Source organism: Heterocephalus glaber, unplaced genomic scaffold (assembly GCF_053883595.1).
Source record: "Heterocephalus glaber isolate CG9 unplaced genomic scaffold, H.glaber_assembly_v1.0 deba00001556, whole genome shotgun sequence".
In the NCBI taxonomy this organism is placed as follows: domain Eukaryota; kingdom Metazoa; phylum Chordata; class Mammalia; order Rodentia; family Bathyergidae; genus Heterocephalus; species Heterocephalus glaber.
This window is the reverse complement of record NW_028258347.1, coordinates 4,869,584-4,941,672: the sequence shown is the minus strand read 5'-3', so window position 1 is coordinate 4,941,672 and position 72,089 is coordinate 4,869,584. Positions and strand designations below refer to the sequence as shown.

General features: G+C 40.2%; 1 long non-coding RNA gene across 1 annotated transcript; it reads left to right on the top strand.

The window, feature by feature from the left end:
- Positions 1-28,777: 28,777 nt before the first annotated feature.
- LOC110347593 (uncharacterized) lies at positions 28,778-71,399 on the top strand. The gene is made up of 3 exons (XR_015442989.1): positions 28,778-33,478; positions 69,622-69,753; positions 70,345-71,399. It is a non-coding gene; the product is annotated as an uncharacterized LOC110347593 (long non-coding RNA).
- The last annotated feature ends 690 nt before the right edge of the window (positions 71,400-72,089 follow it).

Genomic DNA, 72,089 nt, shown 5'->3' with positions numbered 1-72,089 from the left:
TTCAAGCTTACACTTCTATGGATTGCCCTTGCCAAATCTCCTCCTTGGTCCCCACCTTTGCCTAGTTAACTATTTCTGTGTCAGTGTCGGGTGACACTAAATCGAGGACGCATCCCTAATGGCACAGAACCTGTCCTCTGCTCCTGCCCTCTACATTGATCTGCTCTGCCACTGCATATAAACATATGGTCAACTCCAGGCATCTGCATTCATAATAATCATTTTAGGAAGACCGTGAACTCAGAATTTTGTAAAGACAGGACCACCCCGTTCCTACACCATAGAGTAATGACAATAGGAAACTTAGGAGAAATCAGTTTAATCACAAATCTACACAGCTCAAAGTTCTAAACAGGTTAGCAACAAATTTGGAAACTAGCTCACTTCTAACCTGAGACACATTGGGCTACGTTCCTATTACTGATGTGAAATCATTTCATTATAAGGATCTTATAATGTAAAAACACAAAACTGAGTATCTATCTACCATAATGCCATATTCTAGTAGATTACATGTAAAAATAAAGTAATTATCACCTATTTTAGGTATCTGATTTTTAAAACTCTCCCAGCCTGCCCACTAAATAGAAGAATTTTGGACAAACATCATCTAATAAAATAAAATACGCTAAATGATGGCTGCTATGGCTTGTGTTTAGATGTCTCCCCAAAGCCTCATGTATGCGAGGTGGAGCTATTTTGGAGGTGGCTGAATCTGGAGTGTATGATGCTGAGACCAAGGGCACGTGATTACTAAACGACGACCTATAAGTGGTTGGTTGGATGCCGCCCTAATGCTGGTAGTCTGAGTAAAATAAAAGGGGCAGAAAGGTGCTGCTAAATTCTTCTTGTTGCTTTTGCTGCTTCTGCCTCCATGAACTGTTGCCCCTCTGCCAACCTGCCTTGGACTCAGCCAATTATGGACGGAAACCTCTATGAACTGTAAGCCAAATAAATCTTTCCCCCTTTAACTCTGGGCGTCTGTTATTTTGTCTCAGCAATGAGACAAGTAACTAACACAGTGGCAGTTAGATGTCCAGCTGGGATTAGGCAACAGCACCTTTGGCAAAGCAGAATACTCCGCCTGATTTACTGTCGCCCCATGGGACAAAGTTACTATCACCGTTCTTCATCCATTTGATTTGCCATCAAAAGGAAACCACATCAGACACGTAGGAAATACCTTGGTGGGATGCTGCAGGGTTGCCTGGATTCCTCTTCAGACACAAAGGGTGTATTTCCCCTGGTGCTGGCAGTGCTGACCAAAGGTGGCCCTCTGATAAAGCCCTCTTGCAAGATCACCTCAGCTGAAGATCACATCCTGATCTTCTTCTTGAGAAGCTCCTATGTGATACCCCCTCCAGTCCGGTCCAGAGGTCCCAGGACCTACACTGAGGTCTTCGGGGAAGCTCAGCTTCTCTTTCTCTCCCCAGTTCTGCTTCCTTCTCTTCCCTTCGACTGTTAAGCATCTCCAGTGTGCTCCCCAATAAATGCCTGGTATGCTAATTTCTACTTCAGAGCACGGCTATGAGAGAACCAAATCTACAACACTCAGGGAGTAAGGCCCTTCAACAACAGCAGTAGAGTTGGCAGCCAAACCTCATCTAAGGGGTTTGGCTTGAAATGTGGGAAGGTAGAGTAATTAAATTTTTATGAAGAAAACATCCTGAGAGGCCACCAAATGTGTTCTGTTAATAAGCTGTGTCCTAACCATTCCCCTAAGTGAAAATTTTCTGCCCTGCCACATGTGCCCCACTGGGCCTTTGAGCCTAGTGACTTTCTCCTTTAAGTGATCATTGGAAATTGATCTTTTGCATTCTCTGCAGTTTTTGCACCTCTGGGATGCCCAGAACACCCTAGCATTTCCTAAGACAGAAAATGTAGCTAGCAATACTTTATTGAGCCAGTTCACTGCTCCATTTGTCTCCTCTTCCAAGCTTAGAGTGGACATGAGTAACCCTTTTAGTTCTTTTGCCCTCCATTCAGAAGGGCCCAAAATATTTCAGACCATATCACCATTGTGTACTTTAGTTCCATCCTATACTAAAAATGTAATTCATATTGGAATAGTGTAGGTCTCAGAATATTCTACTAACACAGTTCTTTTTTTTTTTCTAAGTTCTTTTATTGGTACATTTTAGGTATACAATTCGTTTACATTTATCATTGGGTGTTTGTACCTGTACATGATGGATCTTGGTTCTTATTTATTTATTTATTTTTATTAAATTCTTTTATTGGTACATTGTAGGTATACAATACAATTACATTTCTCTTTGAGAATTGTACCTTTACATGATGCATCTTGGTTCTTAATTTTTCCCCATTCCTAGCCCTCCCTTCACCCCCTCCACCCTTCCCTATTTACAAAGACATTATTTCCATTTTTTCCATTTCTCATCATTTTTCCTTTCCCTTCTTTCCTTTCCCCTAGCCCTCCCATTTCCTTCCCCTTTGCCCCTTTTCTTCCTATTTCACATTACCTATTATACATTTAGTCCTTATTTACACTTTCAGTTCCTCAAACCAGAGAAACTATTTGGTATTTATACATGTGTGTCCTATTTATTTCACTTAAGAGTATCACCTCAATGTGCATCCACTTAGCTATAAATCTCTCTAATTTCTCATTTTTTATGGCTGAGTAGTACTCCATTTTATTAAAAAACCACATTTTCTTTATCCAGTCTCCAGTTGATGGGCATTTGAGCTGTTTCCAGGTTTTAGCTATTAGAAATTGTGCTGCTATGAACATGGGTGGACTTATATCACTGTGGTATGATTCTTTTAATTCTTTAGGGATGATCCCCAGCAGTGGAATAGTGGGGTCAAATGGGACTTCCAGTCCTAGTTCTTTGCGGTATCTCCATACTGATTTCCACAGTACTTGCACCACTCTACATTCCCACCAGCAGTGGAGCAGGGTTCCTCTTTCCCCACAGCCCTGCCAGCATTTGTTATTGGTTGATTTCTTGATAGCAGCCATTCTTTCTGGAGTGAGGTGGAATCTCAGGGTTGTTTTCATTGGCATCTCTCAAATGACCAGTAATGTTGAACATTTTTTCATGTGTTTATTTACTATTTCTACTTCTTTGTCTGAGAAATGTCTGTTCATTTCAGATGCCCATTTTCGGATTGGTTCTTTAAATTTGGGAGGTCTGATCTTTTTAAGTTCTTTATAGATTTGAGATAGTAGACCTTTGTCTGAGGAAGAGCAGGTGAAGATTTTTTCCCACATTGTGGGTTGTCTCTTCACACTGCTGGTGGTTTCTCTTGCTGTGCAGAAGCCTTTTAATAAGAAGAGATCCCACTTGTTGATTGTTTGTGCTAGTTCATGGGCAACTGAGGTTTTGTTCATAAAATCTTTTCCTACACCGATGTCTTCAAGGGTTCTACCTAACCTCTGTTCCAATTGGTTCAGAGTTTCTATTTTAATATTTAGATCTTTAATCCATTTTGATTTTAGTTTAGTGCATGGTGAGAGATATAGGTCTAGTTTTAATCTTTGGCAAGTTGAAGCCCAATTTTTCCAGCACCATTTATTAAAGAGGCTATCTTTCCTCCAGTGAGGGTGTTTGGCTCCTTTATCAAAGATGAGATGGCTGAGTGTGCCTGGCGTTGTTTCTGCATCTTCTAATCTGTTCCACTGGTCCTCAGGTCTGTTTCTTTGCCAGTACCATACTGTTTTTATCACAGAAGCTTTGTAGTAGAGCTACAGGTTGGGGATTATGATACCCCCTGCCATGTCTCTGTTACCTAGAATTGCTTTTGCTATTCTGGGTCTCTTCTTGTTCCAAATGAAGTTTTGGATTTTTTCCTCAAGGTCCATGAATTATGCTGCTGGGATCTCAATTGGAATTGCATTAAATCTATATAGCAGTTTTGGAAGTATGGCCATTTTCACTCTATTAATCCTTCCTACCCAGGAGCAGGGGATGTCTGTCCATTTTCTGATATCATCTTCAATCTCTCTTTTCAGAGTGCCATAGTTTTCAGAGAAGAGGTCTTTGATTTCTTTTGTTAGTTTTATTCCTAAGTATTTCAGTTTTTTGGATGCTATTGTGAAAGGAATTATTTGCCCTATTTCTCTCTCAGTAGGTCTTTCATTTGCGTAGAGGAAAACTATTGATTTTTATGTGTTGATCTTGTAACCAGCTACTTGACTGAATTTGGTTATTAAGTCTAGAAGACTTTTGGTGGAGTTCTTGGGGTCTTCTATATAGAGTATCATGTCATCTGCAAATAATGACAATTTGACTTCTTCATTCCCTATCTTTATTCCTTTTATTTCTTTCTCTTGTCTAATTGCCATGGCTAATGTTTCCAGAACTATATTGAACAAGAGTGCTGATAGTGGACATCCTTGTCTTGTTCCTGATTTTAGTGTGAAAGATTTCAGTTTTTGACCATTTAGTATGATATTGGCTGCTGGTTTTTCATAGATGGCTTCTATCAGTTTGAGGTAGAGACCACCTATTCCAATTTTTTGTAGGGTTTTTATCATAAATGCATGTTGGATTTTGTCAAATGCTTTTTCTGCGTCTATGGAGATAATCATATGGTTTTTGTCTTTGGCTCTATTGATATAGTGTATTACATTGATTGATTTGCATATATTGAACCATCCCTGCATCCCTGGGATGAATCCCACTTGATCAGGGTGTATGATCTTCTTGATGATCTTCTGCATTCTCTTTGCCAGTATCTTATTAAGGATTTTTGCATCTATGTTCTTTAGTGAGATTGGCCTATAGTTCTCCTTTTTGGTTGGGTCTTTCTGTGCTGTGGGGATCAAGGTGATGCTTGCTTCCAGGAATGAATTTGGGAGTATTGCTTCCCTTTCAATTTCATTGAAGAGTTTAAACAGTAGTGGCAGTAGTTCCTCTCTAAATGTCTGGTAGAATTCAGCAGTGAAGCCATCAGGGCCCGGGCTTGTCTTAGTTGATAAGTTTTTAATTACATTTTCAATTTCATTGGTTGATATTGGGTTGTTCAGAATTTTTAGGTCTTCTTCATTCAATTTTGGTAATTCATATGTATCTAGGAATCTGTCCATTTCTTCTGTGTTGTCCATCTTATTGGCGTATAGGTTCTGGAAGTAGGTATTGATGATCCTCTGGATTTCTGCTGGGTCTGCTGTAATTTCACCCTTTTCGTTGCTAATTGCATGGATTGGGCCTTTTCTTTCCTTTTTCTGACAAGGTTGGCTAAGGGTTTGTCAATTTTGTTGATTCTTTCGAAGAACCAACTCTTGGCTTCATTGATTTTTTGTATCATTCTCTTAGTCTCCATTGCATTGATTTCTCCTCTGAACTTTGTAATTTCCTCCCTTGTATGAGCTCTGGGGTTGTCCTGCTCTTCTTTTTCTAGAAGCTTGAGGTTCAGCATCAGGTTGTTTAATTGGGCTCGTTCTGTTTTCCTAATATGCATATTCACTGCCTAGAATTTCCCTTGTAAGACTGCTTTCATTGTGTCCCATAGATTCCGATATGTTGTATTGTCATTGTCATTTAATTGAAGGAACTGTCTGATTTCTTCTTTAATTTCCTCTGTGACCCATTGGTTATTCAGAAGTGTGTTGTTCAATTTCCATGTGTTTATGAAATTTTTGGAGTTTCTTTTGCTATGGATCTCCAATTTCATTGCACTATGGTCTGATAATATACAGGGGATAACTTCAATTCCTTTGCACTTACTTAAACATATTCTATGTGTGAGTATGTGGTCTATTTTGGAGAATGACCCACGTGCACCTGAGAAGACTGTGTATTCTGATTTTGTGGCGTAGAGGACTCTGTAAACATCTGTTAAATTCATTTGTTCAAGAGTTCAATTGAGTTCTAGTATTTCATTACTTATTTTTTGTCTAGATGATCTATCTATTTGTGACAGTGGGCTGTTGAGGTCCCCCACTACAATTGTATTAGTGCATATATGACTTTTCATGTCCGTTAGTATTTGTTTTATATAGTTGGGTGCACTAGTGTTTGGTGCACAGATATTTATGATTGTCATCTCTTCCTCTTGGATTGTTCCCTTTACAAGGATGTAGTGTCCTTCTTCATCTCTCTTAATCAGTGTTGGTTTGAAATCTACTTGATCTGCAAAGAGGATAGCTACTCCTGCTTTTTTTCGGGTTCCTGTTGCATGGAGTATTGTTTTCTACCCTTTAACTTTCAGTCTATGAGTTTCCTTTTGAATTAAGTGTGTTTCTTGTATGCAGCATATTGTTGGATCTTGCTTCTTGACCCATTCTCCCAGTCTATTTCTTCTGATTGGTAAATTGAGACCATTAACGTTGATGGTTATAACTGAAACGTATTGACTTGTCATTGCCATGACTTTTTCTTTTTGTTGGGTTCTCCCCCTTTACATTTAATTTCTTGTCATGCCAGATGGGTTCATTCTGCTTTGCTTCCTGGGGTTGTGATCCTCAATGTCTGTTCTTAGGATATTGTGGAAAATTCTTTGGAGTGCTGGTTTGGTATTCATGAAGTTCCTAAGGTGCTCTTTGTCATGAAAGTATCTTATTTCTCCATCAATTTTAAAAGATAGTTTTGCAGGGTACATCAATCTGGGTTGGAGGCTGTTTTCTTTTAGGGCTTGGAATATGTCACTCCAAGCTCTTCTTGCCTTGATGGTTTGTGTTGAGAAGTCTGCTGTGATTCTGATGGGCTTTCCTTTGTATGTGATTTGTTTCTTTTCTCTGCTTGTAGGACTTTGTTCTTCTGTTAAGTTTCTGGAATCTTAACAATTATATGCCTATGTGTAGATTTTTTTTGATCCAAGGCTATTTGGAGTCCTATATGCCTCACTTATCTGTACGTCAAGCTGTTTTCCCCTGCTTGGGAAGTTTTCTGCCATCACTTCTGTGAACAGCTTTTTTTGTCATCTGCACTGTCTCCTCTTTCTTCATTGACTCCCATCAGTCTTATGTTATTGTTCTTTACATTGTCTAGCAGCTGCTGGATTGATTTCTCGTGTTCCCTTACAATTTTAAAGCAATTTTTCTTTTCCTGGTCACTAATTGCAATCTTATCTTCTATATCTGAAATTCTGTCCTCACATTGGCTCATTCTGCTGTGTAGACTTTCAATGGAGTTTTTCATGTCCTTGAAATCTATTTGCATCTGCTTTATGGGTTCTATTTGTTTTCTATGTTGGGATTCCATCATGTTCCTGAGCTCCTCTCTAGATTTATTAATCATGTCTTGCACTAGGGGCACGATTTCTCCTGTTATCTGAGAAATTATTTCTGATTTCATTTTTTCCAGATCCCGTTTTGTTGCCAGTTCAGTGGGTCCAGGTGGTTGAGTATCAGAGTGTTCCATCTCATTTCCCTTTGGCGTTGCTGTAGGTGATCTGGAAGCCTGGTTTTGAGACTTATTTACATCTTTTCTCATTTCAACTGGGGCGGGGGGCTCTTAGTGCCTGCCCAGATTACCTCCTATGAGCTGGGAGAGGTGGGACAGGGGCCGGGAACAGTGGTAGGGATGGTGGCCCAAAAGCCCTTTCCTGTGGGCTGGGATCAGCAGGAGGGATGGTGGCCAGGAAGCCCCTTCCTCTGGACCAGGAGCAGTGGGATGGCTGCTCAGAAGCCCCTATCTCTGGACTGGGAGCAGTGGGAGAGATGGTGGCCTGGAAGCCCCTTCCTCTGGGCCAGGAGCAGTGGGACTCAGGACTGTGGTCTGGTGGTCTGGTGTGCTCTGTGTCTTTGTAGTGTGGAACCAGGTGGCTGTACAGAGGATCAGGGGGTGGTCCCGTGGGTTATTACAGTGGCACGGGCTGATTCGGCTTCTTCCACGCAACTCGGGACCTCGGTAGGGTGTGGGCAGACCTGCCTGTCTGCAGCGGGGTGATTCCTCTTGGTTGTTATTTTTTCCCCATTCCCAGTGACACAATTCTTTACATGGAATATAAATTTAATTACCATCTACTACTAACGTCTACTTGGTTGTAATATTACATTTATTTGTTCGTTTACTCACTTACTAATTTATTCATTCACTTGACAGATGCTTATTCCGAATCTTCCATGCAGTGCTTCCTTTAATATCTTTGTGAAGGAAATACATTATTTGACGCTCACCCATCAGCCCTCACCCCAGCACACTGCCTCATTGAAGTCAATCACATTGCTGGGTCCTGACCTTCTCACAAAAACCTCCACACTTTCACAGCTTGATGAGAGCATCAGGATCCAGGTGACTGCTGCTTAAACTCTGCCACACACTTCACTAATGCTTGTGCTAAGTTTGCTTCCTCCTCCCCTTACTCACAGGAATTTGCATAGTTGGACATTCCCATTCTCTGGACTGAGTCTCTCTTCCCTCTTGCTTCCAATCTTTTTCAAGTTCCTCCCTGCTCTCTTGAATCTCTCCCTGGTATTAGTACATGGCTTCCAGAAAGTTATTCTTAATATCAAGCTAAAATAATGTCAACTGTACTTGACATCCACTCAGGGTACTGAGACCAAGGAAAATTTGGATTTAGTAAAAATTAGAAAAAACCTTTCAGTTTAAGTGTAAAAGAGAAAAGTGGAAAAGGGTGATAGAATTTCTATACGTCAGATAGAAATTATGACAATTGCTATCTATGCAAGATATTTCAATGATTTTTTAAAAAACTAGCAGTCTGTAATATTGTAAACTTGTTTATTTAGTCTCATATTAGTAAGGATCATTTTGATGATATAAAAAAAATCCAATCAGTGAAAGTAAATCTTACCAAGAAGGAAGTTCTACTATACTCATAAATTGGTTACTACATGTCAGGTTCCTAAATGTTCCACTGAAGCTGTACCAGTAATTTTCTACTCTGACTACCCTACTGGAAGATGAAGTAAACTGGGTCAAATAAGAGGAAAGCAATGTGTTTCTCATTTCAGTCAGGAGACTAGAATCCAGGTGATCTGCCCCGCAAGGCCAATGCTTCCTTATGACACGATCTTGTCCTGTTTTGGGCAGGTCTGAAGCCTGGAGACTGGATCTAGTCAAGTTTAAAGCCAATCAGTTTGTGGTTTTAGGCTTTCAAAGTGAATTCAGACCTTCAGGCACTTGTGTTCTCTTTGTGGTAGACAGAATGCAAACTTCTATTTGAAAAGGAGGAAAGAAAGTCGTCTAAATGGCTTCAAAGTTTTTGAACATCAAACAGTTCCTACCAAAGAACAGTACAATAATTGAAGTGTATCCAAATTTTTAACAATACACAGATTTGACAGCAATCTGATTCAAAGAATACCCAGAGCATTTCATGGTTATCATAGCTCCAAGCAAAACAGAAACCCCGGTTTTGGGTTCTTCTCCCCCATTAATTGATTCCTGAGTGTCTTCACCCACCTCCCCATGGGCACCCCGGGGACATTTATCACCAAGGAAATGGTGGCAGTGGGACCAGGGGAGCTGGCAGGGTGGGTAGCAGGGCAGGCAGGGGAAGACTTGGCTGAGCTGCTTCCTCTTGCAGGGCCCACGTCAGCAGCAGCAATGACCGCAGGCTTCTGTCTGGAAGCTTCACAGTGGCTGACTTTGCTCCATGTCTGTGGGTGGAGGCTGGGTGAGTACTCTGTGCCTACATCTTGGTAGTGTAGGCAGCTAAGATCAAAGTGAGGGAAACGACAAATTGTCCACGTGAACACTAAAGAAGTAGAGAAAGTCCAGCCAACACAGCCACATGTTGCTTCTTTTTCCTTCAATTCTTTTCTAATCCAGAAGTGGCTCACAATCAGGATTTTGAGATTGCTACTAGAAAACCTGACTTTAAGAAAACAGGTGCCATGGACCTTTTATTTTACGCCAGTGAAGATAACAGGCTGACATGATTTAAATAATCATGTCAAGCAAATCAAGGCTATCCTAATGCACAGAACAACAGAATTTGAAAGCAGTATCAGCTTAAAAAAGAAACTAACTAGAGCCAGGAAGCAACTGGACCATGAAGGTCTCACCAAACACATTTCTTATCTAAAACTGAGAGGTGGACAACCTTCTCAACAGTTCCTTCCCATTCTAACATTCCGTGACCCTGTTTTATATTAAATGCATGTGTGGAGCTAGATAGGTCACTTTATCTTTAGTCTGAGGGTTTCTATAATGAATGAGCACATCCACCAATTCTTAGAAAATTCTTATGAAAGCTCTGATCTTGTAAAACATTCCAGAGTCTGATGCTGAAAGCGAGATAAACTAGACTTGACCCAGATTTGATTTGGTTATCCATATGTGGTTGGCAAGCTAAGTAGCTTCATTTCATCTGAAAAATTAAACTAATCTTTTCATTTCTAATTTTGGTTCCCAAATAATCGCTCTTTGTTTTCCTTACGATCCTTCATAAAATTATGTTAAACATTATTTTAATTATTTTAATATTTCTCAAGCCAGAATAATATTAAGTAGGTTCCAGATCATTAAGATCCCAAAACCTAGGAAATATGGTCAGCATCTCTAATATCATTTTCTTCAATACCGAAATATTGTGGAATTAAAGAATTCAAACATCAATGCATAGGAAAAAAATACACACCAGTCATGAACAAATATTGAAGCTACATCTTTCTGGTGGTAGATAACAAATCAGTTCACTAACAGAAAAATTTAGTCACTTTGTTTACTTGGCATTGTTACTTAGAAGGAAGGTGAGGTCAAGGACATTGCCAAGGAGGATGACTGTATCAGCAAGAGCCTCCTTGCCCCAACTCTGTCCCTGTTCCTGTTTGCATACTGAGTCTCCCTCCCAAAAGTGCACTGCCCATCAGTTTGCAGCACCATTCTGTCTCCTCTGAGCCCACCTGCATCCTAGCAAACTGAAAAACAAGCACCTGATGGCCATATAATGTGATGTGATACAATCTGTATAATGCACAGATGACTAAACAATCAGTATGTTGGAAAGATCAGGAACATTTTGTTATTCCTAGATATTTTACATGACTATTTGCATCTTCTTGGGTATCCTACCTTAGAAAACTCAGTGATTCTGATTTAATGTTTGTAATCTTACCTATCAGGTATTAATAGGAGCCTATTTAAAAGCCTACATCTTTGTAAATGGAGATGGAAGACGTCACTAAGCACAGATGTGTACACTTCAATCCATGGGTGCCAGATACCTTTCTAATGTGATCAAATTCTCACTTCCTTCATGTCCAAATGAAAACATTCCATATATACATGCTTTCTAAATTCTGAAAATTTAGGCAAATATTGACTACTTTGGAAAATAATTAAGAGAGCAAATAATCTATATAATCCACATACAGATTTTAATGTATTTTGAAGACAGGTTTTTCATGATTTTCCCAGCCACCCTCTGCACACCACCCACCCTAAATCATCCCATCACGAACACTGCACACTGCTAGCTCTACGAGTGCTATGGATCAAATTATTGAACTGCTTTTTAATTTTCACCTCCTTAGGATGGAACTATTCTGTGTTAGTTTCATCTCTTCTCAAAACCCTTGAATGGCCAAGTGTATCACTCACTCACAGGGGAAGCTGAAGTCTTCTAAAAGCTCCCTGGTGCCCTCTTCCATCTGCTAACTCCATGCCCATCGTGACAGCCATGCCGCCAAGCTTCCTTTCCACTCTGCTCCCTGGGTCTCTGTGGCCTCCTGGAGGATCCCTGTACCCTAGACATTTCAGTGTTTACCCAAATCTCACCTTCTTGAGTATGGTTATCTCCCCACTTTCTAACCTTTGCTCCTTCACATGCTCTGTATATATCCTTGACATGTAGGACTAGTTAATATGACACTATTTTGTTTATTCCTTTTTTAACTGAATGCATCCCTCAAACACAATGTAAGATACGTGAGGGCATGGACATATGTTCTTATTTTTTCAGAATATATTTGACATTTAAATATGCATTGGATGAACAGATGCATTTCTGGAAATCGAAAAATAGCACTGTACAAGTTTTCACTGAGTAAGGGAGAGTAACTGTCCTTGTCTACAAGGACATCTTGAGAAAAACTGTCTCAGTCCTTCCTCCCAATATGAATCTAAATAAATTTTCTTACTTCTAAACCCACACTTACAGTAAGAGGATGATCTTCATCAGAATCAATATGAGTCCTTAATCAAAAATGTAGAGTCCCATGTGCTGATTTAGGTCAAATCTCTGGGCAGACAGAAGACATTTGCAATCTTTATTTTTAATAACTTTTTCTAGGTAATATTTGCATGAAGTGTGTGAGCCACTGACAGGAATACTTTGTGTCTCATTAATTTCCTTAATGTCTTTCTTCTACTATTCTAAGCTCTATACTAGGATATTCACATCCAGTGTCTGCTAATTGTCCCAAGTCATGTCCTTGTGGTTCTGCTTAAATTGTTCAGGGTTCAGGGACACACTTGCTTAACAAGTTATTTGATTTTTGTTATGCAACGGATGAGAAGAACAATAAAAATTATTAAATGAAGTTTCTTGTGACCCTCACATACTTCCTTTTCACTAAGTAAAAGATGTTTGGGGGAACTAAATTCTTTTCAAGTTTGTTGTTTGAATGATAAAAGAATTTTGTCCTTTTTCATATATGTATATCATGTTCACTCTTAAATATTTTAAGAATAGCTTAAATTGAACAAATCAACTACTCTTATAAAAGAAATATTTTAGATGGAATTTTCAGTTAACACTCAGAAATCTAATAAATCTTGTAATTACATATCACTTCACTTCATGCATTTTTTTTTTTTTTTTTGGTACTGGAGATCGAACTCAGGTCCTTGCACTTGCAAGGCAGGCTGTGGAACCACTGAGCTAAATCCCTGGCCCAACTTCATGCATTTTTAATCCATTGACAAACATCAGCATTGGTTGTATGCCTGCTCAGAAGTATTTACCTATGTACCTATTTGTTCCAATGATGAGACAAAGAGGGAAACCATAAACCTCTCAAAATGCTTTATAAATCTGGCTTCAAACTGACCTGAGATTTGCACAATGTTACAAGTTTTATGAGGCAATAGGGAAATTAAATTTGTTTATATTTTTATTTTTTACTTTTTGTTTATTTGACCGGCACATGCATTTTTCAAGCCATTCTAGATTTGGCACCAGCCACAATGCATCTGGCCAAACACTTTTCCGTTAATTTTTATAACCAAAGAAATTTTCAGGGAAATTTAATCCACATGTTTCTGATTTACTCCATATCTGGTAACATTTCAGTGAAGGGTATTTTATTCCAAGACTTTTGGAAAAGATTCTTTATCTGTAGTTCCTAAGGCTGCAGGTTCATGAATGAAAATAATAGACATATGCAGGAGGTTAATCCAGGTACAGCAAGACTCACCAAAAAACAATGGGCAGAATGAGCCCAAGGGGTCAAAGCTTTCCTTACAATTCCTGGAAGCTGAAGTAGAATGTTTTAACTTCAAACTCCCAGTATTAGCGTTAGTTTACCAAGAGGAGTTGATCCATTTGCTTAGAAACTCCACTCTAAGGATGGAGTAGTCCATGTGCAGGTAGAACATGGAAGGTGTCAGTTACTGTTCCTATAGTGATGAGGGAAAAGAGATGAGGAAAGCATCACAGTGACCTTAAATAACACACATTTCAGCAGGTGGAAATGCAGCCCAAGGCAGTAATATCAGTGCTTTGCTATAACACTACTATAAACCAGACTGTCCGGTTTTCTGTGTATCCCTACCACAGTGACCCCATGCAAGTCTTGGCACACATAAACTTGTGTACACACACACACACACACACACACACACACACAATTATCATTGTGGTCTCAGATCTCATCCCGGTGTTCAATCCCTTCTACCTCACACATAAAAAAAAAGAAAAGAAAACGGTGTTAGAGACAGCAAGATTCCTAGTGACCAAGGCCAAAAAGGAACCGGAATAAAATCTTTTTTAAAAGATTTATTTATTTTAATGGAGGAACCATATTTTCTCAGAAATCTGAGAATAATTTCTCCAGTGACCTCTTACATATAATGAACAGTGTCTTCAAAAATGCAATAGGTACTTTGATGACTTTGGTAAACATCTTACGGCCTTTCAATATTCACTGTTAGCATAATGCTGAAATGTACTTTCATAAGCTTAGGTCTATAAGAGCTCAAAACAAAGCTGTGTTAGAGCCCAGCTCTTGTTAATATTTCCGGACCTAGGAGGAAAACATGGAAGTATGTTGAAGGCCTGGTGTCCTTATGAAATTTTCCATAAATATTATCACAAATGAGATTTTTAAAGTAGCAATTAGTCATCAAAGCGTTCTAAGAACATTCCCCAGGGAAGCTATTCAGTGCAAATATTCCATGTTACATATTTGATCGCTAACTAGGCAGAAAGTAAGGTTAATGTTTTCTCATGAAAAATCTAATCAAAACACACATCTGAATGAAGGGCCGCCACACTGAATGGCCGAGAGGTTGCTTCCATGCAGAACTGACATTTGCCTCGGTGACAGCCCTGTTTCAAGCCGCAGATGGATGAATGGCCAATTGAGGATTCAAACTTCCAGCTCTATGGGCCTGGCATAATAAGAATTTCAGCTTGGGAATTTTTAGGCAGGAATTGGCAATCATCTCTTGGACAACAGAAAACCAAGTATACTGCTTTACGATAAAGATATCTAATTTTGGAAACAACAGCATATGCATGTACTTTTTGAGATAGATTTTCTATTCCCTGAGGTAAATGACTTGTCTTTCTGTACCAAATTGTTGGACATAAACTGATTAAACATCACTTGACAGCTTGCATGGTAAGATGATTTGAATATCAGAGTGCTAATCTCAAGCTGTCCTTCCTGGTAATAACATAAAGCAAGACTACCTGAGTATAGAGGTTAATTCTAAGGTGTTATAATAAAATCCAATCATCTGTGATTACCCAAGGTAGCTCGTTGGTGAATGGTTGCAATGTGTCAAGCTCTGTCCTAACTGCTTTACATTTCTGATTCAATCCTCACAACTCTCCCAGGTGAATGTGTTAGTGCCAATGTTCCGCACAGGAGACCCACACCCTCGCTTCTAATCATGAAACCAGAAAGCAAGAGAGCAGGATTCCAGCCATAGCTGTCTTGACCTAGACCTCACATTTTCATAATTGTTTTACCCTTCTTCTCGGTTTAGTGAAGAATTATCTGAACCTCATTATCAGGAAATTCCTGTTCATTTCATCTAGGCAAGGTCATATCATTGACAAGCAATTTCCAAGGCAGAGGAAGCAAAACCCATATTACCACCAAAAATTACCTTTCTTTGTGCCTTATCTGTACATGATCCCTGTGTCTTCTGAAAACTTCAGTGGTTTGTTCTTGTCTCTTTATGTTTATTTTTGCAAAGAAGTATACTTTCTGATTGAGATCCAGTCATTTACTCTTTCTTAATAGGGTCAAAACCTTCATGGAAGAGCATTTCTGAATAGCCCTGTTAAATTTTCTCTTATTGCAGAAACTCCGGAAGATTGATGTTTCCTCCAAGTTCATGTTCAAAATAATGCAAGAAACATTTCGCAAAAAAACTTGGGAAATAGTTATGTAAGAAAATAAATACTGAGTGAAAGTTTTTAGGAAATCCATGGATTTCTTTGGAAATATCTTAGTGGCCTAGGATTTTGAAGGTTCTTTTCATATATGGGTAAAAACAAAACAAAACAAAACAAAAAATCTTTGAGCTAACCACACCTGTCAATGAAGTCTTCTTTTCTAAATCTTACACTTAGAATTATGACACTTTAGGTAAGAAATTATTACCCAACAAGATATCTTATCAAAAGTTGATGGGAAATTCTGTTCCATGCCTACTTTCTTTATCTATTAGGAAAGGGACAACAGCTGAGATGAAAAAGAAATCATTGATCAATGCTACAGAAAAATGGTTCCATGGCATAGAAAAAGAGTTCGTTGACTGTTTACAAGCATCTAGGACATTTTCACTTCTCTTTATGTGAAAATGGCTTTCTAAAGCTAATAGAAGAATTATGTTATAGATCAAACACATTTTTATGAAAGAATTGAGCAAAGAATTCTTGTGCTTTCCTTTTGCCCGTCCTTCACCTCATTTCATTGTCTCTTTTGATGCCTTTTTCTAGCTCTGCATGTTTCTTTTGTATTTTTATTTTGTTCCAGGAAAGAAGGATGAGCCATACAGGATACTCACATTTACAAACAACAGATTGAGAAAGGTAGAGGGGAGGAAGCATAAGAGAATTGCTCACAGATGCTCACTTATAAGGCAAAAGCAAGTCTCTGAAGAGACAGAGTTGTACTGCAGTAGTAGCAACTGCATTTTCTAGGGCAGGGAACAACTAACTAATTCACAAGTTAAGGGATTTATTTATTTCTTACTATCTTAATCCAATACCTGTTCCCTCAGTTTTATCTTGTTCCAGGCATTTTATTAGTTGCAAGGAATAAAATAATCCATGAAAAGGGAGGGAGAGGAAGAGGAAGAGAAGGCATTAATTATGATTGCCAACTTACTAGATGAAGAAATGCCCAGCACAATTCTGGGTGTGTCTGGGTGGGGCATGGAGGCCAGACCTTGGGGATGACACATGCCCCTAGCACCTCTTTCTCTAGCACTGTTCCCCTGCTCTGCTTCCCAGCTGCCATGAATAAGCAGCTTTGTTAGACTACATCCTTCTGTCATGACAGTCCTGCCTTGGTGCAGCCAACCATGGACTCAATCCTCTGAACCCATCAGCCAACTAAACTTCCCTTCCTTAAATGGTAGGTGTCAGGTATAGGTGTCCAGCAGTGGGAAAGGTGACCAACACAGAGAGCCAGAGGGATAGAGAGAGAGGCTCTGGGATAGTCTTAAATGTCTTTTGCTCAAAAAGCCACTGGACTTCTCAGGAAGACCCATGCCAAGTCAATGTGTATATGATGCACCTGTCTAGGGACCTGCAGATGAAAGATCTTCAGTGACAGGAAGTAGAGTCAGTTTAGTGTCAGCTGACAGTAGTGCACTCTAGCAAGACTTTTCCTGGCTCTTAGCACTTCACATTACCAACCCTACCCTTCAGTTCCAGGGAAGCAAAAGAGAGTCCAGTGAGCAGAGAGAGAAGAAACATGGAAGGAAAAGCCAAGAAAACATTGCCTCTGGCCCTTGGGACCTAGCCTGGACTGGCCCCAGGGAAGGGCTTCCAGGAGGGGCTGCATCCCAGGAGGGTGAAGTCCGAGGTCTGCTACCAGAGGGGACTGCAGTCAACAACACTATTTCCCATACTTCAGAACAGCCAAACATAAACCCCAAAGGCCTCGCTGCAGATGATGGCAAGGAATTGAGGAAAACTATATTAATTAGCTTGATTTAGCCATTCCACACTGTATCCATATATCAAAACATCACACTGTGTTCCATAAATGTGCATAAATATTATTCATCAATTTAAAATAATATTATAGAGACAAAAAAAGGAATTAAGAGAAAAAATCCTTTTTAAAACTCCTTTTTTATTTTATTTTTTTGCTTAAATTCTTTTATTGGTACATTTTAGGTACACAATACGTTTACAGTTATCATTGGGTGCTTGTGCCTGTACATGATGCATCTTGGTTCTTATTTTTTTCCCCATTACCTGTGTGCCCTTCACTCCCTCCACCCTTCCCTATTTACATAGACTTCATTTCCATTTTTTTTCTTTTCTCATAATTTTTCCTTTCCCTTCTTCCCTTTCCGCTTCCCCTCCCACCACCCCTACCCCCCTGGACCTTTTCCAATTTCAAATTATTAATTATTTGTTTTAATCATTTTAATCCTTATTTACACTTTCAGTTTCTCACACTAGAGAAACTATTCGGTATTTACACATGTGTGTCCTATTTATTTCACTTAAGAGTATGGGCTCAATATGCATCCATTTAGCTATAAATGTCTCTAGTTTCTCATTCTTTATGGCTGAGTAGTACTCCATTTTATTAAAAAAAAAACACATCTTCTTATCCAGTTTCCAGTTAATGGGTACTTGGGCTGTTTCCAAGCTTTCACTGTTACGAACTGTGCCGCTATAAACATGGGTGCACATATATCTCTGTGGTATGATTCTTTCAATTCTTTTAGGAAGATCCCCAGCAGGGGAATAGCTGGGTCAAATGGGACCTCTAGTCCTAGTTCTTTGAGGTATCTCCATACTGATTTCCACAGTGGTTGCACCAGTCTGCACTCCCACCAACAATGGAGAAGGGTTCCTTTCTCCCCACACCCCCGCCAGCATTTATTATTGGCTGATTTCTTGATATCAGCCATTCTTTCTGGGGTGAGGTGGAATCTTAGTGTTGTTTTCATCTGCATCTCTCGAATATCTAGTGATGTTGAACATTTTTTCATATGTTTATTTGCTGCTTTTACTTCTTTGCCTAAGACATGTTTGTTCATTTCAGATGCCCATTTTTGAACTGGGTCTTTAAATTGGGGGGGGGGGTCTGATTTTTTTCAATTCTTTATATATTCTAGGGAGTAGTCCTTTGTCTGAGTTACAGCTGCTAGAAATTTTTTCCCACATTGTAGGTTGTCTCTCAGCTCTGTTGGTGGTTTCTCTTGCAGTGCAGAAGCTTTTTAATAAAATGAGATCCCAGTTGTTGGTTTTTTGTGCTAGTTCCCATGCCAGTGAGGTTTTGTTTATAAAGTCTTTTCCTATGCCAATGTCTTCAAGAGTTCTACCTAACTTATCTTTAGTGTTTCTGTTTTAACATTTAGATCTTTAATCCACTTCGATTTTAGTTTAGTGCACAGTGATAGATATGGGTCTAGTTTTAATCTTTGGCAGGCTGAAATCCAGTTTTTCCAACACCATTTATTAAATAGGCTAGCTTTCCTCCAATGAGGGTGGTTGGCTCCTTTGTCAAAGATGAAGTGGCTGAGTATGTCTGAAGTTGTTTCTGCATCTTCTAATCTATTCCACTGATACTTGGGTCTGTTTCTTTGCCAGTACCATGATGTTTTTATCACAGTGGCTTTGTAGTATAGTTTCAAGTTGGGGATTGTGATACCCCCTGCCATGTCTCTATTGCCTAGAATTGCTTTTGCTATTCTAGGTCTCTTCTAGTTCCAAATGAATTTTTGAATTGTTTTCTCTAGTTCTGTGAAATACATTGTTGGAATTTCAATTGGCATTGCATTAAATCTATATAGCAGTTTTGGAAATATGGCCATTTTCACTGTATTGGTTCTTCCTACTCAGGAGCAAGGGATGTCTTTCCATTTTCTTATATCCTCTTCAATCTCTTTTTTCAGAGTGCTGTAGTTTTCAGTGTAGAGGTCTTTTGCTTCCTTTGTTAGATTGATTCCTAGATATTTCATTTTTTTGGATGCTATTGTGAAAGGAATTGTTTCCCTAATTTCTCTCTCAGTGAGTCTGTAATTTGTGTACAAGAAGGATATTATTTTTTGAGTGTTGATCTTGTATCCAGCTACTCTACTGAATCTGTCAATTAAGTCTAGAAGTCTTTTGGCAGAGTTTTTTGGATTTTCTAGGTAAAGTATCATATCGTCAGCAAATAATGACAATTCAACTTCTTCCTTTCCTATCTTTATCCTTTTTATTCGTTTCTCTAATTGTTGTGGCTAATGTTTCTAGAACCATATTGAACAGGAGTGGTGATAGTGGGCATCCTTGTCTTGTTCCTGATTTTAGCGTGAAAGTTTTCAGTTTTTGACTATTTAGTATGACTTTGGCTATTGGTTTTTCATAGATAGCCTTAATCAGGTTGAGATAAAGACCTTCTTTTTTTGTTTGTTTGTTTTTTGTTTTTGGTACCAGGGATCGAACCCGGGTCCTTGTGCTTGCAAAGCAGGCAGAGGAACCACTGAGCTAAATCCCCAGCCCTTGAGATAAAGACCTTCTATTCCAATTTTCTGTAGGGTAAAAATCCTTTTTTAAAATTTGTTGATACACTCTACTAGAATTTGAAACCCATAAACTTTGTGAAAATTATGTAATATTCATGTTCTACATGATATATATGTGTGTGTATATATACTTTTTATCAATCAAAAATAAAATGAAAGAAGAAAGTAAGGTCAACATTTGATCATTGTAAGTATATTGTTATGGGTTGTATCTAGATTTACCCTCAAAGCCTAACATTGTCATAAGTGGGGAATTTCACAGGTTGCTGGATTAGAGTATGTGAATGTAGATTAAGAATGTGATACTGGGATTAAGGGTGTGGATAATGGAAACCCTACCCTGGGTGTGGGTGGCACCAATCACTAGGCTTACTGCCTGGGTAAAATATAAAGAGAAGGAAGAAAGGCAGGCTTGCTGCTGCTGCTTGCGGCTTCACTGTCTCTTGCCTGCTTGCCATGGACTGTTTTTCCTCTGTGATGTACCTCTCCCATACTGCCCTACACTGCAGCCAGCTGATTATGGACTGAAACCTCTACAAACTATAAGCTGAAATAAGTCTTTCCTCTTTTAACTTTGAGTGTTGAGTATTTTATCTCAGCAATGAAAAAAGAAACTAAAACATATATAGACAATAATTGCTGAACTGAAATGATTTGCTACAACAACATGACTGGAAGGACTTATTTTAATCTAAGAGTTACCACATCAGTAATGAGAACTGCCCAAGATTTCTTTGAAAATCAAGGAAAGAAGTGGCCTGCTAGAGAGTCTGGCTGGACTTAAGTGAGTGGTAAAGAAAGTGACGCTCTTCTTGGTCTGCACCCTAGAAGTTCTTTGCCTTGATCACTGAGACAGACAAATGCACAAAGCCCCAGTTTCTCAAAGAATACACAAAAGGGGAGACATTTTAATCTCAGGAATAAGGGGCTTTCTTCCTACAATTTGAAGAGTATAAAAGAAAAATAATTCCCTTACTTTTAAAAACCATCAAAGGTTTCTGTTTCCAGGTAAGACGAAGACAGCACCTTCCAGACTGCCCCTCCCAATGAGTGCAGCTAACATACCCAGGACAGGACAGGTGGGGCGGTGGTGTGAGAATTGCAAAGTGGGGTAGGTGGACTGAAGATGACAGAATAAAAGTGTCTCAGAAATGGCAGAGAATTCAGTTTCCTTCTCTACTGCCACCCAGCTGGGACACAGGCAGTGTGAAACCCAGAGTGGCATCAGCACAGAAATTGAGAGAGGAGGAGAAGCCCTCAATTTGGCTCAAGGAGCAGGAAAAGTCATCGAACATCCGAAAAGGGGAAATGTCCCCTCTGGATTGTGAAAATGTCTCAGTTGTGTGCTTTTACCACTCCTACTCAATATCACACTGAAGTCCTAGCCAGTGTTGTAAGGCAAGACAAAAGCACACAACCATACAAATATACAACAAAAGGTCAATTTTACTCTGTTATCTCCAAAAAACTAAGAGGGCTAGGGGAATTTCCTATTGGGAAGTATAAAAGAAAAATAATTCCTATTCACTCCCTTTACTTTCTGGTAAAAGACAATAGCTTGCCAGTTACTTTTAGCCACCCTGGATTATCCTACCAGATGTGCATTAAGTTGTCTAGTGGAGATGTGTCTCTTAATCATCTGAGCACATTATTGAAGGTGTACTCCAAGAATTACAGAAGAACTTCCAAAAAATTTGCCAGAATAAGAACTGTGAAGGGAAAAAAGGCATGCAGAGAAGCCAGACTCCGTTATTCTTGGGAAACACAATTGCCAAACCAAACCCATCAACTATAAGATAACATATGAGGTTGGGGCAACTTCTTTGCATACCAAGGGAATGGGGTGCTTACCTAGTGCTCATTTAAATACGTCAAGCTGAATGTTATATCTCTTGGGAAATAAAGATCTCAAGTTTGCTTGGTCAATTCTGATTTCAAAGTTAATTTTGCCATTATAAAAGATTGCAAAAGTGGGCCTCGTTTTAAGTAACCATGATCACTTAAAGGGTATATTTGGTTTTTTTCAAGGCTCAGGAAAAATCTCTTTGGTCATACATATGGATTGGTAGAAGAACACATGTATATAGTTTCTCATGTATATAGTTTCTTTACTGGAATAACATACAAAGTCTCAAGGAAGATAAGAATTCATAAGTAAGGGTGAGGATGTAGCTCAGAGGCCTGCCTGGCAAGCACAGGGTCCTGAGTGTCGTTCCCAGTACCGCAAAAAAAAAAAAAAAAGAATACATTATTGATTTGTTTTTAAAAGGAAACAATAACTGTAGAGAAAACATGCTGTCTCTCAGAAAAACAAAGATTGGAGTTTGGATTATTATAGGGATGTACATAATAGTGTTCAATGAACTGAAAGAACAAAATGATTTCTGAACAGTAGATAGAAAACACCCATACTTCCAAAAGCAGAGTTTCTTGGATCAGTTTGGCTTTCAGAGAAGCACCAGTGGCTCAAGGAGGAGAGGGATTTACCCAGGCAATATGGTTCTTCCCACACACACTGTGATCACATTTCAGAGCTGCTGAGAGTCCAGGCTCATCTGCTAAAGTGGGAAACAGCACAGCTCTCAGCCTTCTCCTCTGCTTTGCTGCTACAGGTACAGCAGAGGTGAGCACACAGGCTAATAAGTAAATGACCACATGGGGCAGAATACGCTTGAGTCCCCTGCTGCTTTTACAACTGTGTGTTCAGGATGATGCCCAGGATGTGATGTCATACTGCACAGGTGTTTGGGTGCCCGGGAAGGCTCAGCAGTCTCCATAAGCATTGTACCGTGTGTTTCTCACAGTGCAGCCTGGCTGGAGGGTTTAGGAGCACAGGGAAGTATTGTGCATGTAAAACAGTGCCGGTGGAGAGGGAAAATGCCCTAATTCAGAGATCACCTAACCAGTGGTGAATTCACACTGAACATCAGACAGGCACATATCTGTTGATACCTGGAAATCTACCTGCCTGGGGGTAGGAGAGCTGACTGGTTCCAGCATGCCTTTGAAGAAAGAGGAAGCAATTCCTCCTAAACTCAGCTGTGGCTGAGTTCTAATTTGTGCAAATTCACTGCCAACACCCACATGTTCACCAATAGTTCTCCCGACATACACAGCTCTCTCTCTCTCTCTCTCTCTCTCTCTCTCTCTCTCTCTCTCTCTAGATGTTTGGGGATTTAACCAAGGGGCTTCACACTGAGCTACATTCTTAGCCCTTTTTCATTGTTTACTTCGAGAAAGGGCCTCATTAAGCCTCCAAGCTACCCAGGCTGGGTTTGAGCTTGCAATCCTCCTGCCTCAGCCTTTCTGGGACTTCAGGTGTGGGCCACCACACTTAGCACCTCCTCCTTCTTGATTGCTGATTAAATCACAGTTTCTTAAATTCGTGATTGATTAAATTAAAAATAACAATAGATCTGACAAAAATAATTAGCTAACAAAATACAAAACCGGCAGCCACTAGTGCAGCCTGTGCGCACAGCCTGTTCCCTCCCACTTGCCCGGTGTCCTAAGTTTGGTAGAAGCACAGCAGGGCTGGGGAGATGCTTCCACTTTGGGAGGTGTGCTTTTTTCTCATTCTCAGGCCCTCCCCACTCGGGCTTTGCCTGGGCCCGGCACAGCTGAAACCATCTCCATTTTCTGTGCAAAGTGCCGGGTGTAGTTTCTGATCCCAAGAACACCCAGAGGCCTCTCTCATTAGCCCTGTTCCTCAAATAGAGAATCTGAGCCTTCAGCTTATCTGGCGCAGCTTGGCTGGCCCAGGGTTCTGGCCAAGTGCTGTACAGCACCACATACACAAATGATAAGTATGTGAACCACGCATGTGTTAATTAGCCTGATTTAGCTATCTCAAAATACAGCAGTATCAAACCATCATGCCAAACACCATAAATATATACAATTTTTATTTGTCAATTAAAAATAGTAACTAACTTAAAAGGAGCCAGAAAGGACTCATTTCCTCAATTCTCCACGTTGCTCGCCTCCTGCTACATGCAGGCTGGACCACTTTTCTCCACAGTTCGCTGTCACCAGCCTCGAAACTGACCATGGCCTCAAGTCTGAGACAAAAGGCATGTTGTTTTCTTAGACTGTGTTTGTGGACCCAGCTCCCATGTGAACTTGGGGGTAGCTCGCGGTACACCCCCTCCTTCTTCCCAGCCCCCTGTATATACCACATTCCGCCTCAAGGTCCCTATGGCACTTTTGTGACTCTGAGGGCATGCCAAGTGAGTGACTCAGAAGATTTCAGCAGCCAAAACCAGGACACCACGTGCTTCCAGCCCAGCTGCTGAGACAGACTGTCATTACCCAGGTTCCTCTGGAATCTGTCCTTCGACCTCAAGTAAATAAAAAGGAAGTGTGGTGGTTTCACATCAGGCTGTGCCCAAGGGAAACTGTGAAGTAGATAAAGTCTCCCCTGCAGCTCCTGCAGCACAATTCCAATCCCTTGGTGCCAGGCTGGAAGTAGAACTTTGGAAGGAACTTGGTGCAATGGGAAGAGCACACATCCAGAGGCATCGAGCCTCCAAGTGTCTCCTTGACCTAGGCCACTGTCGTTACCAGGTGCTCAGAGCTTCATCAACAAACAAGGGTGGGGCTGCTTTCGGTTTCCTCCAGCTCAGGAATCACAGGATTCCCTGATTTCCTAGCCCTCACTAACACAGCAGCAGCAGCTTCTCCCCTTCCTGACCATGCAGGCACCATGCGTGGTCCTGCGGTGAGTGCATCTCCAAGGAGATGGACCGCTCCAGAGGGCAATACCTGCCTGGTCTCTCTAAAGCAGGCCCTGAGTCAGGTGAGATGTTCAGAAAGGACCCAGCTATTTCTCGGCTAAGAGCTGTAACTGAAGGCCATTTAAGAAGGTAGGATGGCACAGCCAGTGGTCAGGGGGAGAGCAAGCAGAGAAGAGAAAGTCCTGGTGTTGCTTTCCAAATCTTATCCCAATGGCCCTTTCTGTGCCACTCCAAGAGCAGCCATCATTCACCACAGTGTAATCCATGTGGCTATTTTCTTTAAGCTTTAATTTCCCTAACACATTATGAGTGCACATCCACATGCGTGTGTGTTCGAGAGGGAGAGAGCAGGGGGAAGAGAAGAGAGAAAACAACAAAGCTAGAGACAAGAAGGAAGCCCCTCATCTGCTAACATTCCTCCTTGAAAGCACTTGTTTTGCTGTTTCATTCATTCGGGCCCCACTTGCCAAAGAAAAACCGTCCAGATGTCCTACCCCTTCTCTATTACCTAGTTCTGCAGTGTGTTAGCTGAGTTCATAATTAATTAATAGTTAATCAGCAAACTTAATGGAAGAACTGCAAGATGAAAGAAAGGACTTGGAAAAGCAAGAAAAAGTACTGAACCAATAACTTGTGTGGGTCACTAAATAATACTGTGTTCACATTTGATTACCACTGTTGAGGGTTTGAGAAAGGAGTAAACTGTGACCGTTGACATACCAGATTCCCCAAATTAAACATACTTCTCTATAATTAAATATCACAGCTTCATTGTTCCGATAACAAAATTGAAATATTTTCCACCATCATAATATCCTTAGCAGATAATGTCATTGGAATAGAACGATGTTGCCACATGATAATAGGCTCTCAATGCCAAAGTCAGTTATACTGTTTATTTTCAAAGCAGATCATTACATTGACTTTTTTCCATTACCAAGTGATTGATGGAGCTTTAAAGGTGACCAAGAAGAATTTCATTTACAAAAACAGAGCTAAGGCTGGGGTTGTATGCTGAATGATTCAAGTACTGAGAGAGATGCTGCATTTCACAGCACAGAATCCATTTTAAAATTAACCTTTGCCAAGCCTTCAACTGCAGTCTGCTCTGCAAAGGGAGAGCAGCTGTTGAGGCTCTGAAGTCTTCAGAACACAGTGAAGGCTGTATTGATGCCATCCGTGTTTTGATAACTGTGGAACTCCGGATCAGAATGCCTGCCAAGAAAGGAACCGGGTATACCGCAGACAGGAGCGACTCTTCTTAACAGGCAGCCTGAGATGGTGGCACTGACACACCAGGGCCTGCAGACAGGACCGCGACACAGACCAGTAAGCCTCCCAACTGCAGGCCTTTCAGCTACCGAGATAAAGCCCTATCCGTGAGGTCATCTTCCAACACAGAGACAAACAATGATACCTTTCTCCGAGATGGGCAGAGCCCACAAAAGACCTTTCAGCTGGAACATGCTCAGTACAAATGACTGCACTATCATGTTTCCTCTCTCTCCACCAGAGGAGGGCAAAGGGACGGGAGTGTCATCTCTAAAAGAAATGCAAAGTGATTTGCAAAGTGATTCCCCCAGAACTTGCTGGCTTTCAAGACCAGATGTGGCCTTGGAAAACCACATGGAGTTTTGTACATTTTTCATTGTGAATAAGGCCCTGTGCTAAGGACTGCTAGAGGTAGGAAAACAAAACAAATCCAAAGCCATCTGCACCGATCACTGCCTGCTCACTTTTTTATCTTCTCTGCATGAAGTCATAAGGCATGGAGAGCTCCAGCAGAGAGTGCTTTTACAGCCAGTGCTTGCTTCTTGCACGAGTTGTGTGTCATGCACAATATTTTTGATGATGATGCTAATTGGTGTTGAATACAAGTTATTTATAACTCTCAAGAATTATGCATGTGTTATGGGTGGCAGGAACCCAAAAGCCTACGTTGCATGTTAAAGATAAAGATATATTTCTCCACTGGACAGTGCAGTACATTGACACATACTGATCATTTGCAGGTATGGTAGCCATGGCAACTCACTCATGAGAGACAGCATAACAAACCGGACTCCTCAGAGCTATTTCAAAGGAGCTTTCTCATTGTCATGGGTTCCCTAGGAAAGAGATTCTCCATGCCGAGCTGACTCACAGCGACCAAGCTGGACGACATCGTCATACCACGTGTGGCACAGCGATGCCCCAGGCAAGCACTGGTGTCCCCGCTGGTGCCTGCTGTGATGCCCCTGCCGACAGTCATTCCTGCCAGCTCTGGGCAGGCCTGCTCAAGTGTTGGTTCTCTCTGCAATTCCTATGTAAGTCTCTTGCTTCTACAGCCCTTGTTCCACTTTTTTAGTGCCCTGTGCCTCTCTTTAGGGGCTCTTAGCCCACGTGTTAATGGCTCACTGTTTATTTTTCCTGAGGCAGTAAGCACTGTGGCCTAGGAGTTACCATTTAGACTGGTTTCAAAAAGGAAGAGGGAAACTGGGGCATCTAGTTGCCCTCCACCGTGCTCCAGGGCAGCGGGTTGCAGTCCCAGTGCTCAGGGGGCACTTTAGGCTGTTAATCCCCACGGGCAAATCTTTCTCTGGGTCCTGAGACCTGTTCATGGTCGTGGAAGAAACCAATTTTGGCTGAAAACTCACAAGAATCACAAGTCCAACTTGCTACTGAGGACGCTTTCATCTTGTGCTAGGCTACAGTAAACTGATATCTGAAATCCAAAATACATACGTAAACTAAGTAATAAATACCTGACCCTGCAGCCCAGTGCCAGTGGTCTGGTGCTGGACAATGACTTGATATTGTGAGCTCTGTCTTGGTGGGGGCACACGGGGGTGGCCTCCAGATGAGCCTTCCTGGTGCCCATGTTGCATAGTCTCGATCTCCAGACGCTGCCAAGGAGCTGGACTCTTTAGACACTTTCTTGTGCACGTCTTTGTTGTTTGCAAAGACATCACGCTGTTGCTTTTCATCACAGCCTAATTCAAACCCAGGTGTGGGCTTGGGCAAACTTGCCATGCATCTTTTATCAAATACATTTAAAAGTCTATGTTCCTCATTAAAGGTAATTATATAATATTTCAAGGTAAAACTTTGAAAGTTCTTCATAATTTTGTTTTAGAAATTATGTGGTAAACATAGTGCACTTAATTTTGCATAGCAATAAATTCTCTACAGTTCCATTCATTTTGAGAATTTTGGCAAAGTGAAAACATCTAATCTACAAATTGTTTTCAGATTTAATTAAGATATGGGACAAATGATAGAAAAATGATGTATCCTTGCATATATTTGATTAAATTTTTAATAATTTCACTTTTGCTATTGTCTTTTTGTTTTTGAAAGCAATGTTCTTTTTCAGGCTTCAAATATATTTATAGGAACTCTGTTCAAAGTTTACTCTCTCAGGGTGATTAATTATTCCTATAGTGACAAACACACGAAATTGCCTTGTCCTGAGGAACTTTCCCTCCTCACTCTCATGAAGCAGTGCAAAGCTCTGTTACCTGGCCTTTGCCAGTTTTTTGAACCCTTTAATGGGCAACTGTGCCCTGGGTAATAAACATGACCTTCTCCTCAGTAGCAAGATCTCCATGCTACCCTGTCGCCTTTAAACTCTGTGTTTTCTGAAGGCTGGGACCTCATGTGTGATTTTTATCAGACTTCTCTGCCTATAAAAGCACTTGTTGGTACTATCTTTCCAAACAAGTGATTCTTGGGGCTGTGTCATATATTTCCAGAACTCTGCATCTGGCATAGCCAGTGAAAACCCAAAATAGGTTGGTTTTGCCTCATGTAGGACACAATTTATTTCCTAACTAGTGTCTATACTGAGTATGATCAACTCACTTTCAAAAATACTCTTTCCAAATAGTGTCAAGGTCTTTATCCCAGCATTATGGCTCTCCCAACCTCCACAGAATGAGGCTAACTTTTTCTCTAAGAAAACATTTTTATTCATTGATTCATCTGACAAGTAGTTGTTGAGCATCTAGTGCGAATGGATGAGTTCACAATAATGACATGGGTTGGAGAGTCACAGAGGGGCTGCAATCCACAACACATCCCTCTACCACGCAGTAATGGGAGCCACATCTCGTGTCTCACCCAGAGCCCAGCACAGGCCTCCCTCACTAACCAGACAAGCCAAAAGGATGAATGTGCCAAACCAACCCCACTGGAATGTGGGTCCCAAAATAGACACTTCTGGTTATAGTATTAATTTAATTCAAATTACACATGCGCATCTGAGGTATCACTAAATAATACGTTTCACAGATATTAGAGATAGGAAAATCTCATTAGATCATGCAGTTCTCTCTCACACACTGTCTCTCTCTTTTTTCTGGTGTCTGAATGACTTCTCCAGTGCCCTATGATTAGTGGTATTTGGTCATGACCAAACTGTCAGCTGTTGGAAGCACTTAATCATGTTAACACAAGACAGGTAAAAACGTGCCATGCGTAAGTCTGGGTTTGCTCTTCTTGGGGACTTACTTCAGCCCACTATGTTAATAAGCTCTACAAACAAGCCATTTCATCCTGTCTCAGGAAGTAACATGCTGCAAGTGAATCTTTCTCACCCATTTGAATTGCTAAACATCAGAACATTGTTGTCTGTTTTAAGTCACAGAAGCTCCTCTGCTCCTCCAAGAACCCATCTGCTCACGTGCAGACTCATCGGTGAAGCACAAGTGAATGGTCCACCAAAGTCACAGTCCTGTGGATCCAACCTGCTGAATTCCCATGTGGCTGGCTGCTCTCTTCTTTGGAGAAAGCACTGATCAATGGGCACAATTTGCTGACTCCAAAACCACAGAGGCTGAGCGTGGAGTCTGCACTAAGATAGCTGGTTAAAGTCCGGATGCATATTACTGTTTGTGAGATATTGGGAATTCTACTCAGTCTCTCTCTGCTCTGCATCTGCCTAGTGCTGCTAATAGAAAAAGTCCACAGGGTTTCTTGTAAAGATTAGATGAGTAAGGGCAGTAAGATGGGACAGAATAAATGCTTAATAAATGAAATGGGATGATTAATTTTGTGTGTCTACTACTGAATCACAGCTGCCAAAATATTTGGTCAAACATTATTCTGAGTATTTCTGTGAAAGGCTTTTTGGACAAAATTCACATCTAAATTAATAGGCTAAATACAGTAGATTGATCTTCCTAACATAGGCAGGTCTTATCCCAAGCCTGAACATAGCACGAAGACTGACATTCCCCTGAGGAAGGGAGCACTTCCTGTCTAACTGCCTCCAAGCTGGGACCGTGGCTGCTGTGGGTCTCCAGCCTGCCAGTCTGGGCAGAACCACACCATTGCTCTCTGAGTCTCCTGTGGGCAGACTTGCCAGGCAGACCATAGGACTTTCCCAGCTGCATAACCATGAATCAGTCCTTATGCAAATCTCTTCATGTGTGTATGTGATCAATGGAAATGGACGATCCTATGCTTCACTCCAGACCTACTAGATCAGAAGCATTTTGTTTTTTAACAAGACTTCCTCATTAACTTCTGAGTCTATAATCATCATTTTTGGGTTATAGGGTTATTATTCATTCTAGCCACAGCTACTGCAGAGGTTGCCTGATGCTGATCTGGTCATCATGACAAGTCCTCCTTCCCTTTTCAATCTTCTCTCTGCATAACTTTAGAATTCCACACAAACCGTTTCAAGATACACCTCAAGAATAAGGAACAACTCAGGGATATGGTCCTGCTCCTTCTTGAGAAATTCTTTCAACCAGGATAGCTGCTGTAAGTTCAATTACATTCCCCTATAAGACAGGTTGCATTTCTAAGACCTGCTACCCATGAATATGATTTTATTTAGAGATGGGATCTCTGCAAATATAAGAAGTTAAGATTAATAATATCATGTTGGATTAGGATGGGCCTTGATCCAACGGCTGCTCTTTAAATTAGAAGAGGGAAAGTTAGGCAAGACAGAGGCTGTGGAGAAACTCTGTGAAGAGGGCAGCAGAGGTTGGAAGGATGTGTTTACAAGCCAGGAGCACCAGGGACCGCTGGCAACCACCAGAAGCCCAGAGAGACATCTGGAACAGATCCTCACTTGGAACCTGAAGAAGGAACCAGCTCTGCTAACACCTGGACAGCAGATATCCAGCCTCTAGAACTGAGAAACATTTACACTGTTTCAAGTCACCCAGTCTATGATGCTTTATTAGAGCAGTCCTAGGAAACGAACACATCCACCTGCCTTTCTTCTGTGTGTGAATAACACAGAGGTGGCTCCCTCAGGAAATGCATGGAAGTCATGGCTCTCCCCTGTGGTGATGGTGGGTGAAGGGAAGCAGAAGAGCAAATGTTACTATTTCTCTCTAGGGCCTGGGATTTAGCTCAGTGGTGCCGCTCCTGCCTGGCAAGCACAAGGTTGTGAGTTTAATCTTCAGAACCAAAACAAACAAAAGAAATCAAACTATTTCCCTCTAAATAAAATTCTTCTATTAGAGCAACATTTTATTAGAGTTCTAGGTGTTCCACAGCAATTCTAATAATGTGCTTTTTCATTTGATAAAATACTTAACTGTTTTTCTGTCTCTTCCTCCCCCAGCCTGACTCTGTGCAGTTTGGACACCGCCTTATAGTACGATCAAACCATTCACTTCCATAATCACTGCAGTGGACCAAGGAAGTGCCCTGACTCTCGTTCCCCAGGAATGAATTCCTTTTCCAACATTTGTGCTGCATGAGAGGTTGTGCAGGAGCCACTACTTCAGATGGGTGGGGCCACTCCTCCATCCCAAGAGGCCCTGCCATGGTATCTGCTATAAAGGCCATAAAATCCTCATGGAAATAACACCAACTGGGCTGCCTTCCACTTGTTTCCTAAGACAAAACTGGAATACTATTTTCACATATTATTAGAAATCACTGAGAAAAATTAAAATGATACACAAGTTTTATTTTTGATACAATGAAGAAAGAAATTGCTGTTACATGAACACAGGCAATATGATTGTATAACTTCATAAAGAACTGTGCGCCATATCCAAATTTACAAAGCCATGGATTTCTATGGGTACTGACTAAAAAGCAGGAGTTGAATAAATTAGGAGAGCTAATTAGGACCATTTAAAGTCATTCATTTTACCATTTTCTCTTAAGGATATATTCTTTCACAGTAATATTTCTTCACTGCAGTTGTAGTTTAAACAAACAAGTGAAAGAATGCAGAGACTTATTCAAAAGACATGTCATAACATTGTTTCATATTTTAAAAATTTATAGTTACATTCAATGGATTCCTGTGGGATTTAGTAAGTTTATTTCCTTTTTGGGTTTAATTAGAAAACCTAACTGGAAATGTGGATGGCTCCATAAGCTATAGAAATGGTAATGTCTTTATTTGACGTTAGTGATTTTTATTTAATAAAGTGTCAGTGATGTTATGGTGTCAGTTGAATTTTTTTTTAAGAATGGAGGAAATGAAACCAAATATTTACTCAAAGTCATTTTGAATGTTGCAAAAGTATGTGCTTATTGAGAAAGCTGAATTTTATCTAAGGAACAAACTCTCCAATTTGTATGTTTTTTCTGCCTATCAGTTTGAGTTTGGGGTTGTGAAACTCCTAGTAAACAAAATGAGTATACAGAAAAATGCTCTTTTATTTGTCCTGGGAAAGGCCAGGCAGAGGAGAAAAGACATGGAGTAGAGGAACCATTCCCTGAGATTTTCTAGAAGAGCCCACTGATAGTTCTTTTTGGAAGTTTATTGATAGAGTGTATTAGCTTTCCACCGCCGCGACAAGATACCTGAGAATGTCAGCTTAAAGAGGGAAAGGGTTAGTTTGGCTCACAGTTTCAGTGGTTTTAGTTCATGGTCAGCTGGATCCATCACTTCTGGGCCCATGAAGAGGCTGAACATCATGGCATGGAGAGTGTGGTAGAATAGTGGTTGATCTCCGCCTTGTGTGGAGGCAGAGAGGGGTAGAGAGAAAGGAGCCAGGAGAAGATACATTCTCGAAAGGCACATGCAGTCACTCCTCCAAATAGGCCCCACCTGCAAATAGCCTGCTCAGCTGAGAACTCATTAATGGATTAATGCATTAAGGAAGTCAGTGCCCTCATGATTCAGCCACTTTGATAGTCCCCACCTATGAATATTGATGCGTTGGGGATCAAACCTTCAACTGCATGAAATTTGAGGGTAATTTGTTTTTCTTTACATGCATTCTTGATGAAATATTCTTTGCTCCTGAGGAGCTCAGTTCTTAAAAATGAAGAAAGGCAAGCTCTAGATTTTAATTAACTTGGTTATTGCCTGTGGATCATGCCTGTTTGATAAATGTGATTCTCAAAGATAAATGAAGGTAATGTGGGTGGCAGCCAGGGCAAAAAGCCTGTTCCTTACAATATCCTCTACCATTACTTTACACTGTTTGAATCAGGACTCCTCTGCCTTTGGCCCAGACCGGTCAGCTTCCTGCAGCGGCCCTCGAGCCTCTCGGCACAGATCCTCCTCCCCTCGCAGACCCTCGGCCGCCTGACACGGACTTGCCGGGTCATGGTCGTGGGCTCCAGGCCTTCGCCGGGGCCCTTTGGGTCTGCAGCGCGCCGATAGACGTTGCCCTCCTCTACATCTGACCCAGCCCAAATAAATGCCCACCCCCTAAACAGGTGCCGAACTACAAGGTGTGACTGAAAACTGCAGCGACTGTTCAAATTTTTAAAAATGTATTACGGTAAAAGATACATTGTCATGAATCCCCTCAAAATACTCCCTCACTTCCAACTCACTTATCCCATCATTCTGGCCACTTTCTGAAGCAGTTCCGCAAGTGCTCTTCCCGAGTGTCATTAGTTGCATTGTCATGGCCAACTCGATGTCCTTAATTGATTCAAAACATTTCTCTTTCATAGTTATTTTGACTTTGAGGAAGAGCTAGAAGTCCCACACTGCGAGATCTGGTGAATAAAGTGTATAAGGACATACCATAATGTTTTCACAAGCCTGTCTTTCCATGGGATGGCACTTAGCAGCACCATTTTACTATATTTTTTTATCATGCCTCATAAAGATACCCATGAAAGAGGACTTCCAGAAACGCTTCAGAAAACGCAATAAAAAATATGTAAAATATTTTAAGCACATGAACATTTAATTTGAACAAATATAGAGCCACCTGGAGCCAACAAAAGAGTAAAATACCCACTTAGTATACATAAAAACTAGTACTAAAGTAAGATACAAAGGAAGCCTCAAGAAACATCAAGTAAGCAATAACATATGAATTGTCTTCTCTAACTATAATGTAAAACATTAAATTAATTATCATTGGATAGCTTTAAAAGTGGTGTATACACATGCATAGGAAATCAAAAAACATACAACTAAATAATCTGGGAACAAGGAAGAAATAATGTAGAAATTACAATATTCTTCAAACTGAATGTCAATGAAAGCACATCAAAATATGGGACAAAGCTTGAGTTTATTAGAGTACTTACAGCTAAAAATAAATCTATTTTAGAAATAGAAAGATAAAATGACTATGTTAAGCACTCAACCATAAATTTCTTTAAAATGAAAGCCAGAGAAGAAAATAAACACTGAAGACCAGGAATCAATTACATAAAGGGTTTTTTTGTTTTTTTGTTTTTTGTACAGGGATAGAACTCAGGTCCTTGCGCTTGCAGGGCAGGCATTGGAAACACTGAGCTAAATCCCTGGCCACTAAAGTTTATTTTTAATAAAGCTAGTTAACAAAATGAAATGGTAACTTTTTAAATATAAAAATAAAGTGGAAAATATCCTGGAAATATTCCTTTTAAAAATCTGGAAGAAAAATTCACTAGCAATAAATTTTAGATACAGTAGAGATTTTTTGAATAATGGAATATTATTACTACAATATGCCAAGATATTTTAAAATCAGGCTTAGATACATTCTTAGCGAAAGTATTAGAGATGCCAAAATAAATCTAAGAAGACATATAATACTCAAACAGATGAATCACCAAGAAAGAACAAGATATTTGCATCAAAGTTTCTTCCTCCAAAAATGACCAAAGCTTGGCCCCACATGGTTTTGCTGTTGAGTGCTTCCAAACTTTCAAGAACAGATAATCCCTTTCTCATACATGCTGTTCCAGAAAAATGGAAGGATGAGGAAAGCTTCCCAATTCATTGTATAAAGCTGGTGTAACCTTGAGTTCCAAAATAAATGAATACTTGAGGAAAAGAACATTACATCCAACTCAAAACACTGGTTGCATTTGTAACAATGAAAATTAAGGACATTCAGCATCTACAGTTTGAGTAATTGACATGATACAGTAGAACCAAGGAGACTGAAATCTCAATGTCTAGGAAAAGAACAAATGTAGCATTAGCAAGAGAATTCAAACAAGTCCATGATGAGAACGAAAAGAGATGACTAACTGGCTCCTTCCTACATTAGTGAAGAGATCTTCTAAAATATTTCACTGAGACAAAATAGTTTCTTTACTATTACAGGGAGTGCTGAAGGTCATGCTAAAGATATTTATTCACCACTGAGTAGTGTGGGATCTTTGATAAGAAATGTCCCATGTCTTTTTATGAGAGTGCTAAAAAATTTTTGGAGGGACTTGCACATTCTAGGAAAATAGAGCAGACATACTATTTCGTGTTTTCCTACTAAGAACAACTGAAGTCCCTTAGCTTTATAGAAACCTAAGAGATTCTGAAAGATGGAGAAAAGATGGTAAATGTCTCGGGTCATTTAGAACCAAGAAACAGTACGGTACAGTGGATCCTCAAGTGGATCCTGACATATGAACAACTTGGGTTAATTAGGTTAATGCAAGATTCATCTGCTTCTTGTTATCTATAGTGTGTACCCAGGTAAACATCCAGATCTCAGCTGTACTGAGTTACAACCAGCCCTCAGGAACCAATCAAGTTTGTAAGTCAAGGGTCTGCTGTAGTTGAACATCCTGGGTTTTATAAAGGCCACATTTCCAGCAGAAATACCTCATAAGCTGGAAACACCAATAGGCTCAGACCAAAAAAAAAAAAATCAACAAAACAAAGCCTATTTTCTATAGTCAAAGGACAGGAAAAGGCAATTCAGTAAGATAGAAAGATTTTGTAAAACACCATTCTACTCCAAGCAAGCACATCTGAACAAAGGCCCAGTGAGGACTCAACTTCTGCTGTCAGCAGGCCATAATGAGGTGCCTCATGCCTGCCACAAGTGAGAGTAGAGGGTGTGGCTTTCATTCTCAGTAGGCTGCAGCAAGGCTCCACATTCCCTCAATGTCAGTAGAGACCTAAGGCAGTAAGAGATACCCTCTCTATCCCTGAGGGTGTTGTAGCAGAGGTCACCTAATAAAGGGTCGAGATTTTCACCCCTTTCCAACAGTAATGAATTAAGCCCCCTCTCCTGTCAGCATAGGACTGGTGGGGAGCTAGTCCTCACATCTGCACCCCACTGTACAAGGAGAGCTTCAACCAGGAGACAAAACACAGGGCACCAGGAAGCCAGGTAAAGGGCAGTTTAAACAAGACCCAGGTTTTCATAACATAATGCTCAAACTGTCCAGATTCCATTCCAGTAACTGGGAAGGTTTCATACTAAATGAACAAAGACAATAATGCATGTCAAAATAGAAACATGAGAGATGTCAGAATTATCTGGCAATTATTTTTAAGTAACAACTTAAAAATGCTTCAACAGGCAATTATAAACATGCTTGAAACAAATGAAAAAAGAATCTCAGCAAAGAAATAGAACTATAAAGGAGAGCCAAATGAAAATTTAGAATTGGAAAACATAATAACTGAAATTAGATATATAATCAAACTTCTGTAAACTCAAGACAAAGAAAATTACTGAAATCAAAGAAAGAAAAACAAAACTTTAGATGTAGGGCTAAAGAAATTCAAGTAGGCAGAGAAGGTGAGCCAGTCCCAGCGCCTGGGAAGAGGCTCCCCCACCGATATTCCACCCTCCTAGGGCAGAGAAGGTGAGCCACATGGGTGCCAGAAGCAACCCCTCCCCGTGGAAATGAGAAGACACGTAAATAAGCCTCAAAAAAGACTTCCAGATCACCTACAGCAACCCAAAGGGAAACGAGATGGAACAATCTGATACTCAACCACCTGGACTCTCTCAACTGGCAACAAAAGAGGATCTGGAAAAAATGAAATCAGAAATAATTTCTCAGAAAACAGCAAAGGTTGTGCCCATAGTGCAAGACATGATTAATAAATCTAGAGAGGACACAGATAAAAAATAGAGGAGCTGAGGAACATGATGGAATCCCAACATAGGAAACAAATGGAATCCATAAAACAGATGCAAACAGATTTCCAGGAGATTAAAAACTCCACTGCAAGTCTACACAGCAGAATGAACCAATGTGAGGACAGAATTTCAGATATAGAAGATAAGATTGCAATTAGTGACCAGGAAAAGAAAAATTGCTTTAAAATTGTAAGGGAACACGAGAAATCAATCCAGCAGCTGCTAGACAATGTAAAGAACAATAACATAAGACTGATGGGAGTCAATGAAGAAAGAGGAGACAGTGCAGATGACATAAAAAAGCTGTTCACAGAAGTGATGGCAGAAAACTTCCCAAGCAGGGGAAAAGAACTTGACACACAGATAAGTGAGGCATATAGGACTCCAACTAGTCTTGATCAAAAAAACTCTACACATAGGCATATAATAGTTAGGATTCCAGAAACCCAACAGAAGAATAAAATTCTACAAGCAGTGAGAGAAAAGAAACAAATCACATACAAAGGAAAGCCCATCAGAATCACAGCAGACTTCTCAATGCAAACCCTCAAGGCAAGAAGAGCTCAGAGTGATGTATTTCAAGCCCTAAAGGAAAACAGCCTCCAACCCAGATTGATGTACCCTGCAAAACTCTCTTTCAAAATTGATGGAGAAATAAGATACTTTCATGATAAAGAGCACTTCAGGAACTTCATGAATATCAAACCAGCACTCCAAAAAATTTTAGACAATACCCTAGGGAAAGACAATGAGGATCACAAACCCAGGAAACCCAGTAGAATGAATCCATTGGGTGTGACAAATTAAACCGAAAGGGGGAGAATCCAACAAAAAGAAAAAGTCATAACAAGGCTTTTAAAACTTTTAACTTCATCTCCCTAATGAGTGTATAATTCAGTCTTGTTATTGTTCATGATTAGTATTTTTCTGATTCTAGTGTTGCACACCTTTCCTTGTGCTGTACTGGATATTTATCATCTTCTTGTGTATACTTTTTAATTGGGTTGTCTATTAATGAGCTCCAAGAATTCTTTATATATTCTGGTCATAGGTTATATATATTGGAAATATGGTCTGTTTAAGGACTACTTTTCATTTTAATGATGTCATTTAAAGTTCTAAATTATGATGGAATCTCATTTATCAATTTTTTTCTTTTAAGCATCATGTTTTTTGTATTCTAGGGAGTTCTTGCCTACCCTAAATTCATAAACATTTTCCCTTATAATTTCTTCTTAAAGTTTTATACTTTTAGGCTTTCATACTTAGGTTCATAGATCCCTTCAAGTTATTTTTCATGTGTGGAAATAAAGGGTTGAGGTTAATTTTTTATATACGGATACCAGGTATTCCAGTGCCATTTGCTGAAAACACTATCTTTTCCTCGGCTCTTGAATTGAGTTTATATTCTATAAAATGTTAATGTTAAGTAATCTTTCAAAACTCAGTGGACCATATATGTGTGGTTCTATTTCTAGATTCTCTGTTTTATTCCAGTGATCTATATGTCCTTCCTTACACCAACACTGCCTTGATTACTGTAGCTTTAGAGGAAGTCTTAAAATAAGGTATTAAACGTCTTCCAACACTGTTTGTTTTCTTTCTTTTTTTTTTTTTTTACTTTTCTAGGTCCTTTGTACTCCTACACAACTTTTAAATTTCAATATCCAATTCTTCATTTATAGCAAGTATACACTGACCTGAAATTTTATATATACCTTGTGTTTGCTAATCCTGCTAAATTCAAATACAAGTTCTTAGGGCTCCTAGAGATTTCTTAGTATTTTCTCTGTAGATGATCATTTTATCTACATATAAAGATTTTGCTTCTGCCATGCCAATCCTATCCTAGTTGTGTCATTTTATTGCCAGACTATTTTGGTTGGGCCTAGGTTTCCAAGTTTAATGGACAGATAAAAGAGTAAGCATATCTGCCCTTGTTCCCCACCTTAAGGAGAAAGCATTGTATCTTTTCCATTCATATAAGGCATTCTCACTGGAAGTATGGAGTACATGTCTTTAATCTGTTGAGAAGGTTCTGTCCTACTTCTAGTCTCCTGATAGCTTTTACCATGAACAGCTGTGGAATTTAGTCCAATACTTTTTCTCCAACTAGTGACAGGATCATATGGCTTTTTCCTTTCCTCTGTTAAAATGATGACTTTTGGGGGTGGATCTTCCAATGCTGAACCAACACTGCCATCCCTATAATAAAACCACTTTCTACATCCTGCCAGATCTCACTTCTAATAGTTTGTTTTGTTAAACAAATTTCTATCTATGTTCATACTTTTTTCTTCTATTATCTTTATCCAGTTTTAGGATTAGCACAATATTGAGTTCCTAAAATGAGGGGAGAAGTGTTCCTTCCTTTTTCTGCCTTAATTGTTTGATATAATTTATCAGTTAAAATGTTTATGAGCCTGCTGTTGTCATCTAGGTAGGTTTTCAAGTAGGAATATACTTTCTTTAATAGGTGCTATTCAAATTTTATATTTCCTCCAGAGTTAGTTTCATTAGTTTGTCTTGCAAGGTACTTCTTAGAAGTTGTCCAATTTATTTCAAAAAAGATTTTTGTAATATGCTTTCTATATCCTTTTAAATTCTGTGAAATCTGTGGTAATGTCTCCTAGATCTTAATAGTGTAATTTTAAAAATGTATAACTGATATTATGTAACAGGAAGAAAAGGTCTAAAAGAGCAGGGTAATTGGGAGGGGTAGGGGAAGGGAAAAAAGGGAATGGAAAAAATATGAGAAGAGGAAAAAAATGGAAACAAAGTCTTTGCAAATAGGGAAGGGTGGAGGGGGTGAAGGGAGGGCAAGGGAAGGGGAAAAAAAATAAGAACCAGGATACTCATGTAATGGTACAAGATACCAATGATGAATGTAACTGTATTTTATACCTAAAATGTACCAATAAAGTTAATGGGGGAAAAAAAAAGAAAGAAAGGAAAGAGAAGCTGAGCATGATGGCACATGCCTGTAATCCCAGCGCCCCAGAGGCTGAGGCAGGAGGGTCATGTGCTCAAGGCCAGCCTGGCCTATACAATGAGACTATCTCAAAAAAGAAGAGAGAGAGGAGAGCAACATAACATGGTAAGCAAGGATATGGGTAAATGTAAACATGCTGGGTTCCCTGTCGTGAGTTTCCTAAATTGCGTTCAATAGTTGAAGCACAAATTAAAATACTGTCTGATGTGGTTCTAAATGTATGTGGAGAAAATATTTTAAACACTTATGTTAAAAGTGGAGGAGAGTGAAGAGACATAAGTGGAGGGAAGGCTTCTACTCTTCCCTCTAGCTGCTCAGGTAACTTTAGGAGACTGCTAGGTTAGGTAAATATGATGCAGTACCTAGAGTAGCAATAAGAAAAATTACACAAAGACTTACACACACTAGATACACATCAAAATAGAACCCTAAAGACTGTGCCAGTAAAGCCCAAAAAAGGAAGCATAGAGGTGAAAAAGAAGAAAACACAGAGATCAAAGGGTGTTGCTTCTCCAGCCATGAGTAATAGAAGCCAGATTCTGGACCTGACCTCCGATGTCAGTTTCAAGTCATGAGCCACTGTGGTCCCCAGGGCTGTGGACAACAGTATCCGGCTACTACAAAAGGGCAAGCAATTTGGCCAGCTTCCAGGCACTGGGCACAACTAAGCAAAGGCTAGCTTCACTCATTCCAATCTCCCTTCCCCGCAGTGCATGCAGAGAAGACAAAACTGTGCTGGACCAAGTCATCTCTGCCCTTCAACACAACTCAGTGCCCTGGCTGGGAAGAACTCTGTGCTACATGGGTGTTCTGCACTGCCCGGGAGAGGCTGGAAAGTCTCCTTTTTCTCAAACTATATAGGGATAAGGGGGTACAAGAAAGTACCCCCTTTATAGACAAAGTACTAAGTCTACGCTGTGAATCACCAACACAAGTGATAAATCAAATCAAACATGAGGAACTCAGAGTTTCAAAAATGGCTATTCCAGAATCCACATTCTGAAAATAATGCATTACAGTCTTATCATTCAATAAAAATTTCATTTAAAATGTTGTTAGCACTAATGTTGCGATATGGGTGACAGAAACATGAAAACATGAGTGAAAATAATCCTTATGTTGTCTCTGCAGTTTTCTGGTCTTTGCAGTGGTCGAGGACAGGCGAAATCATTAGTTGAGGAAGTTGGTAGCTGCGCTTTGGCAGATTTCCAGAAAGCGCTCACTGCATATGTAGGGTCAAGGCAATGGCACAGGGCCCTGTACAACACAGGCCACATCCAGAGTCACCAGCCTAGGGCACGTCAGTGGTCCTGGAAGTTCATCGCACCATTGCTCCTGAAGCCAAACTGCCTGGGGTGAAATCCCTGTTTCACACTTGAAATTATCCAGTCTCTCTGTGCATGTACCGAGTTTCTCATTGGTAAAGTGATAATAAAATATTCATATGGTTGTTATAAGATCAAGACAATATATATTTCAAATAGAGAAGTTCTAGGGCAAAGTAAGTGTTCGATAAGTATTAGTTGTTATGGTTGTTCTTGTATTATTATATGTCAACATATTTTTAAATAATCCTCTGTCATACATGCTTTAAGTAGCTGATGGTTTTGAGACTATTCTATTCCAATAGTCTGTCTATTCTTGAGCCATTACTAAAGTATTTTAATTGTTACATATTTGTAATAGAACTCTGTCTCTTAAAACTTGGTCTCTTGTCTTTTCCATTCCAGTTTGTTTTATATATTCATGGATACTTGGAATTTTTATTTGAATTGAATTATAGATGAGTTTGACAGGAAACATAACCTTTATAATGCTGCCCTTCTAGTCAAATACACAGCACACCCCCAGTTCATTCAGATCTTTTTTGTGTTCTCCAACAACACATTAAAATATTTCTCTGTAAAACTCACTCATCTTAGTTTACTGCACTGCACATGGTATTATATTTTCTCTTTAATACTACTAAAAAAGAAATGCTCTTGTTTATAATGTGCCTATTTCAAATAGATTTTGTGGGTTTCATTACAAACATTTTTATTACTGGGTATTGAGTTTATTAAATACTTTTTCTACATCTGTCAAAATGATCATATTATTGTTTGCCTTTATTCTGTTAACACAGATTTATTTTTGAATGTTAAATTTGTTTTTGTGATTGGTTGATTTTATATCCAGCCATGCTGCTAAATTCTTAGTAGTTCTTATAATTTCCTGCTAATTCTTACAAATATTCTATGTAAATACTTGCATCAACTTCTTTTCTAACTTTCACACTTACTTTCTATTGCATTAAATTAACTCTGCTAGTATACTGAATATTAAATAGCTAAAATAAAGCCCTATTAAAAATACAAAACACTACCTTTACAACATCAGGGAAAGATCTAAGTAAGATGAAGAAGCCAGAGCCATAGAGGGCAAGTTGGATGGGTTTGACTTTGTCTGAGGACAGATCCCAGAGAAGACCCTTGCATCTGGCAAAGAGTATGTGGGCTGCATGAGGATCTCTTGCCATCAGCCAGAAAGGATGGATAATCCCACAGCAAGACAGGCAGAGAACAGGATACGCAGCCCCAAGAGGAAGCTTAAAGGCCTGATATACAAATGAAGAAGGGCTAAACTTTATTAGCAAACCCAAAAAGTAAATAACAAAAATAAAATAATAGCAAAATAGTACTTTTTACTCATAATTGTAATGAAAATGAAAATGTTGGGCAGTATCAGCTTGGGACTAAGACATGCAAATGTCGAAATGTTTGGGGAGATATGCACACTCACCGCACAGAAAGGCAACTTGAAAATAATTACAAAAACTGCCTATGTGCTTCTCTGAACCTAGTAATTGTAATCCTGTTATACAGCCCTCCCCCCACGAAGCACTTCTTATACTGCTAAAGGCAGACATGAAGGATATCTGGTACAGCACTGTGGTAGTTTAGAAAGCGCTAAGTGTTCATCAACAGGAAACATAGATGAAATATGTACCAATCAAAAGGAATGAACTCATTCCACATATGGTGACATGAGTGGACTTCAAAATCAGAATGCTGGGTAAAAAATAACAGAATTCATCAAGTGAGACTATTCCTATAAATTAAAACCATATACCTAAAATAATGCCATTTGTTTGATATGAACATATATTTACAAATAAATACATAATAGACGATTGGAAGAAGGCATATTAAATACACCAGATATCCATGGTGGGACAAATGGATTTGGAGATAGTGATATAGAAAATAATAAAATTACACAGGGAGCATGGATCAACACTGCCATAAAGTAAAAATCATGACCAATCCAAGCCTATGGAGCAACAGTAAAAAGCTGAGCGGAAGCAAGGGAAAAAAGAAAAAACAAATGAAAAAAGAAAATCAGTAGTTAGGTTGAAGAATTAAAATAATGTCAAGAAGAAAAATAAGGAGAGGATGAGAGAGATACAGAAGAATGGAGGGAGGGACCACAAATCAGTTCTGTGTAGCAAACAAAGCCTTCCCTGGAACCGTGCGCAGACAGTCCAGGAAACTGGTAAGAAATTGAAAGCCCACTGGACAGCCTCATGCCCACCCTGCCACCCTGGCCCCTGGAGCTGAATTACCAACCCTCAACATAGGGCGGGTTTTTCTGCCTGAGGAAAATTTTAGAGAATTTTTTCAACTGGCTTTGTAATTTGTAAGTGAATGTTTAAATAAAAAATTATTATAGTAACTAAGCCCCCTTGCCTCTGGCCACTTACCCACTGTTCTCATCCTTTCTGAAACAGCTCTAGACGTTCTCTTTCATGAGCAGCTTTTCCCTGCTGCCTCAACGTTCTGAATCAATTCAATCATTCACACCAATTTCTGTCAAGTAAAAGCTTTATGCTGTGTCCTCAATTCACTTTATTCATTGGATGTGGCACCGTGCAGCTTCTGGCTCTTTCTCAGGGTCAAAAATGATCACAAAACATAAACATTTTGAATCAACTCAGGACAATGAGGCAGCCATGACAGCACAGCTAAAGACAGTCGCTAAAGAGAACTTCCAGACCTGTTTCAGAAAGCGCAAGAAGGGATGGGTAAGTGTGCTCGAAGCAAGGGGGAGGGTTCTGAGGGAGACGCACGGCGATGTGTCATTTCCTATAATAATTTAGAATGAAGCATGCACTGTGATGGTGAATGCTTCCCAAACCCCAGCAGGCTTGCCAGTTCAAGCCACCCTGAGCAACTGAGCCATTTAGACCCCATCTCAAAAATTTAAAAATGGGTTAAGGACATAGCTCAGAGCAGAGGCCTGGAGTTCAATCCCCAGGACCACACAAAAATGATCACCATGTCTTCTGTTCACACCTCATGTTTTAGGCAATGCTACAAGCTTGGTGCCTCACAGGGACTGTCGCCATTTAGCCATAGGTGCCCTTCTGTAGAGGCCTGCACTAGTGTGACAGGCTTTCCTGGCAGATGCTTTCACTGGAGGGAAGCTTCTTTTAATCTTCTCACTCCCAAAAGAAAATCTGATTCACCGACCCATCTTGTTTCCCTACAGTCAGCTTTCGGCTCATAATAGGAAAAATATTTATACAGCTATGGTTAAGCCTCTGGAAAACACACATGTGGGCACAAAAGAAAGACAAGTGGGTGAAATGGCTTTGGCTGAAGAGGCAGAGGAAGAAGCAGAGCTCTCCCCCTTGGTGCCTTGAGGAGTCCAGACAGACTCAGATGGCTCAGCAATTACACAGTCCCGAGAAAGCAGCAGCTTTCGAGCCAAGGCAAGCAGTTGCCTCCCAAATGAGGGAACCTGGAGGCCCTCACTCATGCTTTCTGAGAGATGCAGAGGCCCCCACTCAGGAGAAGGACCAAAGAAGGTCTGAGCAGCCCTGCTTGTCTTACTGGCATGGAGTTCCAGCAGCCGGGCCTGAGCACGGAGAGCTGTCTGCATCTACCTTGGACACCGTCCAGTGCAAAGCCTCTCATTCACCAGCTTCTACCTCACAGGGGCTCTTCTCCCCTTAGCTCCACATGCATGTGCACGTAGAGACACGTGCACACACATGCACACACACACACACACACACACAGGCTCACTCTGATGGGAACACTGAGGCTGGGTTACACGACGTCTGTCTCAGCCCAGTATGCACCTGGAATCTTGGTGTCAAGTGTCCAGGGTCCAGAAGGAGCTGACAAGGACCTATGTCCAGGACAGCCTCCCACCCTCCACTTTCTCTGCCTGCATCTCTCAGTGCTGCCAGGCGGCCACCGTGAGGCCCTGCAGTAGGAGCTGTCTGCTGCCATCCCGAGCCCAAGGGGCAACAAACCACACTCCAATCACCAGCACCTCCACCCCACGCGCTTCTTCCACTGCTGCGCCTGTCATCTTGCAAATACTGAGGACTCAATAGGGCGGAGGTGTGAGAGCAGTGAGCAGCATCTCCAGCACCCTGCACTGCAGCCCGGCTCAGGTCAGCTGTGCGGGGACTCCCTGCCCTGCTGGACAAGGAAGGGTGCAATGCCCCTCGGCAGCAGTGCTTCTCAGGCATACTCTGCACACCAGGGAAGTGAGAAGGTTGGCCTGCAGCTGTCTGGAGATTCCCAGATCACCCCTGTCTCGTGGACACCCTGCTCACCTCATCAGCTGGGAGCCCCAGCGTGGCGGCTTCCCAGTGAAGCCTTTGGGGCCCAACGAGTGCGACATCCCAGACCTGACTGCTCTAGAGCCAGATACACAGCTGCCACTGCCTTCGCCCATGTTTGGTTTCACTTACTCCCTGGTTTCTAAAATATTCCTCACTACTGATTCTTTGGGGCAGTAGGGCTCTTCTTAAAATGCAAACTTTCTGAGAGTAATAAGAAGGCTATCAATTATTCACGATGAGCTGCGAATTAGTTCAGCCAACAGTCTGACCTCTTACACTCACTGGAGATTGCTCTACAAGGAAAGCAGCATTCGCATTAGCAGAGAAGAGGCACTGGTGGGGAATATTCTGAAGGCAGGAGACATTATAGGGTGATTGTATGAATCTGGAGAATGATTAGAACTCCTGGCCCTGGAGAACTGGAGTGGAGAGGGTACGAACAGGCAGAAAAAATAAGGTGATAAACAGGCAGGAAGGGAGAAGTACACGTCACTTTCATGCCCACTGCACCCATCCCACCCTCCAACGATGGTGTGTGGAGGCTTCCAGGGCAGATGTCCTGCTCCTCGGGAGTCAGCACTTCGTGGAGTCAGTCTACAAACCAACACGTGATTCTCAGTTTCTTCCTGTCCAGCTAACAGGGAGCACTCTGCACTCACCATCAGGAGGCCACTGTTCCAGAGAACTGTGGCTCCTAGTCTCCCCACTTACTGACAAAACAAAGAAATGGAATCACACTGTGGCTATCTGAGGAGGGTAGAGTAGGAAGGAATTATTGACTGTGGATCTTCACTTATTTATATGGTCGGATCAAGAGATTTTTTTTCATAATGTGAATGGGTTTTTATGACTGTGGGTTCAGAGTTAAGGTTCTGTTAATTGCATGACAGAGACAGACAGAGGCAGAGAGATCCAACTGCTTCCATATGCTCTCAGGCAATATTTCTACTCCAGTGAAGAAACCTGGGGAAGAAGTGGGTTGGGTATTTCCTACCCATATGAAGTCTTGGTGAAGCAAATGGATAACAGGTTAATTCTTTCCCTTTGCCCACCCTTTGGTTACTAAGAAGTGATATTCAATGCCAACCTCTTACAGCATGGGTGGAAAGTCTATACGGAGTGTCTTTCCATGTTCTCCGTAGGTTTCTAGGGAACTTGTGTGGCTCCAGATGAATGAAATGGAATTTTTGTGTGGCGAGTGCCCCTCCCAAAGTGTGCACCACCTCCGCCACTGCGGGCTTCTAGCTCCAGCGAATTTGTTGGCCCAAAGACACAAGCAGGGCTTTGCCTTGGAATTGGTGGTGGGCTGGGGTGTTGGTGATGCTTGCGCTCTAGACCAAGATCAAAGTGCTGCACACTCAGCGCACTGGTGAAAACAACACCCTGTAGATTTTTATCTCAAATTTAGATAAATGATGCTACCTTAGGGGTGTAGGAAGAATGCTTCCAGTATTTGGGGAAAAAATCTTACAAACTTCAGACCCTAATCCTTGTGATAGCTAGAGGCAAACCCAACTACAATTTCTCTTTCTTATCCAAAGCAAGCTGAAGGATTTGCCTTCTGTTTGTAGAAATCAAGTAGCAGTGAGATTTTATTATGGAAGGAAAGGCCTACATGAGCTGCCCACAGCTTTGTAACAGGAATTTGAAAAACACTTATTACAAAGACTTATCCTGTCCTCCCTGGTGTCCAGGACATTCTGTGTCTGCAGGATGTGCAAGTTCTGTCATCGGCCCTATTTGCTGTCATCTCGTGCCTACCTTTTCATGAAGGGTCAGTTTGTTTGCAGGATCTGGAATTGAGGGAATTAGTAGGAAGTGGGTAATTTGTGGGATGGGCCAGAGTAACAGGTCCAAACAGCATTTCCAGGCTGTGCTCCTCCTATAGTTGTATGTGGTCACTGTAGCTGGTTCCTGCAGGGCAAAAACCGTAGCAGGGCCTCTTCCAGGAAACCTGAGCTTCACACATGAGACTAAGACCTCAGGACACTGTCTTCATTGCTGAAAATCTCCTTTTGGTGAACTTGTCTGGCTTCACTGGGGTGGTCTTCTAAGTCTCATTTGTGCCTCTTCTGTTAAAGAAGCAGTTCATCACTTAATCGATCACTCTATTCACTGAATGGAAAATTACTATGCGGTGTATACTCATCCAACATGTACTAAACTCCAATGAGTTGAAAAATAGTTGTGATTCCCATTAAAAAACAGGTAAAAGGCACAGAATTAGTTAATTATGGGAAACAGAGCCCAGAGGACCTCTCAAGTCCCTCCAGTTGATGTCAGAAAACTAGTAATCATAGACTAAGCCCTCTATGTCTTGAGTAACATTTCTGCTCCTCATTTTAAGAGGAGAATAAAGTTATGGTAAAAACTACAGATATGCAAAACCCAGACTTCAAAAGAGCCTTCAACCAGTCATACTGAAGCTTAGCTACACTTAATGGGATAAAAAAATATTGCAAGAACGTCTGTGTATTGCCACCAAGGATGCCATACCTGCATAGGAGAAGCCATGGATACTGCAAAGAGAAAAACCAACACACTGAGGGAAATTTTTCAAGAAAATAGCCTTAAAGGATAACAGAAGTGGAGCCTGTGTCATTGTGAGGGAAAAGTTGAGGCAGACTTAGATATGAGTTAAATTCAGTCATCCCCGAGGTACATACTGAGCACCATCATTGTTCTTGATAGCTTTCACACTTAAACATGGAACTCGTTTAACTTTGCTTTCTGCCCTACCAACCTAGTGTAGGTAAGAAAAGAAAAAAGTATACAGCTAAAATCCTGATGATCAGATTCAATGGCAAGCATAGAAAGTTAAATCAAAACATTAACCTCAGTAGAGTATGATCAATATCCTGGTCATGGAATGGAACTACATTTTTAGACAAAATCTCTGTTACATACAGGGAGACAGAAAAAGATTAAGGATTTTCAAACTGAGTTCTAAAGAAACCCAAGAGTCCATGAACACCTTACTCACTTTCTGTAAGCATTTGAATAGAACTTAATTTTATAAATATGCTTTAAACAATTTCTGAAATTGCAGCTTAATTCCTTTGATTATATGCTAGATTTTAAAACATTAGAAGCCAATAATCCTAAATTTTGTTGGACTGGATAATATTCAAGGTAGAAATACTTTATAGCATATTTTTTTCAGGGAAAGTGCTTTCACTGAATGAATTGATTTGTTCAATAGAATTTTTATGTCACTGTAATAACCAATACTTGTGGAGTATTTATTAAGTGTCAAATAACTGAGCTAAGTTTACACAACCCTATGCAATAAACACTATCAACCTCATTTTCTGATTCAGTAAGTGAAGGTTAAGAAAGAACAAACGATGGGCCTAAGACAGTGAAGCCAGGATTGGCACCACAAGTCTGACAGTGCAGGCAGAGCTCTTGGCAGTAAACACATAGCCCCAAAGATATCTATAGAACAGAATTCAGCAATGTTGGCTTAGACTGGATGAACATCACAAATCTATAGTCAGGGGGTAGAATGATGTCTTTTCTTCTAGTCAATAATCTACCCAAAACTAGATTAAAAAGCTTCTACATAACAAATCTTTTTCAGTTCTCAGAGAGGCACAAAGTACTTTGCCTCTCATGCATGCTATGTAGAAAGTAAAGGAATTATTGTAACTTGCAATTCTTTGTAATTCTTCATTTTTGTTAAACATTATTTCCATGTTTTTTATGTCCAACGTCATTTGTTGTTATTGCTGAAAAATGAGCCATTTTGATTTGTACCCAACTTCAAGATCTCCAGTAAGGAAATATTCCTTATTCAAGTATTATTATACTTGATATAATAGTATGGAAAAGTACATACATCTAATATATATAAATAATATATGCTGGCAATTGAACACAGTGCCTCATGCATGATAGAGATGCGCTCTACCACTAAGCTACACCTTCAGCCAGCCCCAGGAAATTACATTTTTAAAAATAAAACAGCCTCACATCTCTTAGACTAATGAAAATGTCTTAGTTTCAGTCCAGGCAGGATATGTCACTGGCAGCTCCAGGGTTAGTTTACCTTTTTCCTCAGAAGTTTTAACTTATCATCTTCTGAAATCTACTGCCTGGGGGTCAGGAATGCAAACTGCAGTTCATATCTCTTACACTTCAAGTTTATCTTGGCCATTTGGATGATGTAATATTCTGCCAAATTGCAGGAGTTAAATGCATTCAGCAGCCCAACTTCAAATAGTTAATTTTCTCTAAGGATATTTTGCTTTTTCTTTTCCAACAGAAAGAACCAAGACATCTTCGAACAAATATAAACTGTAAAGAGAGTTTTCAGATTTAATGACATCATTTTTATGCACCACTTAGGAGGTTTTATTTTTAAAAATCATTTACTTTTATTCTGATAATCACATGGTTGTATCTAGTTCAGAATCTAAAGTGGACAGTGCTTATTAAATGTTTTATGCACCTAAAACTAGATCTCTAAACAGTTTGTATATGAATAAGATTCTTTTATTTTTTTACCTTTGGAAAGTTGTAGAATATGGCTGGAAATTTTAGTTTTCTTTTGAATTCCATACACCTCCCCAAACCAGAAATATCAAAATGTGATCCTTGAACTATTAACCCACAGGAGAAGATGTGTTTTTCTAATAAACCTAAGTCTATAAAAGTCAATTCATTTTAGGATTGGGAATTTATAATCCATCAAATCTTAATAAAACTCAAAATGTTATGACCCTATCTTTGCTTAGGGTTGATGGCAATGATTGAGTTCAACACCAAGACATCACACCAAAGCAAATTCCCTTAGACACATTATTTCTTTATTGTACCCTTCTCTCTGTGCCTCTGGCTTTCTGAAAGTTGATATCAGAGCTCTTGTCCTGCAAAGAATTCTCTCAGTGCATGGTCCTGACCCAAGAAAACTAGATCCTGGATCCATCAGCTGTTCCTGTGTTGGGTACTGGACAGCACGCAGTCTTCAGAATCAAACAAGAGAAGTACAAGCTTCTAGAAAAATGACTTTCCCTTTCAAACTTACTCCAAGAAATTTAGAAACAAATCATGGTAAAGAAAAAAGTACATTCTGAGAGTTGCCCCCAGGGCAGAGGAGGTGAACCTTCTGGGCTGCCATACCACCACCCCCAGAATCGAGGAGCACAGTTGCCCCCAGCACAGAGGAGGTGAAGCATCCAGGTTGCCATACGACTGCCCCCAGTGCTGAGGAGGTGAGCCAGGCAGTTGCCAGCAGCACCACTGAAATGAGAAGACACTTAAACAGGTCTCAAAACTAGACTCCCAGATCACCTGAAGCAATCTCAAAGGGAAATGAGATGGAACAATCTGATACTCAACCACCTGGACTCCCTGAACTGGCAACTAAAGAGGATCTGGAAAAAATGAAATCAGAAATAATTTCTCAGATAACAACAAAGATTGTGCCCATAGTGCAAGACATGATGAATAAATCTAGCGAGGACACAGATTAAAAAAATAGAGGAGCTGAGGAACATGATGGAATCCCAACATAGGAAACAAATGGAATCAATAAAACAGATGCAAACAGATGTCCAGGAGATTAAAAACACCATTGAAAGTCTACACAGCAAAATGAGCCAATGTGAGGACAGAATTTCAGGTATAGAAGACAGGATTGGGCCAGGGATTTAGCTCAGTGGTTTTGCTGCCTGCTGTGCAAGCACAAAGACCCAAGTTGGATCCCTGGTACCAAGAAAGAAAAAAAGAAGGAAGGAAGGAAGGAAGGAAGGAAAAAAAGAAAGAAAGAAAGAAAGAAGGGAGGGAGGGAGGGAAGAGAGAGAGAGAGAGAGAGGAAGAGAGGAAGAAAGGAAGAAAGAAAGAAAGAAAGAAAGAAAGAAAGAAAGAAAGAAAGAAAGAAAGAAAGAAAGACAGGATTGCAATTAGTGACCAGGAAAAGGAATATTTCTTTAAAGCAGTAAGGGACCATGAGAAATCAATTCAGCATCTGCAAGATGATGCAAAGAAGAACATAAGACTGATTGGAATCAATGAAGAAACAGGAGAGAGTGCAGATGACATAAAAAATCTGTTCACAGAAGTGATGGCAGAAAACTTCCCAATCAGGGGAAAAGAACTTGACATACAGATAAGTGAGGCATATAAGACTCCAACTAGCCATGATCAAAAAAAATCTACACATAGGCACATAATGGTTAAGATTCCAGAAACCCAACAGAAGAACAAAATTCTACAAGGAGTTAGAGAGAAGAAACAAATCACATACAAAGGAAAGCCCTTCAGAATCACAGCAGACTTCTCAAAGCAAACCCTCAAGGCAAGAAGAGCTTGGAGTGATGTATTTCAAGCCCTAAAGGAAAACAGCCTCCAACGCAGATTGATGTACCCTGAAAAACTATCTTTCAAAATTGATGGAGAAATAAGATACTTTTGTGACAAAGACCAACTTAGGAACTTCATGAATACCAAACCAGCACTGCAACAAATTCTAGACAATATTCTAGGAAAAGACAATGAGGATCACAATCCCAGGAAGCCCAGCAGAGTGGATCCGTCAGGTGTGACAAGAAATTAAACACAAAGGGGGAGAATCCAACACAAAGAAGATGTCATGACAATGATAAGTCAATATGTATCAGCTATTACCGTCAATGTTAATGGTCTCAATTCACCAATTTCAAGAAATAGACTGGCAGAATGGGTCAAGAAGCAAGATCCAACAATATGCTGCATACAAGAAACACAATTGAAAAAGAAACTCATAGACTGAAAGTTAAAGGGTGGAAAACAATACTCCATGTGACAGGAACCTGAAAAAAAGCAGGAGTAGCTATCCTCTTTGCAGATCAAGTAGATTTCAAACCAACACTGATTAAGAGAGACAAAGAAGGACACTACATCCTTGTAAAGGGAACAATCCAAGAGGAAGAGATGACAATCTTAAACATATATGCAACAAACACTAGTGCACCCAACAATATAAAACAAATAATAAAGGACATGAAAAGTCAAATAAGCACTAATACAGTAATAGTGGGGGACCTCAATACCCCACTGTCACAAATAGATCCACTAGAAAAAAATAAGCAATGCAATACTAGAACTCAATCAAACTCTTGAACAAATGAACTGAACAGATGTTTACAGAGTGTTCCACCCCACAAAATCAGAATACACATTCTTTTCAGATGCACACAGGTCGTTCTCCAAAATAGACCACATACTCACACATAGAACATGTTTAAGTAAGTGCAAAGGAATTGAAGTTATCCCGTCTATGATCAGACCATTGTGCGATGAAATCGGAGATCAATAGCAAAAGAAAGCACAAGAATCTCATAAACACATGGAAATTGAACAACACATTTCTGAACAACCAATGGGTCACAGAGAAAATTAAGGAAGAAATCAGACAGTTCCAACAATTAAATGACAATGACAATACAACATATCGGAATCTATGGGACACAATGAAAGCAGTCTTATGAGGGAAATTCTAGGCAGTGAATACTCATATTAGGAAAAGAGAGCGAGTCCAACTAAACAACCTGATGCTGAACCTCAAACTTCTAGAAAAAGAAGGGCAAGAGAAACCCAAAGCTCATACAAGGGAGGAAATTACAAAGATCAGGCCAGAAACCAATGCAATGGAGACTAAGAGAATGATACAAAAAAATCAATGAAGCCAAGAGTTGGTTCTTCAAAAGAATCAACAAAATTGACAAGCACTTAGCCACCCTTATCAGAAAAAGGAAAGAAAAGGCCCAAATTCATGCAATTAGGAATGAAAAGGGTGAAATTACAACAGACCCAGCAGAAATCCAGAGGATCATCAATACCTACTTCCAGAACGTATATGCCAATAAGATGGAAAACACAGAAGAAATGGACAGATTCCTAGATACATATGAATTAACAAAGTTGAATGAAGAAGACCTAAAAATTCTAAACAACCCAATATCAATCAATGAAATTGAAAACATAATTAAAAACTTATCAACTAAGAAAAGCCCGGGGCCTGATGGTTTCACTGCTGAATTCTTCAAGATATTTAGAGAGGAATTACTGCCACTACTGTTTAAACTCTTCAGTGAAATTGAAATGGAAGCAATACTTCCAAATTCATTCCTGGAAGCAAGCATCACCTTGATCCCAAAAGCACAGAAAGACCCAACTGAAAAAGAGAACTATAGGCCAATCTCACTAATGAACATAGATGCAAAAATCCTCCATAAGATACTGGCAAACAGAATACAGAGGGTCATCAAGAAGATCATACACTCTGGCCAAGTGAGATTTATCCCAGGGATGCAGGGATGGTTCAACATATGCAAATCAATAAATATAATACACCATATCAATAGAATGAACGACAAAACCCAGGGATTTAGCTCAGTGGTTTCGCCGCCTGCCTTGCAAGCGGAAGAACCCGAGTTCCATCCCCGCTACCAAAAAAAAAAAACAAAAACCGTATGATCATCTCAATAGATGCAGAAAATGTATCTGACAAAATCCAACATGCATTTATGATAAAAACCCTAAAAAAACTGGAATAGATGGTCTCTACTTCAATCTGATAAAAGCCATCTATGAAAAACCAACAGCCAATATCATACTAAATGGTCAAAAACTGAAATCCTTCACACTAAAATCAGGAACAAGACAAGGATGTCCACTATCACCACTCCTGTTTCCTGTTGGAAATATTAGCCACAGCAATTACACAAGAGAAAGAAATAAAAGGAATAAAGATAGGAAATGAAGAAGTCAAATTGTCATTATTTGCAGATGACATGATACTTTACACCAAAAAGTCTTCTAGACTTAATAACCCAATTCAGTAATGTAGCTGCATACAAGGTCAACACACAAAAATCAATATCTTTCCTCTACACAAACAACAGACTCACTGAGAGAGGAACTGGAGAAACAACTCCCTTCACAATAGCATCCAAAAAATGGAAATACCTAGGAATCAACCTAATGAAAGAAGTCAAAGACCTCTACTCTGAAAACTATAGCATTCTGAAAAAAAGAAATCAAAGAGGATAAAAGAAATAGAAAGACATCCCTTGTTCCTGGGTAGGAAGAACCAATATAGTGAAAATGGCCATACTTCCAAAACTGCTATATAGATTCAAGGCAATTTCAATTGAGATCCCAGCAGCATACTTCACAGACTTTGAGAAAACAATCCAAAACTTCATTTGGAACAAGAAGAGACCCAGAACAGAAAAAGCAATTCTAGGCAACAGAGACACGGCAGGGGGTATCACAACCCCCAACTTGAAACTATACTACAGAGCTACTGTGATAAAAACAGCATGGTACTGGCAAAGAAACAGACCTGAGGACCAGTGAAACAGATTAGAAGATGCAGAAACAACTCCAGACACACTCAGCCATCTCATCTTTGACAAAGTAGCCAAACATCTTCACTGGAGGAAAGATAGCCTCTAATAAATGGTGCTGGAAAAAATTAAGTTTCAACTTGCCAAAGATTAAAACTAGACCTGTATCTCTCACCATGTACTAAACTAAAATCAAAATGGATTAAAGATTTAAATATTAAAACACAAACATTGAACCAGCTGGAACAGAGGTTAGGTAGAACTCTTGAAGTCATAGGTGTAGGAAAAGATTTTATGAACAAAATCTCAGTTGCTCGTGAACTAGCATGAACAATCAACAAGTGGGATGTCTTCTTATTAAAATGTTACTGCACAGCAAGAGAAACCATCAACAGAGTGAAGAGACAACACACAATGTGGGAAAACATTTTCACCTGCTGTTCCTCAGTCAAAGGTCTACTATCTCGAATCTATAAAGAACTTAAAGAAATCAGACCTCCCAAATTTAAAGACCCAATCCAAAAATGGGCATCTGAAATGAACAAACATTTCTCAGGCAAAGAAGTAGAAATAGCAAATAAACACATGAAAAAATGTTCAACATCACTGGTCATTCGAGAGATGCCAATGAAAACAACACTGAGATTCCACCTCACTCCAGAAAGAATGGCTGCTATCAAGAAATCAACCAGTAACGAATGCTGGTGGGGATGTGGGGAAAGAGGAACCCTGCTCCACTGCTGGTGGGAGTGCAGACTGGTGCAACCACTGTGGAAATCAATATAGAGATTCCTCAAAGAACTAGGACTGGAAGTCTCATTTGACCCTGCTATTCCCCTGCTGGGAATCTTCCCCAAAGAATTAAAAGAATCATACCACAGTGATATATGTGCACCCATGTTCATAGCAGCACAATTTGTAATAGCTAAGACTTGGAAACAGCCCAAATGCCCACCAACTGAAGACAGGATAAAGATAACGTTGGTATTTTTATAAAATGCAGTACTACTCAGCCAGAAAAAATGAGAAATTAGAGACATTTATAGTTAAATGGATGCACATTGAGGTGATACTCAAGTGAAATAAATAGGACACACATATGTAAATATCGAATAGTTTCTCTAGTGTGAGAAACTGAAAGTGTAAATAAGGAATAAAAGGTATAATAGATAGTGTGAAATAGGAAGAAAAGGGGCAAAGGGGAAGGGGAAGTGGGAAGGGTAGGGGAAAGGATAGAAGGGAATGGAATTAATATGAGAAAATGGAAAAATGGAAACAAAATCTTTGTAAATAGGGAGGACTGGAGGGGTTGAAGGGAGGGCTGGGCAAGGGTGAAAAATAAGAACCAAGAGAGACTATGTAAAGGTGCAAATTTCCAATGATGAATGTCATTATATGGTATTCCTAAAATGTACCAATAAAATTAATTTTAAAAAAGAAAATGGACACCAATAGAAAGAAAGAAAGAAGACATTCTAAGGCTCAGTGAGCAAAGACACTCGCTGGAGCAGAGCGGCCACTGCTCTTTTCTCTACTCCGCCTCTGACTCGTGAACCCCAAAGCAGATGCATGCATTAGAAGGGGGCACACAGCAGACTCCATGACCCTCCAGCTTTCTAGACAGAAGACTCAGCATGGGAACCTCAGGAAACAAGGGCGTGCTGGGGATGGAAGGGGCTTTTAACCCCACAAAATCACTTAGAGTCCTAGTCCCAGCCTCCATCTGCGTATCCACGGATTGGGCCCTACACAGCATAACAAAGACTGAGGACTGAGCTCATCTTGGACTGGCCACTGGTCCACACATTGGACAGATCAGAATGTACTGCAAGCTCTCTGAAAATGACCTGATGTTGAAACCACAATGTTCAGGTGGCGAGACAGAATTTATGAGCTGTCGGGAGCAATTCTACATGATTTTGGGGAAAAATCATTTCACAATTAAACCATGATTAGGGCCTAGTTTTGTTACCTACAGGCCAGCTACAGCATGTTGAGACATAACTACATCTTCACCTCTGGTCACACCTAAAACCCCAATGATCCAGCGATTCCATGATCCCCCAGGACAGGATTACATCAGCTAGACATCCAGGGGAACAAAATCTTCATCTGCATAGTTCCTCACTGTTCTAGGATTTTCACCGCTGCCCCGAGCGACCTTTTACATTTGCTACTCTCCCAGTGTTCTAAACTCTCAGCCCTGAGTCGTCTGTAGCATCTGTTTCTCCTGACTTACTGAATGAAGGTGCAGCAAGCTCAGGGGCTTTCATCTTTGCCGCCCAGAGCAGCACTGATCAGACCCAAAGCCCAGCTTCTTCTCTAAGTCTCATTTTTTCTATCTTTTCTGTCTAATAAACTAATTTGCCTTCTGCTGCCGTGGCTCCGCAGGAGACTGGGACTGACTGCAGAGGTTCTAATGACGTCCCCTTTCCCTTGTGAGCCCTTGGGTTAACTGCCTACTATAACAAAAATATCCACCGTTGCCGGGGATTTAGCTCAGTGGTTCCGCTGCCTGCCTTGTAAGCACAAGGTCCCGAGTTTGATCCTGGTACAAAAAGACCAAAAAAAATCAACAGTCTCCAGAGGATAAATAAAACCCAAAGTCTCATAGCATAACGTTCAAACTATGCAAGATATAATCTAAAATTGTTCAGCATATAAAGAACTAGGGAATCTCAACCCGGATGGCGAAAGACAACCAGCAGACAGTAATATTGAAATAACACAGATATTGGAATTATTGACAAGACTTTGTAGCAAACATAAAAATGCTCCAACAAATAAGACAAAGCTCTCCAAATATGAAGCAAAAGATATATTAAAAAACAGTGAAAAAAGTGGAAGATATGAAGACAAAACAAATGGAAGTTTTATCACAAGACAAAGCCAATAAACAAAATTAAAAACTCACTTGAAGCCGCAATAGCATGTTGGAGATGATAAATAAGAGAGTAGGTCTGGGACCTGTGTACCAATGTTTACAGAAAAATCCATAGAAAAATTTCTAAACTGAAGTATGGAGAGAAAGAAATGTAAAAAACTGAAAGAAAAAACCCCAGAACCACAATGATTTACATAATATGCCCGAATATCTAATATTTGATTAATTGGAGTCATAAAAAAGAAAAGTACAGTGCTCCAAAAAATGAGGATACAATAGTTGAAATTTTCCAAAATATGGTGAAATATATAAACCTACAGAATCAAGAAACACAGAGAACTCTGGGCAGAAAAAACAAACGAAAGCAGTTCATAGAAACATCATCATCAAGCTGCTAAAAGGAGGTACAGGGCCGGGGATTTAGCTCAATGGTTTCACCACCTGTTGCGCATAGCCCAAGGACCTGAGTTTGATCCCCGGTACCAAAAAAACCCAAACAAATAAAAAGAGGTACAACTAGCATGCAAGAGACCCTTAAGGTGAGGGAACAGAGCTGACTGGTCTACATGTGCTGGGAGTGCTAGAATTGCACACCAAAAGAATCAACATCACTGTATGTTAATTTATAATATAGAATTTTAAAAATTAAAAAAATGTATGGTTGGTGTCTCAAAAATCTCATAAGCAGGAACATGTGAAAAAAATACCCACAGCACTGCTAGGATTATTTCTGTCAAGTTGGTGGTCAAACACTAATCAGGTGGGATCACATTACACATGCTTTTAAAGCAGACAAATTCATGTATTCCTACTCTGCTAAGAAAAAATGTTTATGCTGCTCTTCTCTATAGCTAGGATCTTTCTCCTCTAACCTCTACTCTTCCCACATGCTTTAAACTAGGCACTGATTCCCCAAGAAAAAGGAAATCCCTTCAGAAACATTGAAAGATAAGTTATTTGCTTGGGAACATCAGGGCCTCACGCTCTCACAATGAGGAAACTTCTGAGGTAATTTAGCCAACCTGGATTTTCATCTTACCCAGCTAGTGTGCCCACTACCACATTCCTGACCCTTCCTACCCCTGGCAGATGCAAGCTTCCTTTGGATGAGCCTAGAATGGTTCCACATGCCACATCTCAGTTCCCTTCTCTAAGTGAAAGAATCAGGCTGTTCTGACATGGCCACATGCACACGCAGCTGGAGTCCAAGAGAGAGATCTACACAAACAAGTCTCAGAAAGTGTCTGATTGTGTATTCTTCTATTTAAAATCATTTTTACCTTTTCACAGGAAATGTCAAGTTGCCCAGTAGTAGAAACCCCCATCACTTTCTCTTCCGAAGGCTCGCTCTCTGACACACAGAGATCGTGACTTTCAGGGCATTTGGGTTTTGAAAGGTAGCAGGGCACAGCAAGAAGAGAGCAGAATAAGGAGCCAGATAGGTGTAGACTCAAATAACAGCCCCATGATTCATTTTCGTTATTTTAGCTCATTTTTATTTTTTTTTCTTAAAAATATCTCATAGTCTCAAGAATTAGATGAGTTTTTTTATGCAAAGCGGCAACAACAAAACAGCAACTGAGCCCTGTCATGCAGTCAGGCAGTAGGTGCCAGTGAATGTTTCCCTTCCTACATAGAGGGCTGATGCCAAACTATTCCTGATGGAAGAAAACCCCAAGGTTACTTGCAAATTCCACAGCTCTTTGCCCCATAGACACTTGAAAGGAAGTGTTGAGCTGAAATTGTTTGCTTCTTTTACATTGAGCACTTATGTGCTAGACTTCATGCTATGCAATTTACATTCATTATTTCCTCATTACAGATTCCCTATGCCATATCAAACTATTCCATTTCACAGCTACAAACTGCCACAAATTGAACTTTGACCACAAGCCAACTGACTCCAGGGTTTGTAATTTTATCTGTAGGATTCTGATCTTTCTTATTAAGAGACTCAATCCAGAAAACTCAGGGGAGAGATGCAGGCTTTGATTCTCTAAGTTTCATTAGAGACCTATGTAGAACTCTTTGTGCTGAAGTCCAAGTCTAGGGAACCTGATCATACAAACTTCTTTGTATAAAGCAATTTCATTTCACTACATTACATGCAACTTGTAAGTTTAGAGAACCACAGTATACTTTATATTTCTGTTTGATATTGATATAGGGGGAGAGATGTAACTCCCAAACCTACTAGACATCTGAAACTCGAGTTCGTGTTCTCTAAAATTGAAGAATGAATTCTAGGAACAGAGGTTAAGAATAGGAAAAATTTATTAAGAGAAAGAAAGTTTCTGCCTAAGAGTGACAGAAAGGGGACGGAAAGTGCGCTGCCCGCCTACCCCACGGTTCAAAGATGTTTTCTACAGCAAAGCCAGGTGGTGAGGCGGGCACAAAGTGGGACAAACTATAAGGCCCAATGGAGACTTACAAGGTGGGACAAAACCGTGACCAACCAATAAGATTACAAGTACAGTCACCCAGGCGATATTGACTAAGTGGGAATCAAATGGGAAAACAAGGCACATCCAAGGAATTTCCCACTTAGAATGTCACTCACTGCCATCTGTCCCCAGGGGAAGTAGCACCTCCTCTTTCTATAATGCTGACCAGTGCATGTGCCTCAATTGTTCTCCGTGTTGGCTCCTGGAGGGCTGGCGCCTTAAGAAAGGCCCTGTCTAACTGCCTACAAGATATCTCATTAACTTACCTATCTACAATAATATTACCTAAATAATTTTTCTGGAATTACAGCATTTAGTACCTCTTTGTGACAATATTAAATACCTATTTCCTAAAGGATTATTCATGGAGTGTTAAAGATAGAAATTTGGCAAGAAGAAAGAATTTTAATTAAGGTCTTTATAAAATCAGGAATCACTTAGGGACCTAATTTTGGCAGTATTTTTACATAAGAAAGTATAAAAAGCACTATCTTTGATGATACTAAATATATTTAAACAAGTTATCTCTGAAAGGAAAGTTGAACCACAGAGAATATTCAACATGAATGGAGATTGTGTACCCAGAATAGTTATGCAATGTGATATGTACAAAGTTCACATATAGGGAAACATTTACTTTTCCCTAAGGCTAAGAATTAAAGTCTGTCCCATAAGGGATATGGCAGTACCCAAGGAAAAACACATGTCTGTCTGACAGCTACAAAGAAGCTCATAGGAAAATATGAGAGATGCATGTGAAACATCAGTTCTAAACCTGACTGCTTTTCACGGCGCTGTTAAAGGTTTGGATTCCAGAACCAATGTCAGAAGTACACGGTACCGTGGTTAAATTGTCACTGCTTTGCTGTGTTGGTGCTTGCTAACCCTGAACTGCATTCTCAGAAATCTAATGAACGTGGGTGGCATTCCAGCTCAAGTAATCCAAGGGCAATGATTCTGCTGGCTGATGAGTCTCAGCTTTCCTTTACCTACCTCATTGCTACCAACAGCAAATATATCTGAAAGTGTAGTTAGTAAGTTTGTACCATGCTGACTCTATGGTAGATGATCCATGGAATTCAATCAAATGACCAACATTTCTTAATGGTAATGTTTTTAAGAAGGCAGAATTTAGCTAGTAACTTCTGTTTTTCTGCTTTATACCTTCAAATGATCAACACATTTCATCTCCAAAACAACTTGCAGCCAGTGTCATCGGATCAATCTTTTAAAAGACAATTAACAACACAATTAAATGTCAAATGACAGATTTTAAGGAAAGAAGCTATCTTTTTTTTCTTTCAGGTATCAGCTACACTGAAACGTCTCAATAAAATATCTTTAAAATAAGTTACAACTTTGAAATCCTTAGAGACGGTGAGGAAAGTTAAGGTTGAACTCCATTCCTACATAATACAGGGGCTCACTCTCACAGACAAAGCAACGCGACCTTGCACTGCTGTGACAGCAAACCCACAGTGACCCCGAGTCACTCCTCCTGTGAGCCTCTACCTGAAGGAAGGAGGAGCTGCCAGCCAGCAGAACAGGCAAAGCTGACAGGAAGCCACTTCCGCTGTTATCTGTCCAGCACAAAGGATGTTATTTTCATGCTTGCATTGCTTATTATGTATTGATTCCCAACTTGTTGTAACACTGTGCCACAAATTTGGCTGCTTAAAACCACAGAAATTTATTTCCTCCTAGTTCTAGGCATGGAAGTCTGAAATCCAGGTGTCTGTAGGGCATGCTCTCTCTGTAGGCTCTCGGGAAGGAACACACCCCTGCCTCCTTGGCTTGCAGCAGCCAAACTGCAAGCTCTGCCTCCACTACACATGGCCATGTGTCTGCACGTGCTTCCCTTCTAGGAAGACCGCCAGTCCTTGGGTTAGGGCCCAGCCTGCCTTGGTATGACTTCATTTTAACCTAATTACACGTGGAAAGACTATTCCTACATATGGTTGCCCTGTGACATGAATTTGGGGGACACTGTGCAACTCAGTGCAGTTATATGGGGCTCTGTTTGTTCAGACAGAAGGGGAGGCCTGCCCTCACTGAGTTTGAAGTAATGAAGTCCCAGAGCTTCAGAGAGGGCCAGAGAGCAAGGAACTGCAGGCAACTTCTGAGTACCAAGAGTGGGCACTTCCGTACTGCAATCACAGGAAACACGTTCTGCCAACAACCTGAGCTGGAAAAGGGAAGGACCCGGCTCCAGAAACGAATATATGACCAGAGCACACCATACTTAGTGAACCCAAAAAACGTGCAGCTGGGGGAGAGGAGCCTGGGGGTGAGGGAAGGAATGACTGAAGAGCGCAGCTATGTGCAGGCGCTAATCTGCCAAAACGAAGCTTGTTAATGTGCATAACCAATATACACTAATGAAAACGTGGGGAAAGGCCAGAAATGAATGCAGCCCACTGATACCTTGACTGCAGCCTGTGAACTCCAAGCAGGGGATTCAACCAAAGCAGCGCTGGGACTCCTGACCCACGGAGAACATGAGAAAAGAAATATGTGACCTCTATTCTACACAATGTGTGGTGATTTGCTACATAGCAGTAGAAAATGAACGCAACTGGCACAGGGTTTTAAAGTTTCATTCACTGTAGCTCATTTATACTCCCCCAAGCCAGTGCCAAAAGTATTCCTTCAGCTCTGAGCTACAGGTGCCACCAAGCATTCAATGTACTCTCGGGATCCTTGGGAATGACCGAAACAACAGGAGTGCGCTTGGCAAAGTCACGGAATCTTAGTACTCAGAAGAACCTCTGTGGTCAGACATCCCATCTTCTGGTTACACAAACGAAGAAGCAGAGCTGAGGACACAGCTGCTGACTCTCAGTCACAGACACGGCGGGTGGGAGAGGCCAGCGCAGGTCCCCACATTTCCTCAGTGTTGTAGACACTCATGGCTGCACTGGATCCCTTGAGAGCCCAAATGTAAAACAAGGGCTGCAAGTAAATTACGTTTAGGAAATGTGTATAAGTTACATAGCTTCATAAATGTCAATATTCAAAATCACACTAATGACCTCCTAGAAAACTTCTGGTCCTGTTTAATTTGCCAGCTAAATATTTGATAAATAAAAATTACTATCATCTTTTCATATGCAATCATGGTTATGAAACAGGAGAAGACAAAGCCCTTTCCACATGTACCTTAATCTACAGACAACACAGCCCTAAAGGGCAGAGCTGTGCTGCTGAGGCAGATGCACCTGCGTGTGAATGTGAGCTCCAACATTTACGCACCGTAGATGTGAGACATTTCCTCAGCTCGCAGCTGGCAGTCTCCCCATCTGCAAAATGAAGGTGACAGCAGTGACCTCTACCATACTGATCTGATTCAGGCAGAAGGGTAAATGCAAAAGACTCTCACCCATGGGGTGCTTCATAAACATTAGTCTACTTCCATTTTCTGATGAATTTGCTTTTAAGTGAGAACAGTGTTTCCACTAGTCAGATGCTTTCCTAAATTAATCCTTTCAGAGACATTTAGCACAAATATGTTTTTAATTCTACATTTAGTGACATTTTCTTTAAAAACTATTTTTTTTTGTAAGGATTTATTCTTCCTTGCTTTCAACTACTCATCATTCCTGGCAAGCTCAGGATTAAATAAAGACCAGAGAAGAAAGAGATTTCATTTGCCTACACTGAGTTTATTGACACTTTAGAAGCCAAAAAATTAATAAATAAGCAAGCAGCAGCTAGAAGAGCCTCAAATTAATCATTGGTTAATATTAATCATGAATATGGAGGTAGCAATCCCAGACCTATTCAAACTAGATGACAGCAGAAGTGGCATGGAAGTCATGATGTTAAAGTGATTCTGATCACCCTATCAGGTAGTATTTCAGATAATTAAATAGAGCATTGAGTAACATGAAAGATAATACTCTTGGTTCATTTTCGCACAGGTCTCTGTTGGAACTTAGAAATTTTGTGTAAATTGGGAAAATTCCAACCTGGACCATACTGAAGGAAGCAACAGCTGGTGAGAAAGGTTTAGTTTATAGGCACTGTCCTGACTGCTAGACAAAAGTGATACTAAACACCACATTACAAATTAGCAGTAAAATAATTACAAGTTAATTCAAACTTTACTGTCTCGATTTCAAAGCTTAAACAGTCTTTCTTGGGGCCATTTTAAGGCCATTGTAAAGTTCTTTAATCTCTGCTTGAGATAATTTGTTTTCTAACAGATGTGCCTTATAGCTAAAAAAGTAGACATGACCTAAAATCATTTCCATGAGTTTCAAGCACTTCCACATGTTCTAAAAAATAGTCATTTCGATGTTGTTTGAAACCCAGGAAAGGGCATGGGGAGAAGAAGCTGTGCAAACCTTAATCCTACAGATCTCAGGACGTGGCATGATGCAGTGAGGCTGGAGCCAGAGGTCTCGAGTTCAAGCTTCTGCTCCACTAATTAATTTACACTGCTTTTCAAAGTTCAGTTCTCTTATTCATCTGGAAAGTCATGGCCCCTACTTTCCAGACTGTTGTAAGCATATAACCCCGAAGCCAGTGGTAGTGAACCTGTGGCATGCGTGCCTCAGCAGACTGTTTGTATCACTGAAAACTCTGAAATGCTCACCATCAGTGTCTTAAGCCAATTGCCCACCATTCCTAAAGTGCGCACTGTGGCACCCAGGGCCCTGCAGCCCACTCACCGGGTGCTACAATGCTTACAGGGGGTGAGGACCTCGACGGCCACGTGGAGCCCCACTCCATCCCGCCCTCGCCCCACCCCCCAGCGACCAGCTTAGCTGCGTGGGTGCCTGCAGCGCCCCTCTCCTCTGGCCTCCTGGCTGGGCTGCTGCCTGGTTCTACACTACAGAGGCACAGGGGGTCATACAGGCCATTGTCCTGAGCTCCAGAAGACAGAGCAGAAGTGAACAACAGAGAGAGGGCCTCGCTCAGGCTCCTGGATGAAAACTGAAGCCCACTGGAAAAGTGAGGAGAATCTCTGCATAAAGGCACACCAGACCACTGTGCTTGGTAAGTTAGAGGGATCATCACCTCCCATCGGAACCTGGACTATCTTCAGGGAAAGGGCAGCTGGAACCTGCAGTAGAAACTTGCAGAGTTCAACTCTGCAGGAGGACACGGAGCTCATCTTGGGACTTGCAGCCAGAAATCTGCCTGAATCTCAAGGGTCTGCTGCTGACTTGCTGAGACTCATTGACTTATATCTGCACACTGATGCCTATGTTGTCTACTGTGACAGCAGAGACATACCCTGAAGGATGCCCTTCATTTTTATTTTTCAAAAAAAAAGTTTTGTTCTTATTTTTAATTTTTAATTTTTTCTTTTCTACTCTTTTCAAATTTTTTTCTCTTCATCTTTTTTTTCTTTCTTTTCTCTTTTCTCTTTTCTCTTTTCTTTCTCTCTCTTACTTGCTCTCTTGCTGTCCCACATTGTTCTTCATCTCCCTTTCTGTTCCTGTTCTGGCCCTAATTTGGATTTCTACTTTATTTTTCTTTTCTTCTCTTTTTCCTTCTCTCAATTGTCATTAGTTTTAAAGGAAAGTAAATACAGTTCCTAGCCTCCCTATTGCTGTTACGTTGTTCTGTTCTCATCTTTGTTCTTTCATTCTGTCTCTTCCTCTTGCCTTCAATAGTTTCTTAGAGTTTGCATGATCTTCCTGTGTCCTCTGACCTCACTGCTAACCTTCCCCTATCCTTCTACCTGTCTATCCCTCCCTCCCCAACTCCTTCACACTCCCCATCCCGAAGGATAAAGTTACTATATTGAAGAGTTTATTCACTATAAACATATATTGGGTTGGTCCTCGATTTTGATTTAATTCACACAGTTAAAGGTCATAGATTAATAACTACCACAAATTGTCATTTTCTAAGAGGTACTTGATGCTATTGCATTGCTGATTGTATCACTTGGGCTAAGGTGTTGTGATTGATCTAATCAGTTGTCCTTCCTACTATAATGAAAATGAGACAGCCTCAGAGTCATTAGAGACTCAAAACCTAAAAGCCAGCTATATCTGGAAGACACCTCTGAGAAGCAATCATTCCATAAGGGTTCTAAATACAAGCAACAAAGATACTTACAATAAGCAATTTCAAAGTTATCAACCCAGGAATTAAACCAAGGACAGTACCAAAAACAAAAATGAGAAGACATTTAAGCAAGGCACAAACTCAGACTTCCACCCCACCAAAGCAAATTCTGGGGGAAATGAGGTGGAAAAATATGATAATCAACAACCTGGACACTTTGAACTGATAGCACAGGAAGTAATAAAACAGATGAATGAGGCTATAGAAAAATTCAAAACAGAAATAATTTCCCAGATAACTACAGAGATGGTGAGCAGAGTGAAAGACATGATTAGAGGCTCTAGAACAGAAACATAAAAAATAGATGAGCTCAGAAAAATGCTGGAAGCCATGAATGCTCAGCATAAGAAAGAAATGGAAACCATGATCACCCAACGTAAGAAAGAAATGGAACCCATGAAACAGATTCAAACAGATATCCAGGAGATTAAAAGCTCCATTGAAAGTACTCACAGCAGATTAAGGGAATGTGAAGATAGAATATCAGATATAGAAGACAGGATTGTTTGTGGTTGATGACCATGAAAACAGAGATTTTTAAAAAATAGAAGGGGACCGGCCAGAAATCAATCCAACAGCTGCTAGATGATGCAAAGAAGAATAACATAAGACTGACAGGAGTCCATGAAAAAACAGGAGAAAGTACAGTTGACATAAAAGAAAATGTTCACAGAAGTAATAGAAAACTTCCCAGACAAAGGTAGAGAATACAGACAAGTGAGGCATATAGAACTCCAACTAGCCATGATCAAAAAAAAAACTACACCTAGACATATAATAGTCAAGATCCCAGAAATGCAACAGAAGAACAAAATCCTACAAGCAGTTAGAGAAAAGAAACAAATCACCTATAAAGGAAAGCCCATCAGAATCACAGCAGACTTCTCAACACAAACCCTCAAGTCAAGGAGAGCCTAGAGTGAAATATTTCAAGCCCTAAAAGAAAATAACTTCCAACCTAGACTGTTGTATTCTGAAAAATTATCTTTCAAAATCAATGGGGAAATTAGATACTTCCATGACAAAGAACATCTAAGAAATTTCATGAATACCAAACCAGCCCTCCAAACAGTCCTATACCATATCCTAGATAAAGACAATGAACATCACAACTCTATGAGGCCCAACAGAGGAAAGCCACCAGGCAAGGCAAGAAACTAAAGGGAAAGAGGGAAAAATAAAAAATAAAAGAGCCAAACAGTAAAACATCATGACAAGGATGAGTCAATATCTACCAATTATAACCATCAATGTTAATGACCTCAATTCACCAATCAAAAGAAATAGACTGGCAGAATGGATTAAGAAGCAAAATCTAGCTATACAAGAAACACACCTAACTCAAAAAAATATTCATAGATTGAAAGTAAAAGGATGGAAAACAGTTCTCCACGTGACAGGAACAAAGAAAAAATCAGGGGTAGCAAACTTTTTTGCAGACAAAGTAGATTTCAAACCAAAACTAAGAGAGACAAAGATAGTCACTACATCCTTGTGAAGGGAACAACCCAAGAGGAAGAGATGACAATCATAAATATATATGCACCAAATATGAATGCCCCCAACTATACAAAACACATATTAATGGACATGAAAAACCAAATAAGCACTAATACAATTGTAGTGGAGGACCTCAATACCCCACTATCACACATAGACAGATCATCTAGACAAAAAATTAACAATGAAATTCTAGAACTGAACCAAGCTGTTGAACAAATGGACTTGATAGATGTCTACAGAGTGTTCCACCCCACAAAATCAGAATACACATTCTTTTTGGCTGTACACAGGTCATTCTCCAAAATAGACCACATGCTAGCTCATAGGACATGTCTAAGTAAATGTAAAAGAACTGAAGTTACCCCCTGTATATTATCAGACCATAGTGCAATAAAATTGGAGATCAATAGCATAAGAAACTGCAAAACCCCCACAAACTCAGGGAAATTGAAAAACACCTTCCTGAACAACCAATGGGTCACAGAGGAAATTTAAGAAGAAATTAGACAGTTTCTACAAGTAAATGATAATGCCAGTACAACATACAGGAATCTGTGGGACACAGTGAAACCAGTTCTACACGGGAAATTCATAGCAGTGAATGCCCATATTAGGAAAACAGAGAGAACTCAAATAAATAACTTAATACAGAATCTCAAGCTCTTAGAAAAAGAGCATAACAAACACAAAGCTTGTACAAGAAAGGAAATTATTAAGATCAGAGTAGAAATCAATGCAATGGAGACTAAGAGAATGATACAAAAAGTCAATGAATCAAAGTTGTTTTTTGAAAGAATAAATAAAATCAATAAACCTTTAGCCAATCTTATCGAAAAAAGGAAAGAAAAGGTTCAAATCCATGTAATTAAGAATGAAAAAGGTGAAGTCACAACAGACCCAGCAGAAATCCAGAAGATCATTAATACCTACTTTGAGAACCTGTACTCTAATAAAATGGAAAACACAGAAGAAATGGCCAGATTCCTAGATACATATGAACTGCCAAAATTAAATGAAGAAGATATAGAAATTCTAACCACCCCAATTACAATGAGTGAAATTGAAAATGTAATTAAAAATTTACCAACAAAGAAAAGCCCAGGTCCAGATGGCTTCAATGCTGAATTCTGCAAGACATTTAAAGAAGAACTAATGCCATTACTCTTTAAACTCATCAAGGAAATTGAAAGGAAAGCAATAGCAAGTGTTACTTTGATTCCAAAACCAGGGAAAGACCCAATCAAAAAAGAGAACTACAGGCCAATCTCCCTAATGAACACAGATGCAAAAATCCTCAACAAGACACTGGCAAACAGAGTACAGAGAGTCATCAAGAAGATCATACACCCTGACCAAGTGAGATTCATCCCAGGGATGCAAGGATGGTTCAACATTTGTAAATCAATAAATGTAACACACTACATTAACAGAGTCAAGGACAAAAACCACATGATCATCTCAATAGATGCAGAAAAAGCATTCGACAAAATCCAACACCCATTCATGATAAAAACGCTACAGAAAATTGGAATAGAAGGGCTTTATCTTAACCTGATTAAGGATATCTATGAAAAACCAACAGCCAGCATCATACTAAATGGTCAAAAACTGAAAACTTTCACGCTAAAACCAGGAACAAGACAAGGATGCCCACTATCACCACTTCTGTTCAATATAATTCTGGAAACATTAGCCACAGCAATTAGACAAGAGAAAGAAATAAAATAAAGAAAGGAAAGGAAGAAGTTAAACTGTCATTATTTGCTGATATGATACTTTACATAGAAAACCCAAAAAACTCCGCCAAAAGAATGCTTACAGTACTGAGGGAAATACAGCAACCTGTGCAATTTGTCAGCCTCTGTGTGAACTATTATTCAAGGCAGTCCACAGGTGTGATATAAGATCATGCTACAGTCCTTCTGGTGGTGTCACATCTTGTCCATGCTTTTTGGCAGCTCTTGAATGAAAAGCAAGTAAGAGTTGAAGATCAGTGCAGAACAGGAAACCAGGGTAGTGCTGTCCAGTCTGACTCCAGAGTCTAAGAGGTACACAAGTCTGAAAGGCCCAAACATCTCATCAGTAACTGGGTAAGAAGTTGATTTCTTTCAATTTCGGTGTATGATTGTTTTCCAACAGCTACTAAGGGTCAGCATATAAATACATTTTATGTTTCCTGGACCTACCAGTCTATAGTACAGTTAGTTGCGTATTTTGGCCTAGGAGTCCATGCAAAAATGCTCATTCTTTACAGTGCCATGAATCATAGAGACTAGTAGCTAGGTAAGGTGCAGCACATCTGTAATCTGGCTATTTGGAAGGCTAAAGAGGGTAGATTGCAAGTACAAGGTCACTATGGGCAGCTTAGCAAGACCCTGTCTCAAAATAAAAATTGAAAAGGGCTTTTAATGTAGCTCAGTGGTAGAGAGCCCCTGGGTTCAATCCTCGGTGCTGAAAAAGAAAGTTTGGAAAATTCTACAGAAGGTATTCAATAAATATTAGTTTCCTCCCAGACTTTTTCTTTCATATGATTCAACCCTTCCCTCAAAATTTAGATGAATTCATCTTCTCGTTGGCAATGCTCACTACTCTTTCCAGCCTTTGCAACTTAGCAGAGCATGTGATTAGCTCTAGCCACAGGATTTGAACAAGTTACAAACTCGACTCACTCTGCCCCTCAGCCAAGGTGTTCTGGAGTGAAGAGATGGAGCCAGGGGACCTTGATGGGCAAGTTACTGCCGAACACAACCTCCTTGGAGAGTTGCCAAACCTGCCGAGGGAAGCCAAAGGGGCTGGGGACTTGTTTGCTATAAATTAAGCACAGGCTCATCCAACCTTGACTAATACTTGAATTTGTTTCTTCTCATTGTATTGTCCAGCATTCTCATCAAAATGATACCCTTACTATTGTTATGGCCAGCTTTAAATGATAATTAAATAATAATCAGTAGTGTAGAAAATGAAGCTTGAATAATATGAATGTGAAGGTGGAAAACTCAAAGAATAATTTTTACAGCATTAACAAAAACATCCCAATCACAGTGTAGTACCCTATATCGCAAACTGGGGTCAAGAATACATTCATTCACTATTAAGGGGTGGTATAATATCTTAAGGGTCAAAAATAAAATTGTAAATATTTTAAAAGCATGATTTATTTTAATTACAAGGATATATATGGTGTGATGGAGCTGTTTTCATATAAAGTGTTGAAACTAAGGATGCTCAACAAGATCCTGGCTGTATTCACAGAAATCTGGCTTTATATCCTAAATGCAAACACAATTTCAACACATACACATTTCCACATTTGGGAAATTCCAGACTGGGCTAGAGGCATGGTGAAAGTCAACCTTTCAATGGATATAATTTTAAACAAGTCTTAAAAGCAAACAAAAAAGTAGACATGATTTGAAAGGGGAAAAAAAGTTCCTCAACAATTCAGATATTAAAAGATTAGGCCAACTATGAGAAAATTAGGATATGAAGGAGAGTTACATTGACTGATTCAGCAATGCTTGTGGGTACCTTTGTGTGCATTCCACAAACAGTACCGAGTCACTAGACCTGGTATCTGTCATGCAAGTGTAGGTGCTGCCTATTATCAAAGGTACAGATACCAGCACTTCTGCCCTTGACCCCCTGGCATTGCAGTCACCAAGGAAAACACAACAAATGCTTTAACCAAGCAGTGGCTTTAACAACGCGTCCCTCCCTCAGAGAAGAGGCGAGCAGACCCGCCTCAGTAGTGTGTGTCAGCCTCCGACAGACAGCTGGCCTCTACGCAGCCGAGCGTGGTGACTGGCCTGGCATACCCTCTGTGCTGCAGCAGAAGGGCCTGTGCACTCCCTGCAGGGACAGATGAAGCAGTGTGGTGGCAGGTACTGTAAGACACACACTCTTAAGCACACAAAGAAGCACCCACCGCATGTGAAAAGATGTTCCCCACAACGGACAAGGCCAACAGGGCTATTACAACTCACTCTCTCAATAAATAAGTGCTCTGGGCCCAGTTTCACGCTTATGCAGGAAGAGGGAGTGGAAAGGAGATTCCTTCCAACAGAACAGTCCTTCCAGTATCCACCAAGGACTGCTTCCAGGAATCCCCCACCCAACTGTCTCCCCCAGATGCCAAAACTCCACCCCACTCAAGCTCCTTATGTAAGAAATGGTATGGAATTTGCATACAAACAACATGCATATTCCCATATACTTTCAACCGTCTCTCGATTACTTATAATTCCTAATGCAATGTAAATGGTACATTGTTAGTTATTTTACTATATTGTTGAGAGAATGACAAACAGAAAAGTCTGTGTGTGTCCAGTACACACACAGTTGTTCTTCCGAATATCTCCAATCCAGTCAGGGTGGTGACTGTCTCTGTTAAAGGGCCGTCCAATCAGGAGACCTACAAAGGCGACTG